The sequence below is a fragment of the Bos indicus genome, chromosome X, assembly GCF_029378745.1.
Source record: "Bos indicus isolate NIAB-ARS_2022 breed Sahiwal x Tharparkar chromosome X, NIAB-ARS_B.indTharparkar_mat_pri_1.0, whole genome shotgun sequence".
Lineage (NCBI taxonomy): Eukaryota > Metazoa > Chordata > Mammalia > Artiodactyla > Bovidae > Bos > Bos indicus.
In genome coordinates, this window is record NC_091789.1 from 132,705,175 (window position 1) to 132,777,263 (window position 72,089).

A 72,089-nucleotide genomic window follows, 5' to 3' on the forward strand; every position below is an offset into this window, starting at 1 on the left:
TGTTCATATGCTGTAAGTTTAGCATGATTTCATCATTAAAATATTAATAGAGACTATAAAGCTGGTTAGAAAGGCATGCTATAAAAACATACACCATGCAAAATGAAGTGAAGTTAAAATATACTGTTATCACTCACAAGAAACAATATAATGGACTGTTTTTGGAAAAAATATATTTTCACTGATCAAAATGATTCAGTGTCAGTTGAATGCCAAATTATTTTTATTTAGAGAACACACAAATCAAAGGCACTAATAGAAGGATTATACAGAAGAAGGGATCCTTCCAGACCAGAAGAGGACAAATACTGGGCAGGGTTTAAGAAGGTGTGGGTGTACCTTCTGGGTAGTACCCCTGCATTGGGGTCTGGGCAAGAAAGACCCTTGAAGTGAAGAGAAACTGACTGCTTGCTATCAATGATAACAATATGGAAGGCTGAGGAGCCCCCTTTCACCCCTCCCACCAGTTTGGGAGAGACCCCTCCAGAAGGAGCTAGTTTTATGAAAGAAAAGAAGGCCTTAAGAAAAAGAGTGACGCCTCATATCCCTTAAAAGTGGCCCAGAGGGAGTTCCCTGGTGGCCTAGCAGTTGGGATTAAGGGCTTTCACTGCCAGTGGCCTGGGTTCAATCCCTGGTCAGGGAATTGAGATCCCACAAGCCAGGATCAAAAGTGGCCCAGAGGTAGAACTAGTGGTTGACCCATGACCTTGCTGGGCCTCTTTGTAACTGGAGAAGAACCACCGCAGAGCTTGCTATGACCCATTGGCCTCTGGTTGAGCCATCTTCCTCTGCCCCAGCCCCAGCCCTGGATCAGCCCTCTTTCTTGCTGCTACAACAGCACAGGAGCTGAGAGCTCCAGAATTTTATGGGAAGAGAAATGGTTGATGCTAGGCCCTTCAACGGTGCAGACATATTTTAGAATAACTTCTGAGATTTTAAACATCATTAGGGACAGCTTGGCTATGGGTTGAAATAATCATTTGAAATTACAAAACTCTGTTATAGCTGAGCAGCAAAGGACTTTACTTATGAATACTGGAAGCTTTCATTGGTATATGAGAAATTAGAGAAGTAAATATAAAGTATGTATTCTCAGCAGACTCAAGATAAAAATAAAACTCCCTTTAAAAACTCAAGGCAAACACAATAACACATTCAAGGCATTTAACAAAGAGCTGTTTAAGAGTCAGAATATTCAAGTGTTATATTTTTTAAATTAAGGCTATCATGATTATATTTGTTAGAATATGCACTGAGCTGTTATTTCTCTATTCTGAAATACACTGAGCCTCCCATAGAGAACCAATATACCCGTCATCTTTGCCTGTGGTATGCCAGCACGACTGTACTTTGTATTATCACATCTGAGACTAAGTCAGTCAACAAAAGTAGATTTAATATGTGACTATGTGACTAACAGCACTCATTTTTCTTTAAAGAATAAAATAAAAAAAGTAAAATAAAGAATCAGTGACAGAAGCCATACATCTTCATATGGCTTAATATGCACCAGGATAGACCTTAATTAACATCATAATTCACGTCACCTAGGTCAGTGTTTCTCAAGCTATTGTCACAGACCAATAATTTTATAAATTACAATGAAAATAAATTATTAGGAAAGTATTAAAAAACATATAAAACGCAAGCCCACTGATCACATAGTGTTACAGTAATGTCAAATTTCTGTAGAAGTTTCTACATGCTTATTCCCGATCCCTGTGCTTACCACAGACTAGTAACAGTTTGTGGACTAACAGTTTGCTGGTCCAGGACCAGTTGGTGTTAGTTACATTCACTCCAAGTTTCATAGGTCAAAATAATTTTTTATTTAAACTTTGTCAAATGTCCCTTGAAATAAGAGAGCCATTGACAGTGACTTGGACATCATCACCCCCTTTACAGTAACCTTCACAATATCACTTAATGTGTGTTCAAAATATGACATATAATTCTGTACTGAATAACTTTTCTAAAGTGAAAGCTGCCTTCTCTCATTTTCCTGGGTATTTATTTATACCACCAGCCCCCAATCTTGTTCCTTAAATAATTTAAGAAAGGAGGATTAAATGTGGTGTATACTCAGGTACTTGTTGTTTCAACCTTATTTGCAGAAGATGCATGCAAATTCAGTTCTGCAGATTTGTTCAGTTTAACCTCAAAGGTGTTTTTAAAACATTAGACTTTCAATGTCTCTAAGTGAGGCATTGGCACTTACCCGGCTCCACATATGAGTTACATGGCTCTCAGTCTTTGGTTTCTTAACCAGAGCCTCCTGCTGTTGTGGAAAAGAATGTGCTAGAGGCTGAATCCATTTGGGCTAAAATTTTAGACCTGTGACAGATGATGGAGACATTTCTTGTGCAACCTACACAAGTTGTTTAAATGCTCTTAGATTCATTTCCTTATTCTGTAAAATGGAGATAATACTTAGACTGCAGGATTCTTGGGAAGGTTAAACAAGGCAAAGTAAGTGTAATGCCCGGCATGCATAGTTGAGAACACAATAATATTATTTCCTGTCCGAATCTACCTCCCTATGTCCCATTTCCCCTCACCCCCACTCTGCCTGCCCCTGCTCGTTGCACCATTGGTATTTGCCTCTGGTGAGTGTACTGCTTTGCTCTGCTAAAGAGAGGGATAAATGAACCCACCAAAAATATACCTTTTCTAAGTACAGAGGAAATACCATACTAATACTTGCAGCTTTGCCATCCTTAGAAAAAAAGATGACTCAAAGATGGTACTAAATGAAAAGGAAAGCTCTGAAGGAAAAAGCTGTGGAAACACCGCTTTCCCAAAAGCAGGAACTGCTCATCCATCTGATGGAGTCTTCTTGCCGTCCACCGTCCCCATTTCGCTGATGAGCACCGTGGCCTGAACAGCACTGCACTTTAGGAGAGTGTTTGATCTCTGTTAGCTCTAATTCTTCACTGGAAAAGTACTTGCTTGTCTGTTAAATATAAATATTTCCATGATGTTAGGAAATGTCTTTACTAATGGAATTAGCAGAATTGTATGCTTTTATGGGCTTTTTGCTTCCTGTGAAAACTGGTATCTTAGATAATAGCTTACTTAGTACCAAATGATTCCACTCATGATCATTTAATTTAAATGTGTTTGAGAGAATACATTTAAGAAATCAAATTGTGTGCACTCCTAATGCTTTATTGGCCCTTGTAAGACACTATTTATACTTTCTGGTCAATTGCCTAATACAGTGCAATGATTCTATCCCACATTTGGTTTGATGTGTCCACAAGTTAATGTATATTTTTCATTCAGTTTAATTATATATAATTACTAAGTGTTTAATTAACTTCAGTTATAAAATTAATGAATATCACTAGTAAAAGTCTCAATTTAGAAGTAAATGAAATTAAAAAGGTGTCTGCTCCTTGGTGTTTACCCAAGGGAGTTGGAAACTCAGGTCCCCAACACAGTCACACACATATATTTATAGCAGCTTTATTTATTTATAATTGCCAAAACTTAGAAGCCAAATCAACATGTGACTGGATAGATAAATAATGGTACATTTAGCTATATTATTCAACACTAAATGTAAATGATGAAGATATGGAGGAATCTTAAGTGTATACTACTAAATGAAAGAAGCCAATCTGAAAAGGCTACATATTCTGTGTACAACTATATGACATTCTGGAAAAGGCAAAACTATGGAGACAGTAAAAAAAAAATACAAAATACAAAAATCAGTGGTTGCCAGGGTTTGCAGGAATTGACAGGGTAGGGGAGGGATGAACAGGAAGAGAACAAAAGATTTTTATGGCAGTGAAAATACTCTGCATGATACCATAATGATGGATACATGTCACTAAATATTTGTCTAAACCTGTAGAATATACACCACCAGGAGTGAGCCCTAGTGTAAACTATGAAGTCTGGGTGATAATGGTGTATTGATAGAGGTTCATCAAGTAGCACAAATACACTGTTCTGGTAGGGGATGTTGATAATGGGGGAGACTATGCATATGTGAGGCAGAGGTCTTATAGGAAATCTCTATATCTTCCCTTCAACTTTGCTGTTTTCGACTGAAAAAATGCACACCCTAAAAGTTCAGAGTTATGTTTTATTCAGCAGACATGCTTACAACTTCAAGCTTAACAGCATCTCAAATAACCCTGAGAAAACTGCTCCAAGGAGGTGAGGGGGGAGCTGGGCTATATAAGAGTGTTCTAATAAAAGGCAGATAGTCTTAATATCAGAAGATTATTGTTAATTAAAGAAAACCAAATATCTCAAGTTAAGGAATTTAGTACTTTTCTACATATGGGAAGATGCAAGAGTCTGGGCTCACTGACATCATTCCTTTGATGTGCACCTCAGCTAACTGGGGCTTGTATCCTGTTTTCCTATCCTGAGTTTCCCATGACATCGTTTGCTTACTGATAAGCAGAAAATGTTTTATTTCTCACTGTAAACCTGAAACTGCTCTTAATAAGTAAAGTCTTAAAAAAAAAAACTAAAGCTACTCCTACCATAAACCACTACCCCACTCACACCCCCCAGTCAACACCCTTCCCATCCCCACTAAAAGTCTTTCAGCCCTAAGAACCTGCACATTTCTGCCTTATTACTCAACTCACTCTGAAACTTTAGGTATAACCCATTCTTCAGCCATTCTGCTTTTCTCCATGAAACATCTTTCTTCTCTTTTTTACCTCTAATCCTCTACCCCTTCAGATACTAGAATCCACTTGACTAAAAATTCCAACTCGACAGTAACAAAAAATGAATTACTAATTTTATAGAGATATACCTAAGACAGTAAAGAATCTGCCTGTGATGCAGAAGACCCATGTTTTATCCCTGGGTCAGGAAGATCCAATGGAGAAGGGAATGGCAATGCACTCTAGTATTCTTGCCTGGAGAATTCCATGGACAGAGGAGCCTGGCAGGCTAACAGTCCATGGGGTGACAAAGAGTTAGACATGACTGAGTGACAAAGTATGGATAACAGACATATAACATTATATTAGTTTCAGTGTACAACATAATTCAACATTTGTATTCACCAAAATAGATCTAACATCCATCACTATTCATAGTTACATATTTTTTGCCTTGTGATGATAAGTTTTAAGATCTATTTGCAGCAATTTTCAAATATTCAATACAGTATTATTAACAATAGTCACCATGCTGTACATTGCATCCCAAAGACTTACTTATTTTATAACTAGAGGTTTGTAATTTTGACTCCATTCACTCATTTCACCCACCCCTCCAGCCTCTGGGCCTAAGAACCACCAGTGTGTTTATTAAGCTTGATTTTGGTTTTTAGATTCCACATACAGGTGAGATCACACAGAACTTGTTTTTCCCTGTTTGATTTCTTTCACTTAGCATAATGCACTCAAGGTCCGTCTATATTGTAACAAGTGACAAGATCTCCTTCTCTTTTAGTGACTGAATAATATTTGTGTGTGCTTGTGCCGTTTTCTTTACCCATTTGTTCACTGATGGACACTTACTTTTTTCCATATCTTGGCTATTATAAGTAGTGCTACAGTGAACGTGGGGATATATGTATCTTTTTACATTGGTGTTTTTACTTACTTTGCATAAATACCCAGAAGTGAAACTGCTAGGGCATATTGTGCTCCTCTTTCTAATTTTCTTCCAATAACGTCCATACTGTTTTCCATAGAGGTTGCACCCATTTACATTCCCTCCAATAGTGCACAAAAGTTTTCTTTTCTCCACATCCTCACCAACACTTATTATTTTTTGTCTTCTTCATAACAGTCATTGTGACAGTTGTGAGGTGATATATCATTTATGGTTTTGATTTGCATTTCCCTGATGATTTGTGGTGTTCAGCATCTTTTCATGTGGGTGTTGGTTATCTGTTTGTTTTCTTGGGTAAAATGTTTAATTATATCTTCCTAGTTCTAATCAGATTGCTTGTGTTTTTGCTATTAAGTTATGTGAGGTCTTTACATATTTTGGATATTACTTTCTTGTCACATATATAATTTACAAATATATTCTCCCATTCCATAGGTTGTCTTTTCATTTTATTGATGGCTTCCTTTGCTGTGCAGAGCTTTTTTTCCCCCTAGATTTAAAAAAAATTGGAAGGAACAAAATGGCGGAGGAGTAGGTGGACATAGAGTATATCTCTCTCCACAGATACATCAGGAATACACCTTCAGACACAGAAGTGCATGCAGAACACCAGCTGAGAGTGGACAGGACCAGAGGAAAAGAATATACAGAATATACAGAACCACACAAAACTTGGTAGGATGAAAGAACTAGGGGGAAAAGTAGGAGTGTTAGTAGGACTGGACCTGCCCTCAGCCAGTGGGTGAACTGAAGCAGGGGTCTGATCCCCACATCAAAGCAATCGTCTGAGTCAGAAGAGAACCACTTAAGGCTGAGAGTGTGGCACCCTAAATGGAATAAGAATCAGACAGTCCTTGCCAAAGCCATACATACCCCAGACAGGGATGCAGGTCCCCTGGAAGGCAAACTGGCTGGGAGCTGGAGTTTAGGGATTGTGGAGCTATCCCAGGGCAAGGGCTGCTGTTGACTGTGGAGAGACAGATCAAAGGAATATAAGAGGAGACTGTGGTGGGAAATGCCTGTGGAGGAAAGCAGGGCAGCCAAGGAAGCAAGGCGATACTGCTGAGTCACACATAGCGGGTAGAGCCATCACCATAGCCTCTCTCTCCCCACACACCAGCATGGGCAGCTGAACAATAGAGAGGCTGGGCCATCAAATGCCTGACGCACTGAACTGCAGAGTAGGACCCCACCCAGGGTGCCCCTTTAAGTACTTGATGTGCCGATGTACAGAGTAGGACCCCAGCCGGGGGTGGGGGGGCCTCTATGTGCCTGATGCACTGAACAACAGAGAAGGACCCCAGGCAAGGGAGCCTTCTAAGTGCCTGAAGGGGCGGAGCTATGGAGAAAGACGGGCCAAAGAGGCCAGTCTTGAGCTACAAGATGCTCAAAAAAAGACTGATAGGGCCATAACTTTTGTGACTGAGGCAGTCCGTGTCCCTGCACACTTGGCACCACCAGGGTCCCCATATGCCAAGCAGCTGTGCCACCTTCATGCTCAACTCGCACTGGGGCAGAGTTGCCACAGGCAAAAAAGTCTTGCATCTATGCATGCAGGGTCGCTTTGGTCATGTCTGACTCTTTGCGACCCTGAAGACTGTGGCCTGCCAGGCTTCTCTGTTAGGGAGGGGGCTTCTCCAGGCAAGAATACTGGAGTGTATTGGCCAATACTGGTTGCCATACCCTTCTAGAGCACTATATTTCCTGCTGCCCTAGCCGCCAACTCCCCTGAGTAACTGATGCTGCCAGAACCTCTGCAACCCAAGCAGCTACACCACCTCCACACCTGGCCCTCATAGGGGCAAACCCAAGTCCTCCAGGGCAGCCTCAGGAACAAATCCCAGTGGACGACCCACATGCAGAGGTGGAAATAAAACCACAATTGAAACCCAGGTGCAGTGTGACTAAGGAAGAATATCCAAAACCTTCCCACAAGCTGTACAAACTGCAGATTAAATCCACACAATCAATAAGGCAGACCCTGTGTCTTGCAGTTCAGTTCAGTTCAGTCGCTCAGTTGTGTCTGACTCTTTGTTACCCCATGAACTGCAGCACACCAGGCCACCCTGTCCATCACCAACTCCCAGAGTTCACCCAAACTCATGTCCATTGAGTCGGTGATGCCAACCAACCATCTCATCCTCTGTCGTCCCCTTCTCCTCCTGCCCTCAATCTTTCCCAGTATCAGGGGCTTTTCAAATGAGTCAGCGCTTCACATCAGGTGGTCAAAGTATTGGAGTTTCAGCTTCAACATCAGTCCTTCCGAGGAACACTCATGACTGATCTCCTTTAGGATGGACTGGTTGGATCTCCTTGCAGTCCAAGGGTCTCTCAAAAGTCTTCTCCAACACCACAGTTCAACAGCATCAATTCTTCAGGACTCAGCTTTCTTTATAGTCCAACTCTCACATCCATACATGACTACTGGAAAAATCTTAGCCTTGACTAAATGGACCTTTGTTGAGAAAGTAATCTCTCTGCTTTTTAATCTGTTGTCTAGATTGGTCATAACTTTCCTTCCAAGAAGTAAGCGTCCTTTAATTTCATGGCTGCAATCACCATCTGCAGTGATTTTGGAGCCCCCCCAAAAAACAAAGTCATCCACTGTTTCCCAATCTATTTGCCATGAAGTGATGGGACTGGATGCCATTATCTTAGTTTTCTGAATGTTGAGCTTTAAGCCAACTTTTTCACTCTCTTCTTTCATTTTCATCAAGAGACTCTTTAGTTCTTCTTCACTTTTTGCCATAAGGGTGGTATCATCTGCATATCTGAGGTTATTGGTATTTCTCCCAGCAATCTTGATTCCAACTTGTGCTTCTTCCAGCCCAGCATTTCTCATGATGTAGTCTGCATATAAGTTAAATAAGCAGGGTGACAATATACAGCCTTGACATACTCCTTTTCTGTGTCTATGGAATATATAAAAGGTCGCTGAGAGTGCCCACAAAAGAAAACACGCTAGTTCTGGTAGCTGTGGACATTGGAGGCAAGAACACACAGGAGTAGGACTAGATTAGAATCTGAGCTGCCCCCACAGCAGGTCCAGGATCAGTGTTGGAGGGCATCCTAGAGAGGTGAGGTGGACTGTGACTCCCAGCGAGGGAAAGGACTCTCACAGCAGTGACTCAAGAAAAACATTTGTTATTCTTATGTTTTGACTTGTTCTATAGATTCTTTTGGAATTTTTTCTTCTTTTTTTCTCCTTTTCCCCCTCTCTGTTGTAGTTGTTGATTTTATTGGCACTATGAAATCTAATTAAGCTTTTGAGCTTTTTTTTTCCTCAGTCACATTTTTTATTGTTGTTATAAACCTCTGCCTCTACATTCGGCTTTTGCAGTTCTGTGGAGTTTTCCATTTTATGTTTCTCTTTTTAAAATTTTAATTGTTAATTTTTTAAGCCTATTATTATTTTTTCTATATTTATTCCTTTGTTTGCTTTTCCTACTGTTCTTGTCCCCTTGTAGTTAATCTTTAATGTATACAAATCTTTATCTACCTTATTTAACTCTGCATATCTATTCTTTCTTTCTTTTCTTTCTTTCCTTTCCTCTTAACATATGTTAGTTTTATTTTCATTGCTTTATTCTCCAATTGGCACCTTGCCTTAGTTTTGTTTTCCAGTTTGTGCTTTAGTTAGTTTTGTTCTGTTGGATATAATTTTTGGTTTCCTATGTTCACCAGATCAATCTATTGTACTTTATTTTTGTTGGACTGTTTTGATTTTGCTTATGCGTGTATATGTATATGTGTATATTCAGTCACACTTTTTATTGTCATTATAAACCTCTGCCTCTACTTTGGGCTTTTGCAATTCTGTCGAGTTTTCCTTTTTTTCTCTCTCTCTCTTTTTCCCTTCTTCTTCCATTTTTTTCTTCTTTTCTCTTTTTTTTATTTTTAATTTTTAAAATCTATTATATTTTTTCTACATGTATCCATTTGTTTGCCTTTCCTACTGTTCTTTTCCCCTTGCAGTTAATCTTTAATATATATAAATCTTCTTCATCTACCTCTATTTAACTTTGCATATCTACTTTTTCCTTTCTTTCCTTTCCTCTCAACATATTTGTTAGTTTTGTTTTCATTGCTTTATTCCCCACTTGGCACCTTGCTTTAGTTTTGTTTTCCAGTTTGTGCTTTAGTTAGTTTTGTTCTTAACTGGCAAGTATACTTTTTTTATTTCTTTTGTTTGCTGGGTCAATCTACTGTACTTTATTTTTGTTAGACTATTCTGACATTGCTTATGGGTGTATATGTATATGTGTATATTCTGTTATCTTAATTATTATTTGCCCGATTTTATAACTGCCATTTGACTGGGGTTCATCTTTGGTTTCTCATTTTTGGATATTTGTTTTAATCTCACTTAATACCATAACAAACCACTTGTGGAATCTTCATTCCTGACCAGAGATCAAACCTTGAGCTTTTGGAGTGGGAGCACTGACTCCAAGACCCTAGACTACCAGAGAACTAACCCTAGGGAGTACCAAATAGTGAGAACTCAAACAAAGGAAACCACTTGAATACAAGACCCAGCATCACCAAACACCAGTAACACCCTGTACAGGATGCCTCATCTAAACAAACAAAACAAATATACAAACCCAATTGTCAGGAGACAGGATTACCACCTCACTCAGCCTTGCCCATCAGAGGAAAAACTAACAACAAACAAAAACTCAGCACAAATCTCACCATATACTAAGCTTGCACAAACCACTGGACCAACCTTAAGAGGGAAGAAACAAAAAGGAAGAAAGAATTCAGCCTTGAAGCCTGGGAAGAGAAGACCTCAAATACAATAAGTTTAAAACAAAATGAAAAGGCAGAAAAATACTATACAAATGAAGGAACAAACTAGAAACACAGAAGTCCAAATCAATGAAGAGGAAATAGGCAAACTACCTGAAAAAAATTCAGAATAATGATAGTAATGATGATCAAAAACCTTGAAAACAAAATGAAGAAAATGCAAGAATTAATTAACAAAGACCTAGAAGAATTAAAGAATAAACACACAGAGACAAACAACACAATTACTGAAATTAAAAATACTCTAGAATGAATCAGTAGCAGAATATCTGAAGCAGAAGAATGAATCAGTGAGCTGGAAAATAAAATGGTGGAAATAACTTCTGAAGAGCAGAATAAAGTAAAAAGAATGAAAAGAACTGAGGATAGTCTCAGAGACCTCTGGGACAATATCAAATGCACCAACATTCCAAAATAAGGGTCACAGAAGAAGAAGAGAAAAAGAAAGGGTATGAGAAAATTTTTGAAGAGATTATAGTTGAAAATCTCCCCAAAATGGAAAACGAGATAGTCAATCAAGTCCAAGAGGCACAAAGAGTTTCATACAGGATAAATCCAAGGAGAAACACACCAAGACACATACTAATCAAACTGCTGCTCCTGCTAAGTCGCTTCAGTTGTGTTCGACTCTGTGCGACCCCATAGATGGCAGCCCACCAGGCTCCCCCGTCCCTGGGATTCTCCAGGCAAGAACACTGGAGTGGGTTGCCATTTCCTTCTCCAATGCATGAAAGTGAAAAGTGAAAAGGAAGTTGCTCAGTCGTGTCTGACTCAGCGACCCCATGGACTACAGCCTACCAGGCTCCTCCATCCATGGGATTTTCCAGGCAATCAAACTAACAAAGACCAAACACAAAGAAAGAATATTAAAAGCAGCAAGGGAGAAGCAACAAGTAACATACAAGGGAAACCCCATATGTTTAACAGTTGATCTTTCAGCAGAAACTCTGCAGGCCAGAAAGGAATTGCAGGATATATTTAAAGTACTGAAAAGGAAAAACCTACAACCAAGATTATTGTACCTGGCAAGGATCTCATTCAAAATTGATGGAGAAATAAAAAGCTTTTCAGACAAGCAAAAGTTAAGAGAATTCAGTACCTCCAAACCAGCTTTACAGCAAATGTTCAAGGGACTTATATAGTCAAGAAATACAAGAGAAGAAAAAAGATCTACAAAGTCAACCCCAAACAATTAAGAAAATGGCAATAGGAGCATATATATCAATAATTACTTTAAATGTAGATGGATTAAATGCCCCAACTCAAAGACAGACTGGCTGAATGGATCCAAAAACAGGACCTATTCTGCACATCAAAGGAAACTATTAGCAAGGTGAAAAGACAGCCTTCAGAATGGGAGAAAATAATAGCAAATGAAGCAACTGACAGACAACTAATCTCAAAAATATACAAGCAACTCCTACAGCTTAACTCCAGAAAAATAAACGACCCAATCAAAAAATGGGCCAAAGAACTAAATAGACATTTCTCCAAATAAGACATACAGATGGCTAACAAACACATGAAAAGATGCTCAACAAAAGATGCTCATTATCAGAGAAATGCAAATCAAAACCACTATGACGTACCATTTCACACCAGTCAGAATGACTGCGATCCAAAAGTCTACAAATAATAAATGCTGGAGAGGGTGTGGAGAAAAGGGAACCCTCTTACACTGTTGGTGGGAATGCAAACTAGTACAGCCACTATGGAGAACAGTGTGGAGATTCCTTAAAAAACTGGAAATAGAACTGCCTTATGATCCAGCAATCCCACTGCTGGGCATACACACTGAGGAAACCAGAATTGAAAGAGACACGTGTACCCCAATGTTCATCGCAGCACTGTTTATAATAGCCAGGACATGGAAGCAACCTAGATGTCCATCAGCAGATGAATGGATAAGAAAGCAGTGGTACATATACACAATGGAGTATTACTCCGCCATTAAAAAGAATACATTTGAATCAGTTCTAATGAGGTGGATGAAACTGGAGCCTATTATACAGAGTGAAGTAAGCCAGAAGGAAAAACATAAATACAGTATACTAACGCATATATATGGAATTTAGAAAGATGGTAACAATAACCCGGTGTACGAGACAGCAAAAGAGACACTGATGTATAGAACAGTCTTATGGACTCTGTGGGAGAGGGAGAGGGTGGGAAGATTTGGGAGAATGACATTGAAACATGTAAAATATCATGTATGAAACGAGTTGTCAGTCCAGGTTTGATGCACGATACTGGATGCTTGGGGCTAGTGCACCGGGACGACCCAGAGGGATGGTATGGGGAGGGAGGAGGGAGGAGGGTTCAGGATGGGGAACACATGTATACCTGTGGCGGATTCATTTTGATATTTGGCAAAACTAATACAATTATGTAAAGTTTAAAAATAAAATAAAATTTTAAAAAAATCAAAGAACCATGACTAAATTAAAATTAAATAAAGAAGCAAAAAAAGATCACAAGGAAACAAAAATCCTGTACTTTAAAGGTTATTTTAAAATAGCTCCACATTCCAAACCTGAAACACAGAAAACCATGATTGTCAACCAACATTTATTGAGTGCTATAGTAGGTATATTGAACTTTGAGTAATTGAATCGCACATTTAAAAAATAATCTGTCTTTTATGACAGAAATCAGGCAGTTCCTGGCGTAATTTGACAGCAATGTCCTGTCTTTTCTCTGTCAGCATGGTATGAAGCAATGCAATTAAAATCTGTGATTTGTTTTGAAAAAAAAACAAAAACAAAAACAGGACCTATATATATGCTGTCTACAAGAAACCCACTTAAGACCTAAAGACACAGATAGACTGAAAGTGAGAGAATGGAAAAATATATTCCATGCAAATGGAAAGCAAAAAAAAGCTGGAGTAACTCATATCAGGCAAAATAGACCTTAAAATAAAGAAGATTACAAGGGATAAGGAAGGACACTGCATTATGATCAAGGGATCAATCCCAGAGGAAGACATAACAATTGTAAACATCTATGCACCTACCATAGGAGCACCTCAATACATAAGACAAACACTAACAGACATAAAAGGAGAAATTGACAGTAACACAATAACAGTAGGAGACTTCAACACCCCACTCACACCAATGGGCAGATCATCAAAACAGAAAATTAATAAGGAAACACAAGTCTTAAATGATACATTAGATGAGATGTATCTCATTGATATCTTCAGGACATTTGATCCAAATGCAGAAGAACGCACCTTCTCAAGTGCACATGGAACATTCTCCAGGATAGACCACATCTTGGGTCACAAATCAAACCTCAGTAAATTTAAGAAAATTGAAATTGTATCAAGCATCTTCTCCAACCACAATGCTGTGAGACTAGATATCAATTACAAGAAGAAAAAAAAAAAAACTGTAAGAAATACAAACACATGGAGATTAAACAACATATTTCTAAATAACCAACAGGCTACTGAAGAAATCAAAAGGGAAATCAAAAAATTTCTAGAAACAAGTGACAATGAAAACACGACCACTCAAAACCTATGGGATGCAGCAAAAGAAGTTCTAAGAGGGAAGTTTATAGCAATACGATCCTACCTCAACAAACAAGAAAAACATCAAATAGACAACCTCAGTTTACACCTAAAACAACTGGAAAAAGAAGAACAAAAACCCCCAAAATTAGTAGAAGGAAAGAAATCATAAAGATCTGAGCAGAAATAAATGAAAAAGAAATGAAAAAAAACAATAGTAAAGATTAATAAAACTAAAAGCTGGTTCTTTTAGAAGATAAAATAGACAAACCTTTAGACAGACTCATCAAGAAAAAAAGAGAGAAGAATCAAGTCAACAAAATTAGAAATGAGAAAGGAGAGGTTACAACAGACAATGCAGAAATAGAAAGGATCATAAGAGACTATTATGAACAACTATATGGCAACAAAATGGAACCTGGAAGAAATGGACAGATTCTTAAAACATTCAATCTTCCAAGACTGAACCAGGAAGAAATAGAAATTATGAACAACCCAATTACAAGCACTGAAGTTGAAGCTGTGATCAAAAATCTTGCAAAAGACAAAAGCCCAGGACCTGATGGCTTCACAGGAGAATTATATCAAACATTTAGAGAAGAGCTAATGCCTATCCTTCTAAAACTCTTTCAAAAAATTACAGAGGGAGGAGCACTTCCAAACTCATTCTATGAGGCCACCATCACCCTGATACCAAAACCAGACAAAGACAACACAGAAAAAGAAAGCTACCTGCCAATATCACTGATGAACACAGATGCAAACATCCTCAACAAAATTTTAGCAAACAGAATTCAGCAACATGTCAATAAGCGCATACACCATGATCAAGTTGGGTTTATTCCAGGAATGCAAGGATTCTTCAATATATGCAAATCAATCAATGTGATATACCATATTAACAAATTGAAAGATAAAAATCATATGCCAATCTCAATAAATGCAGAAAAAGCCTTTGACAAAACTCAGCACACATTTATGATTAAAACTCTTCAGAAAATGGGAATAGAAGGAATCTACCTCAACATAGTAAAGGCCATATATGATAAGCCTACAGCAAACATTATTCTCAATGGTGAAAAACTGAAAGCATTTCCCCTAAGATCAGGAACAAGACAAGGGTGTCCACTTTCACCACTATTATTCAACATAGTTCTGGAAGGCCTAGCTACAGCAATCAGAGAATAAAAAGAAATAAAAGGAATCCAGATCAGAAAAGAAGAAACAAAGCTCTCAGTGTTTGCAGATGACATGATACTGTATGTAGAAATCCTTTAAAGATAGTGTCAGAGAATTACTATAGCTAATCAGTGAATTTAGCAATGTTAGAGGATACAAAATCAATACACAGAAATCACTTGCATTTCTATGCACTACCAATAAAAAATCAGAAAGAGAAATTAAGGAATCAATCCCATTCACCATTGCAACAAAAAGAATTAAATACCTAGAAATAAACTTACCCACAGAGACAAAAGAACTGTACACAGAAAATTATAAGACACTAATGAAAGAAATTAAAGATAACATAAACAAATGGAGAGATATCCCATGTTTCTGGGTAGGAAGAATCAATATTGTGAAAATGACTATACTACCAAATGCAATCTACAGATTCAATGCGATCCCTATCAAATTACCAATGGCATTTTTCACAGAACTAGAACAAAAAATTTCACAATTCATGTGGAAACACAAAAGACCCCAAATAGCCAAAGCAGTCTTGAGAAAGAATGGAGCTGGAAAAATCAAACTTCCTGACTTCAGATTATACTACAAAGCTACAATCATCAAGACAGTATGGTGCTGGCACAAAAACAGAAATATAGACCAATGGAACAAGATAGAAAGCCCAGAAATAAACCCATGCACCTATGGGTACCTTATTTTTCACAAAGGAGGCAAAAATATACAACGGGGCAAAGACAGCCTCTTCAACAAATGATGCTGGGAAAACTGGACAGCTACGTGTGAAAGTGAATTTGCTCAGTCATGTCCGACTCTTTGCAATCCCATGGACTGCAGTCTACCAGGCTTCTCTGTCCATGGGATTTTCCAGGCAAGAATACTGGAGTGGGTTGCCATTTCCTAACACCATAAACAAAGATAAACTCAAAATGAATTAAAGACCTAACTGTAAGACCAGAAACTATAAAACTCTTAGAGGAAACATAGGCAGAACACTCGATGACATAAATCAAAGCAAGGTCCTCTATGACCCACCTCCTAGAGTAATGGAAGTAAAAACAAAAGCAAACAAGTGGGACCTGATTAAACTTAAAAGCTTTTTCACAGCAAAGGAAACTATAAGCAAAGTGAAAAGACAACCCTCAAAATGGGAGAAAATAATAGCAAATGAAGCAACTGACAAAGGATTAATTTCCAAAATATACAAGTAGCTCATACAACTCAATGCCAGAAAAACAAACAACCTAGTCAAAAAGTGGGGAAAAGACCTAAACAGACATTTCTCCAAAGAAGACATACAGATGGCTAACAAACACATGAAAAGATGCTCAACATCACTCATTATTAGAGAAATGCAAATCAAAGCTACAATGAGATATCACCTCACACCAGTCAGAATGGCCAATCATCAATAAGTCTTCAAACAATAAATGCCAGAGAGGGTGTGGAGAAAAGGAACACCCTTGCACTGTTGGTAGGAATGTAAATTGATACAGCCACTATGGAAGATGGTATGGAGACTCCTTAAAAAACTAGGAATAAATCCGCCATATGACCCAGCATTCTCACTCCTAGGCATATAGCCTGAGAAAACCAAAATTGAAAAAGACACATGTATCCCATTGTTCATTGCAGCACTATTTACAATAGCTAGAACATGGAAGCAACCTAGATGTCCATTGACAGATGAATGGATAAAGAAGTTGTGGTACATATACACAATGGAATATTACTCAGCTATAAAAAGGAATACATTTGAGTCATGTCTGATGAGGTGGATGAACCTAGATCCTATTATACAGAGTGAAGTGAGTCAGAAAGAGAAAGATAAAATATCATATTCTAACACATATATATGAAATCTAGAAGAATGGTACTGAAGAACTTATTTACAGGGCAGCAATGGAGAAATAGGACTTCCCTGGTGGCTCAGATGGTAAAGCGTCTGCCTACAATGTGGGAGACCCGGGTTTGATCTCCAGGTCAGGAAGATTCCCTGGAGAAGGAAATGGCAACCCACTCCAGTACTCTTGCCTGGAAAATCCCATGGACGGAGGAGCCTGGTAGGCTACAGCCCATGGGGTCACAAAGAGTCGAACACGACTGAGTGACTTCACTCACTCACTCAATGGAGAAACAGATATAAAGAATAGTTTTATGGACATAGAGAGAGGGGAGGAGAGGGTGAGATGTATGGAAAGAGTAACATGGAAACTTACATTACCATATGTAAAATAGATAGCCAACGGGAATTTGTTGTATGGCTCAGGAAACTCAAACAGGGGCTCTGTATCAACCTAGAGGGTTGGGATGGGGAGAGAGGTTCAGAAGGGAGGGGATATATATATACCTATGGTTGATTCATGTTGAGGTTCGACAGAAAACAACAAAATTCTGTAAAGCAATGATCCTTCAATAAAAAAATAAATTTAAAAAATTATTTATTTATTTCTTGGCTGCACAAGGTCTTCATTGCTGTGTGCAGGCTTTCTGTAGTTACAGCAAATGGGGACTACATTATGGAGATGCAGAGGCTTCTCATTGCAGTGGCTTCTCTTGTTGCAGAGCACGGGCCCTAGGCACCCTGGCTCAGTAGTTGCAGCTCACGTGCTCTAGAGCACAGGCTCAGTAGTTGTGGCACCTGGCCTTACTTCCTCTGTAGCATGTGGAACCTTCCCAGATCAGGGATTGAAACTTCCCTTACATTGGTGGAGAGATTCTTAATTCTTTATTCTTCTTTCTCCAGATTGCTTTGGCTATTTGGGGTCTTTTGTGGTTCCATGCAAATTTTAGGATTGTTTGTCCTATTTCTGTGATTTACCACCAGGGAAATCCAGAGCTTTTTAATTTGACATAGTCCCAATGTTTGGTTTTGCCTTTGTGGCCTTTGCTTTTAGAGTCAGATACAAAAACTCATTGCCAAGAGGGATGTCAAGGAGCTCATTGCCTGTGATTTTTTATAAGAGTTTTAGGTTTCAGTTCTTGCATTCAAGTCTATAATCCATTTTGAGTCAATTTTTGTATATGGTATAAGATGGTGGGCCAGTTTTATTCTTTTGTGTGTGACTATTCAGGTTTTCTAATATTGCTTATTGAAAAGACTGTCCTTTTGCCATTGTATATTCTTGCCTCCTTTTTCATGAGTTAATTGACAATATGTGCATGGGTTTGTTTCTGCACTCTGTATTCTATGCCATTGATCTATGTACCTGTTTTTATGCTAATACCATACTGTTCTGATTATGATAGCTTGAAGCCAGGAAATGTGACGCCTCCAGCTTTATTCTTCTTTCTCCAGATTGCTTTGGCTATTTGGGGTCTTTTGTGGTTCTATGCAAATTTTAGGATTGTTTGTTCTATTTCTGTGAAAAATGTCACTGAAGTTTTGAAAGGGATTGTACTGAATCTGTAGATTGCTTTGGGTAGTATGGGCATTTTGACAATATTAATTATTCCACTCCATGTACACAGATATTCTTTCCATTTATTTGTGTCTTCTTCAGTTTCTTAGTGTCTTAGTAATGTTTTAAAACATGTAAAATTGTATTATGCATGCTTTATGTTGTATTCAAGCATGAAGGCGCAACAGTTTGCCTGAAGTGTAGGTAGAAGTCTCCTTACAAGACTTCCACTAAATTAACTAACTGACCATATATTCTCTCTGCAAAACAAGACAGTCAAAGCCCATGACACTTGGAATGCCCCACATTTCACTTCACCCATGCAGTTCAGCTCCCATTTTTTAAGTTGTATGCTTAAAAAAAGATCATTTGGAGTTTTGTTCTCAAGTTTGTTTATTCCAGTTGTAATTGTAGGTATATTGTTTAGTTTTAAATACTATGAAAACTAATTAAACGCGAGTGCTAGTGAGGAGAGGGAAGCAGAATTTTACAGAGGGAGAAACTGCGTGGCAACTGCGTGGCAACGTGATGATCCCAGGGGCACTACTTCATAAACATCTTGCCCACTAAACTCCGTTTCAGGATCTGCTTCCCGGGAAACCCAATCTACAACAGTGTTGCTATGCATCAGAGCACTTAGCCTGGGGAAATAAAAATGTTTATGTCCATTCAGCTTAAATATAATTTCATCCAAGTATAGTCAGACCTTAGACCAGAGGAGATTTAATTCAAGGTATCCCCTAGCCAAGAAAAGCACCACATCCATTATGGATATAAGCATCTCTTCTCCTGAGCTATGCTGGCTGATAATCATAAAAGATGGGAAAAGTGTGATTTTTAAGACATACATGCTACTGATCAAAAAAAATCTTATAGGAAAAGAAGTTAAATGTAGTAAATATATTTAGGTTCAGAAAATCTAGACACTCCCACTTAATATTAATATTAGAAGTCCTGAGTAAATTAGAAACTGTGAGACTTCAAAAAAAGAAAAGGACAGAAAACACCAGGAATTCAACATTGCAACAGAAATCTCTAGATCCTTTTCTAAGCTGATAAATTTAGGCAAGGGAATGATTGCTCCTCATTACTGATGAAAAAAGAAATATGCTTGACAATAGTTGTGGGTGGACTTGCTACTTGGTCCCCAAAGCAGTCAAGATTAAAAAAGAAAAAATAGTCATTGTCTGAAATTTTCCATCGTGGTGACAGCTATTACAGTGTGCTCTCTTTTGACCTAACAATCTAATCTATCTGATTTGCTGCAGGAATGTTTCACTAGTGACTAAAATGTTTATTTATCTAATAAAATTATTCACTGTCATTAGATAGAATGATAGAATATTTTAATGCAAATAATGAGAAGAAAAGTGTCATCAACTGTTTCATTTGCAAGAATAGGCTAGCAAAGAAAATAGAAAGGAAATAAAAACATTGTAATGCATCACTTCAAGAATTATTGAATCCCTTTACTTTTTTTCATATGCATAGGGACTTCAGATATATTCACTTCCCATATTCTATCAGGGTGAAAAATTACATCTTTCCTATCTATAAATAGAAAATTTTATGACCTGCTAAAATCATACTATATACCCAAATCCTACATGGAATTATAAGTAGAAGGAAACTTAGGAATTGACACAGTTGCACTGAGAAATTTTCATCACCAAGAATAAAGAGGTTAACCTGTCTCCCCTCCACTCTCCACCACCTATCCTTTTATCAGTATCATCCGACTATAAGTTCTGATTATCTGCCTCCAGTAGGTCTAGGCCCTTGCACCACCTTTGATCTCTTATCAGCAACATTTTGATCAACCATCCCTAAATCTTTTCTAACGTGTGTGTTTTTAACTGAATTCCGATGAAAATTTGGAAAGGTATTGCATCTAAAAAGAAGTGCAAATTTCTAATGGGAAAGGGCAGATGTGGCAAAAGCAACCATTGGTATGCTTCATATTCATAGGGCTTCTTGGGGAGAAGAGGATGTACCAGATAACAGTGATTCTGTGTAACAACCAACCACAAAATCTCAGTGGCAAACAGTAATAAACATTTATGTAACCCACGCACAACCTAGTTGACAGGAGTTCAGCTGATCTAGGCTGGGCTTTAGCTGAGTGACTCTCCTGATCCCTGCTGGGCTTACTTATGCATCTGTAGGGTTGACCGAATATCAGTAGATCTCTCTGGGCTTGGCTTGAATGACTTGGCTCTGCTCTACATGTCTTTAATCCTCTTTCTGGGACCAGCAGGCTAGCCTGGGCATGTGCTTCTCAAGGTGTTGGCAGAGAGGTAAGAAGGCAAGCCTAATCATGTAATGTCAACTTCTACTTTGGGGTCATCTCACATTTGCTAACATTCCATTGGCCAAAGCTCATCACAGAGCCAAACTCAACATCAGGTATCAGAGAAATATCATCCACCTGTTTAGTGGGAAGAACTGTAGAGTCATATCACAAAGAATGTGGACACAAGAGGTTAAAAAAAGAGCCATTAATTCAATCTACTATAGGAACGGAGGAAAAGCAGTTGCTTTGATATCAGAAGGGACACTTATTGATGTGCAGGCATATCCTGCACAACAGCATCTGATGAAAGGGGAGGGAGGGGCTGGAATCCAGCCCACACTCCACTTCCCAAAGCCATGCACCCTGGCATGGGGCTGTGTCTTTAACAAAAGCACTACATAGGTTGGTGGATCCCTGTTGGAAATTTACCATTGAATATATCAAAAGCTACTGCTGTATCACTGTCTACCCACTGGACAATTGTAAACTTTCTCATCAGGTTTTTCAATTCCATGCTCTTCTACTTCATTATCCCCTTCTACTCCCAAACCACCCCCTCCAGATATTATTTCCAACACATGCAGTACATATCAATCACAATGCACAAACCTACACTGTCAAGGAATTTAACTTAACTTTCTATGTGTGTATGCGTGCTAAGTCACTTCAGTCATGTCCAACTCTTTGTGACTCTGTGGACTGTAACCCACCAGGCTTTTCTGTCTGTGGGATTCTCCAGGCAAGAATACTGGAGTGGGTTGCCATGCCCTCCTCCGGGGGATCTTCCTGACCCAGGGATTGAACCCATGTCTCACGTTTCCTGCATTGGCAGTCTGGTTCTTTACCACTAGCACTACCAAACTCAATCCTCTTTAGTCCCCCATTTCAGTCAGTGGTAGAAAATTAATCCCAGCCAATTGAGCATTACCCCTTCTCCACAGTTGTGCAAAATGCATGGGGGGCTTATATACTGTCATGCAGTCAGTTGAAGATCTGGCATATGATCATCACGTAGTCAGTGAAATGTGAGGCAGATGTGCACCCATAAAATCCTCTCACATGTGATCCTCCATGTTCCTTCCCAAAGCTGAGACCTTAGAAACCATGCATCAAAGATGGTAAGGCCACAGGAGGGTAAGAGCCTTGGATCCCTGAATCGTCACCTAGACTAGAGCCACCTGCCCATCAGGAACACTCTTTGAGGATTTACATAAAAAGAAAGAAAGAAACTTTTATTACATTAAGCCACTGATGTTGGGAGTCTATATTTTCAGCAGGTAGAATAACACAAATAGAGAAAATTAAGACAGGAAGTTGACTGGGAAATGCAGGATGACCAGGCTGTACCTAGAACTCATATGACTTTGATCACTAATTCAAAGTGCAAATCATTAGCACAGTTATGGGTTTTTCTCCAACCATATTAAGCTTCTCAGTGCAGATGTTGAGTACGCAAGAGTCCCATTTTGAACCTCAGGCCTCTTGGCCTCATCCTCAATGATTTTAACACCCAGATAACTATCTTTCTTGACAACATTACTCCTGTCATAATTCTTGGAAATGTCAGTATCCACACAGATGGTCCTTCCAGTTCCCTGTCCTTGACAGCTCACTGAGTAAGAGGCATATCTTTCTCCAAAGGTTGGTTTTTCCAGAAGCAGATTCTGAAATGGAGATTTTTGTATAAGGGATTGATTGAAGAAGTACTCTCAAGAGTAAAGCAGGGTAGGAGAGAATAAGCCATGAAAGATATAGTTTCAGCTCTAACCTCTGCTTGATCCCAGAAGAAGCTCTGGCACTTGAACCAGCACCATGGAGTTGTCCTATCTGGAGACAAGAGTGGACAGGATTTTGTACCCTCCCCCTAAAGCAGGTAGTCATTGGCTGTGGGAAACCCTCATGGGAAAGGCATGATGCCCCATGCAATTCCAAGGAAAGCAGCTCCAACTGACCAAGGATACTTCTCCAAGGACTAGTACAACTATCAGTCATAAACAGCCAACTCTCACAGGAAAGAGCATCTGAGTGAAACACCAACAGCTTACGACCACATGTGACCAAGAGTTGTCCTCCAGTAAGAAAAATCAGCTTTTCTCTGTGTGGCCTTCTTCAGAAGGAAGCTAACCAGACCACTTCTCTCTGGCCAGTTGCCTGGCAGAGCTACCTGGTGAGCCTCTCTGCCAATCCAAGGTCATATCAGATGGATGTCTGCATCCTAGTAGCCACTTGGAAAGGGGTAATGCTAAAAGCTAAATTTCCACCTAGAGTAAAAAGCAATAACAGGCAGGTATTGGCCTGCGTTATTATGTCTCCCACCTTGTTTCAGCTGAAATAACTTGATGTAGCCCTTAGCTTCTGCTGCTAAGTCGCTTCAGTCATGTCCGACTCTGTGTGACCCCATAGACGGCAGCCCACCAGGCTCCCCGTCCCTGGGATTCTCCAGGCAAGAACACTAGAGTGGGTTGCCATTTCCTTCTCCCAATGCATGAAAGTGAAAAGTGAAAGTGAAGTCGCTCAGTCGTGTCCGACTCTTAGCGACCTCATGGACTGCAGTCTACCAGGCTCCTCCTTCCATGGGATTTTCCAGGCAAGAGTACTGGAGTGGGTTGCCATTGCCTCCTCCGGTAGCCCTTAGCAATCTTGTCTTATTAGGAATTTTGTGAACTTGATATGCAAAATAAAACTAAAGGGAGGATGATCTGTGCTGTTAACCTCACTGCGGTTCACAATTTTTGTGCAACATTTCCCATGTAACTAGCTTTTCCATTACTTTCCAGAGTGGTTTCAAATTATGGCGACAGAATTATTCTTGCAATTTAAAAAGCCATTTCATGAAGAAATTTTGGCTCAAGACATGCTCAGAGAGCTCTTGAAATTGAATTAACCAAGTGAATGGGGGCCCTTGTCTTTCCAAATTAATCAAAGACCTACTTCTCCTCCATAATAACAAAACACTCTAAAACTCCCTTTTTTCCTTGCTGATGATTTATCAGCCCCATTAAAAAAATCCACCTGCCCAGTCTATAAAACTCGAGGAAAGAGTTCTGCTTTCATTCAGTCCTACCACCTACCAATTTCTCAAATATATATATTACACACACACACACAGACACACACACACACACACGTATATATATACACATACATGTATAAACACATGCAAAAACTAAAATATTGGCCAAAGTTATCATTATATGTCAACTATCTTATTCAATGTGACAAATATTTATTTAGCATAACTGTGCCAGACACTGTGCTAAATGCTAAGCTTGCAAAAGAGAATGAGGCATGTGTCCCATCTTCAAGTTGCTGCCAGATCATTCATTGGGAGAGATGGACTTGAATTCAAATAAATTACTGTAGAACTGTGGCATGTGGATGAAACAATTTTTCATAGGTTAGTTTGCAAAAGCTTCATTGAGATGGTGGCAATTTTTTTGAAGTTTAGAGGATGAGTATGCATCATCTAGTAACTGTAACAGTTAATTAATATCCTAATTTATAGAATAATCAATGAATCTACATTTCAAAATTCAGAAGAGTCACTTTTTCCCAAGATATACTAGTGAAGCTTCCAATATAAAATGCTCCATCCAAAAAACATAGATAATAAACATTTCTGGCATCTAAAACCAAAGGAAAGAGGAGGGCTTGATACAGTGTAAATAGTGAATTTTAAAAAAGGAAGAAAATCATAATTATACAGACCTTATTGTTTGCTACCAAATTATGTTTCTTCTTTCCACTCGTTCAGCTCAACAAACATTTACTGAATACTTTCCAGAAGCCACACCTGGCAATATTTAAGATGATGAAGAATAGTTGTGTGTGCAAAATCAAAATTTCAGAACTTTAGAGCAAAACCTCTGGCAATGAAAGCCATTTAAAAAAAAAAGAAATGATATTCATAGAATTGTTTGATGCATTGCTCATATTTTTCTTTACCAAAGACTTCTCTTGCAAAAAATTAAATAATTAATTCTCTAAAACACGAAAACCGGAAGCACCCCAAGGATGGCAGGTACATTAGGAAATGTAAGGAGCTCTCCCACCTCAAGAGAGTCTGCCGCTTGAGTAGTTCCAGACTATGGAAGATGGATTAGCCATTGCTGACAACCATGAAATTGATGTAGCTAGAGAATGATTCAAGCATAAGAGTCACAGTCATAGTCATGGGATTTAGAGATGGAAGGAAATCCACTCATCAGGAGCAGACGGTTGTTTGTCAAACACTCATCCAATTTAAATAGCTCTTCCTGTACTGAAACCAAAGGTCAAGATTAAAGCATTGGGGAAAAAATTGGCGTGGCAACCCACAAGCACAAGGTGGGCAAGGAGAGGCCACCCATTTGGGCTGCAGTGATTTCAGGGCTCCCAACCTTTAACATGCCCAGCATGTGCACAAGCACACACATGCTCACACACATGCTCATTCACACACACACACATACACACACACACACACTGTCTTACTCTGTACCTCAAAAGCACAGCCGTAAGTCTCACACTTTCAGAGTCATTACAGTTCAGATGTTGAATTCACTCCTGGACCCAGTTAGAGTAAAATTCCTCTGGAAAATAGAAAAACTTGTTTACTGTGTGATCCAACAATGCCATCCCTAGAGAGGAAACTTACATTCCTACAAAGACTTGTACAAGAATGTTTATAGCAGCTCTACTCATAATTGCCCAAAGCTACAAGCAAATGTCCTCCAACAGGTGATAAACTCTCTGCAGTACATCTACAGTCTGGAATACTACCCAGCAAGGAGTGACTAAGAATGCAAGACAGCGACATGCATGGATCTTATAGGCATTCTGCTGAGTGAAAGAAGCCGCTCTCAAAGGTCACCGTCACAGTGAGATTCTCTTTACATGATATGGAGAAGGATGGAGAACAGATTTGCAGTTGCCAGGGTTCAGGTGTGGGAAGCAGGGTTTTGTAAAGTGACAGCCCAAGGTTTTGGTTTTTTTTTGAAGTGATTGAACTATTCTGCATCCTGATTGTGGCGGACGTGACACAAGCCTACCTGGTGTTAAAACTCATAGACCTCTATATTAAAACAATTGCAAAATATGTCTATTTTTTTTTTCATTTAAGACAATGCATGCCAATCTCAAAAAGAAAAGAGAGATGTATGTTTAGCTACAACGTGGAAGTATAATCAGATTCTCCTTCTCTCCAAAAATCTGATTTATATAAAGTGAGAGGGAAGAAAGATGATGAAAGCATTTGGGGCTCCTGGAGGTGGATGTGCAGGGGATGTAATGTGTGGGGAAAGAAACGGCATGAGTAAGGGAGGATAAAGAGCAAAGAAAATGAAGTCTGGGAAGCCAGGGTGTTTTCTGACTCCTCCATTTTGCCCAAGGAGCAAGTCTGAGACTCGGAACCATAACAGCACCAATTCCAAAAATTGAGCAGATAAGATGATGCTCTTTAGAACCAATTACACAGCCCCCAATTTTTGTTCTTCAAGAAATGGAGGTTGAGAAGAAGAGAGCTGAATAAAATGGGAGGAGCAGGGGCAGATCAGAAAACTAAGAGAGGTGTTCCCCTAAGTGCTTTCACAGCGAATATTGCTTTTCACCTTGTGTGTAAGTGCAGAGGTGAGTCAGCAGCTCTCCATCAATGGTAGCATTGAAATCACCTGCCTTTGCTGAATGAACCACCTCTTGTCCCTTCCCAGCCCTTGAAAGAAAATGATCCAATTACTTACTTTCCACGTTGACAAGAGGCTGGTTTTTACAAAGACTAGGAATCATCATGGAGAAGGCAATGGCACCCCACTCCAGTACTCTTGCCTGGAAAATCCATGGACGGAAGAGCCTGGTAGGCTGCAGTCCATGGGGTCACGAAGAGTCAGACACGACTGAGCGACTTCACTTCCACTTTTCTCTTTCATGCATTGGAGAAGGAAATGGCAACCCACTCCAGTATTCTTGCCTGGAGAATCTCAGGGACGGCGGAGCCTGGTGGGCTGACTTCTATGGGCTTGCACGGAGTCGGACACGACTGCGGCGACTTAGCAGCAGCAGCAGGAATCATCATCAGTTAAACAAGCCTTGCAAACTTTAAGCCTCTCAGATGAGTCATGTGCATTTGGGAGCGTATGTTTATTACATATCTACTTCTAAACCAGTGGTTCTCAACTGGGGACGGTTATGCCCTTCAGGGGATACTTGGCAGTGTCAGGAGACATTGTGGGTTGTTACAGCTTGGGAGAGGATGCTACTGTGTGTCTCAGGTGGAGGCCAGGGAGGCTGCTGAACATCCCTACAATGCACAGGAGCTGCCCCACAACAGACAACTACCCAGCCCCAAATATCAGTGCCAGGATTTAAAAAAACCTGTTCTAAGTGTTCTACTGGTACTTGAAATATTTCCATTACCTAACTTACATGCTACCTTTTCCTGAAATAACTTTTACTCATAGGGGTTTTTTCTAACACATGTGGTGTGGCTGGAGATCTGGTTGGGTTTCTTGACTTCGCAACTAAAGCTGCTGATCACCACAGGAAGCTGCGAACTAAGTACAGTTGCTTTGACTTAAAAACCCAGGCTGCACGCTCATCCCCATATGCTAAGTGCATTTTCCACATTTGGTATTTTTTATGGGGCAAATAAAACCCACACTGCTTTCTCAAGTTCATAAGAAGATCAATCAGTGTTCTCCATGGAAACCTCACCCAGCTCAGGGCAGAGCAAAGAAATGTGCCCTCTCTGTGAAGGGACAGTCCTTCTTGTTTCACAGGCTCATGACAGGTAAGATGATACGTATGTTCATGCTTCCTCAACGTTTAAAAAGCATGAATTGTTTTCAGTGTAATAGCCAGAACAACCTGTTGAAATCACCAAGCTCCCTGTATACCCCCTTTCCTGTCCTCATCACCCTTCTCTCTTAAAGCTGCAGCTGTCCTCAGCTGGGCGATGATGAATTCCTTCTAACCTGAAATGTAGACTAGCGAATCCTCTGCATCCTCTAAGACACAAGGAAGAGAAGGCAAAGTAAACCCGAGTCACATCTCTTTCAGTGAAGGTTTAATAGAAACATTAAGTTGCCATTCATGCACGAATGAATTCTGTACGTGCTGAACTTTCTTTTCCTGCATCACAGACACTTGGGTTTTTCATACATTTGTCTCCTGTCTCTCTTTCACCTCCTGTCCCATCCAGGCTCAAAGAATCAGCACAAAGGTACATTATGCTGCTGTCTTGGTTCTTTATTCAGTGTCTTGTTAAAAAAAAAAAAAAAAAGACAGCGATGAATGGTGTTGAGCGTAAATGGAAGCAGGTGTGGCACACCTTGCCTTCCATCTCGTGTCTGACATTTTCAAACACATAATAGGAAAATTGTGCTCTAACAGGGCCCAATTTGTTGCCATTTCTAAAATGCCTAAAGCGCTAGAGGATGACTAACAGCTCTAGCTCATTTCTTCCATCTACGCATTATTATGAGAGCAATACATTCACTACAGATGAAAAGGACATTTATTCAAAGACCACCTGCCCCCAAAGGCCTGATTTTCTATGTAGAGACTCCTTCCTATAAGAAGAGTAACATTTCAGCCTGCCCTTAATAGCCCCCTTACTATGATGGGCTCCATAAGCTGCTCGTATTTATGGCATAGTGAAGCTACATCCAAAGAGAATGATCACCTAAAGCACAGCTCTGGCTAGAAATTTCGGTCACTGAGGATTTGGGGATGTAGGACAGGGGCTGTGAAATACGTGTGTTTAATCAACAAACAGTAGGTGTAGCATTCCAGGTTCTATGACAGGTTTAAAATGACCTGCCTGCAAGGAGTTTAAGATATAACTGAAAACATAAGACAGATATACTTACAGCAAAAGGAAAAAACCCACTAAAACTAAACAAGGGCACTACAGATGTACATGTTTCACTTATTGCAAGCTCTATATGATGGTGGTTAACCCTCAAATAAAAAAAAAAGCCAAACTTCCTTTTGGGAGATTCAAAGAATATGATATCATATGATAGCCAGATGACATCAAACGCAAATCAAATGTGGGTTTTCTGAAGACATCAAGGTATGGCAGCCATATGTGGATGATTTCTAAAGTAGTCCCAATTTCAAGTATTTTATCATCTTGCCAGATTTGGTGCCAATTTTCAGTTCAGAAAATATGGTCACAATACGTGAAGGGCTGGCTTCTCATCAGTGGGGTCTCTACACACCACCATAGGAGGAAGTTCCTAGAGAAAGACTTCTCAGGATAAGGAATCCCACCGTGAGTGGACAATTGTCTCAAAGAAAGAAGGTAGCACTTGGTCTTTCTGCCCTCACACTTTAAGAGGTGATTCTCACTTTTGAAATTTTGGGCCCCTAAAAATCAACTATGTTTCCTATCATCATGCTGAGGAGTCCGAAAGCAGAGAAACAAGCGATGTACTTTTGCAAGCAGTGTACTTAATCAAAGAGCAACAAATCTCTGACACAATAAAGACATTGTTTTTTGTTGTTGTTGTTTAAAGCAAGGGATATTTTTATCCTGGTCAGGCTGTGACATTTATGTGGGAATACATAAAATGAATTCTTATTCTCCAATTAGCCACAAAGCTCTTGACCCGAGGTTATGCTTATAAAGGAAGCGAAGAGAATCAGAAGTCAGAGAGAAGATGCCTCAAGCCCAGTATATCCACTGAAAACCATCAAATCCATCAAATGCAACATGAAAGAGCTTCTGTATTGTCTCCACGAACAATTTCTTTTTCCCATCTCCCTATTTTTCTCTTGCTGAGTGGAGAATTTTCAAAAGAACCATTGGGTCAATGACAAATTGATGGAAAATGCTTCAAGCCACTTGTTCTGTCAGCATGTATAGACTCCTTTAATTCTCAAATGACTGTCTTTGGTAGCCTTCCTGTTGTTATGAGTTAGGAGTATTGATGTGTGATGAATAAATTGCACCCATTGGTTATTGTCAGAACAGAGTTAAATTACATGTTGAAACTGGCATTCCTTTCTTAAACCTTATTGGTAAATGAAGCACGAGTGATATGACTGTGAAAGTCCTTCCTGACTCAGAGTAGAGTAAAATAAAAAACAATTTTTAGATGACTGACTCCTTATAGGATAGGAAGAAAAATCCTAAATACCCGCGAAATATCCAAAGGCCTTCTGGAGATCCTCTTAGGGCTGTGTCTCTTTCCTTCTCCTGTATCACACAAAAGCTAATAGTTCTATGTAAGACCAATGATGAAATGCTTGAGCTCCATTTGTTCACTGTTGTTCAGTCCCTAAGTTGTGTCTGACTCTTTTGTGACCCCACGGACTGTAGCCTGCCAGACTCCTCTGTCCATGGGATTTCCCAGGCAAGAATACTGGAGTGGGTTGCCATTTCCTTCTCCAGGGGATCTTCCTGACCCAGGGATTGAACCCGAGTCTCCTGCATTGGCAGGCAGATTCTTTACCATTAAGCCACCAGGAAAGCCCCATGCTCCATTAGAGAGGAGAATTAAGATAAGAATCCACTCATTTGTGAAGTTAGAAGTAGTTAACTGAAACCTAAGCAGGCAGGTCATCACTGTTGATATCTCATGCTTTCATGTAGCAAACCCTGCTCTAGTCTTTCACGGCCTCCTATGATTCCTTACTCTCTTCCTTGTGAGTTTTATTTTTTATATTTATTTATTTTATTTATTTGGCTGTGTCAGGTCTTAGTTGTAGCACGTGGGATCTTTTTAGTTGCAGCACATGAAGTCTTAGCTGCAGGATGTGCAGTCTAGTTCCCTGACCAGGGATTGAACTTGGGCCCGCTTCATTGGAAGCACTGTGTCTTAGGCACTGGACCACGAGGGAAGTCCCCCTTATGACTTTTAATGGCAATGGAAAAGAAGAAAAATGTTCCAATTCACAATCCTATTAATGAAGATTCAGTCCAAATTCAGGACTCTGTATAAATTATTATACACTAAGTACATCTTAAATTACATCAATATACTTGAAATGGGAAATGAAAACAGGTTTATGGATTTTTTTTTTTTGGCCACACCACACGGCTTGAAGTATCTTAAGTCCCTGACCACCGCCACAACCCCACCCTCCCCATTGAAAGTGCAGAGTCTCAACCACTGTACAGCCAGGGAATTAGATTTATGGATTTTAAATAGCTACTGATTGCTTGCCAAATGAACTTGCCTTTGTAAAATCCACTTGATAACTCACCCATATCCCCAACACATTATTGTTCTGTTGTATGGAATATTTAGTCATTGAAATTGTTTATTCAACAAACTATTCATTCAAGTAACACTTACGGAGTTTCCAATATCTAACTAAGACAGTTCTTAATCTTAAGGAGCTCAGTCTAAGGGGGAAATTTTATCTAAGGTCATAAAAGAAAATTTAAAGTCATCAAAAAATCATTAACATTCAGTAATCAATAACATTCAGTAATGTTATTGTTATATCTAACTGTGATAGTCTTATTCAGAAGCTATTTTTTATTCTTGTAAGATAAAACAATTATATTAAGAATCAAAAATTTTCAGAGAAAATCATTACAAAATGAAAAAAAATTTAAGTGATACTAAAGTTAATTGGATGTATCAGTATGAAGTCATTTGTAAAATATACATATAATTAAAATGCATTAAAATGTCCTAAAAGCAGTCACCCCCAATCATCGAACTTAACCTTGAAACTTTTTCTTTCTAATACTTGTTCCTCACTCAAAGGAACTATGTCTCTTTAAGGAAATGGCTGATACCAGGCCTGGGGCCGAGAAGGTACAATTATAGGTCTGAAGTTACAATTATAGTTTCTTTTAGGCAAGAAAGAAAGGGAGCTTTTGAAGATGAATTGAGGCATGTCAAAAGGACACAGGAGCCAGACTGAAAGTGCCCCACCTACTGGCCAAAGTTGTTACAAATGAGCTTCAAAAAGAACAATGTAGTCATTTGAAATGTATTGAATGTATGAAAATCCATAAATCAAAAAAGAGAAAGCCAGGAAAAATCCATTTGGCACCATTAAGGGCAGCTCTAAAACCAACTCCTTCCTTTGAAAGTTGGTGATTAAATGAAAAGAATTAAGCATTTATCTTGGAAAGGTAGCCAAATAGCTGTAATTGATAAAAGACAACTCTTCATTCCATAAAGATGCCAGTTAATACATGCAAAAGGAATGCTGCTGCTGCTGCTAAGTCGCTTCAGTCGTGTCCGACTCTGTGAGACCCCATAGACAGCAGCCCACCAGGCTCCCCCGTCCCTGGGATTCTCCAGGCAAGAACACTGGAGTGGGTTGCCATTTCCTTCTCCAAAAAGGAATGCTAGAATTATACAATTATTATTTTGCAGTCCTCAGAGAAATTATTGATTCGGGCAAGGATTATCAATCGGTGTTTAAAAAGAAAACTTTTAAGGGAATGGTTGATTCGAGGAACGAGGCATTCATATGCTGCCAAGAAAAACCAAACTAAATCTTCGAACTCTGGTCTTGAAGAGTAAAACTTAAGTGTATGGCAAAGAGATCAAGCTATCATCACTTTAATCCAGGGTTAAGTCTCTGCAGCACCAATGGTAGAACAAGCAGATATCACATGTCACCAGATATGACGCACTATAACGTACTCATCATCTATGATGAATTCTTGCAGCAAATATTTAGCATGTACCTATCAAGCTTTCAGAGCCAACTTCTACTTTACAGGAAATACAGCCAAATACAGCAAAGTGACACCACAAGGAATCAACCACACAAATCCAGACAGTGAAATATTTTTATGGGCAACTTGCCCATCAGTAAGTCAAGGTCATGAAAAAGAGACTGTTTGGGAATAAAAGAGACTTAAAGGAAATCACCATATGTGATGGGTGGTCCTATGCTGAACTCTGATTGATTAAAGGGCATTTTGGAAGCAGTTGGGAAAATTTGAATATTGACTGCATATTAGCTTTAGGGAACATAATTTTAGCTTCAAGCATGATAGTTATTTTGCCCAAGATGATTTTTAAAGATGCATATTCAGTAGCTTATTTAGAGTGGTATGCAACACAAGCCAAGCCTAGAGCTAAGTGTGATCCATGAACCAGCAACACAAGCCTCGTCTGGGAGCTTGTTAGAAACACAGGCACTCAGTCTTCACCCCAGACCTACTAAATCAAGAGTCTGCAGCTCAACAAGATCCCCTGGGGATTCCTCTGCACATTGCAGATTAAGAAGCATAGTTGTAGAGTGTGTATCTTGCTACATGGGAAACCACAGAAGAATGTTGTGACAGGATGTCAATTGCTTCTGCCTCCAGTTCCCAGTGGACTGATGTGCCCCATTCCATCCAGAATGGATTGGGGGGATTCCCTGGCAGGCCAGTGGTTAGGACTTGGTGCTTTAACTGCCAAGTGTGCGAGTTCAATCCCTGGTCAGGGAACTAAGATCCACAAGCCAAGGGGCATGGCCAAAAAGAAAAAAAGCAAACCAAAGTTGGATTGGGACCTAGCCTCTTAGTCCACAAGACTCAGCCTTTAGTTTTTCTGTCTGCCTTCTTCACTTTCTTCCTGTCTTATAACTGCTCCTGTGGATGTGTGTGTGTTTGCTCAGTCGTGTCTGACTCTTTGCGACTCCATGGACTGTAGCCTGCCAGGCTCCTCTGTCCATGGGATTTCCCAGGCAAGAATACTGGAGTGGGTAGCCATTCCCTTCTCCAGGGGATCTTCCCGACCCAGGGATGAAACTCGCATCTCCTGCACTGGCAGGAGGATTCTTTACCACTGCGCCACCTGGGAATCCATAACTGCTCCTAGTGGTTCCCAGTTTCCAGCTCCAGGTTAAGGAGAGTCTGGTCAGGAGATGTGCTATTGTATTCAGTGGACTGAAGCAGTCATCCAGTGAATATGGAAAACCCTTCTTTTGGGGGGCGGGGAGAGACTTGTTTCCATCCCATCCCTTCCCTTCTTGCCCAGGTTCTGCTTAGTTCAGAGTGAGCTCTGCAGGTTTCCTCTTAATCTTTTCCAGGACTTAGTACTGTCCCATACTGGTATGCTGTTTTAAATAGTGCCCCCCCTAAAACTCATGTCCACCTAGAAACTCAGAATGTGACTTTATTTGGAGATAGAGTCATTGGAGTTGCAATCAAGTTAAAATGAAGTCATACTGAAGTAGGTTGAGCCCTAAATCTATATGACTATTTCAGGAAATTTGGACACACACACAGGGAGAATGCCACGTGGCAATGGAGGCAGAGATTGGAGTGATGTGTCTACAAGCGAAGGAACACCAAGGACTGCCAGCAAACAACAGAAGTTAGGAAGAGGCAAGGCAGGATCCTCTCCTAGAGCCTTCAGAGCCTTGCCAACACCTTGGTTTCAGACTTCTAGCCTCCAGTACTGTGAAAGAATAAATTTCTGTTGTTTTAAGCCATCAAATTTATGGTGCTTTGTTTCAACAGTCCTTGGAAACTAATACACCGGGCAGTCCTCCCATCCTAAATTCAAAAGGAAGAATATGAATATTAGTTAACATTCATCAAGTGTTTATTGTAAGCAAGACACCAGACTAAGTACTTTATATGCAATTATCTAATTTAATTTTAAAATCATCCTATCAATTAGATAAATTTATCCTCCATTCTACAGATTAGAAAACTGAAGCTGAGGGAAATCAATGACCTTGTATGAATCTACAAAGTTAATGAATAGCTGGGTGGGATTTAATGCATCTGTCTGACCACAGCCCATGCACTTAATCACCATGCTGCAAAAGTCAAGATGAAAATAGAATCATATTTTGACCAGGATTTTTCAGTATGCATGTCCCATGATCATTTTGATTATGGACTTGTATCATTTCCCAGTCAGAAGGCAGCAAAAGCCAAGGCCCTGAAAAACTAGGGACCCAAGGTCACTCAGAAGGCTACCAGTCCTGGTCTTTTGGTTATCTGATCTATCAAAGTGGCTTTTTTATTCTCACTTACTGATGTCTCCGTTGTTTCTGAATACAGTTCACGTCACAACTGAACCTAAAATAGCTTTCAGTCAGCTCTATCCTATTAGATACTTGAAATAATCAGTCTTTTATTCTTGTTAGGACAGAGATAAAGCCAAAAAGTGTGATCTGTACCATACATTACCATTGACTAGGTGAAAAATGCTGGACTTAAATAATCATTAGCTTTCTGCACTAGCTAAAAGCCAGAAAGCTCTATTTAAAATACACCAGTATTTTTACTCAATTGCCTCTCTGTCTTTCCTGCAAAACCCAGAGACAAATCCTCCTCATTATCAAGAGTGACATCTGGGGAAAAAGGCTGCTTAGGAACGGGTCAAAGTTTCCTTTCAATGATTAACAGCTTAGATGTGAATTTAGTGTTCCAGTAGTCTCAATATTTTATGAGAATTCTCGGCTTTTGAATTATTACTACTTAAGTGTCTAAATAACTCTTAAACATAATTATGAGAATCCTAAAATGATTAAAGTGGCTTGGAGGGGTAGGGATAGGGAGGCTGTTGTTGATTTCAGTGCTAGAGCCCAGTAAGGTAAGAGGATTCGTCACAACTCAGAGCCAGAAATATTTGGGTTTTCCTTTCTTTAACTGATTTTTAAAAACTATTTATTTACTTATTTATCTGGCTGTGCCGGGTCTTAGTTGTAGCACGTGGGATCTTCAATCTTCTTTATGGTCTCGAACTTTCAGTTGCAGCATGTGAACTGTTAGTTACGACATGTGGGATCGAGTTCCCTGACCAGGGATCCAACCCAGGCCCCTGCATTGGGAACACAGAGTCTTAGCCACTGGACCACCAGGGAAGTCCCTGACTGATTTTTAAAACCATTTAAACAAATATCTTATTGATCTCCAGCTCTTGAGGCTGCTTTATTTTGTTTTCAGCTCCTGTTTTATGTCTCATGTAGCCTATCAAATTAGCTCAGGGCTGAGAGGGTATGATGGGGAGAGGGATCTATATTACATTGTCTTTATTTCTTTCCACTTACATAGAGCTTTAGAATTTCAAATCTATTATCGTATTTGATGTTCACAATACTTATAAGAGGGAGGAAGAAAAGACATTACTCTGGTGGCCCCTTGTGAAAAGAGAGTTTGCTTTGATAGTCCAACAAGTGAGTTTTGGGACTTAGATACTCTTGACCAAAGGGCAGGAAGACTCCCATAGGCTTTGGGAGGGGTTAACATAAGGAAGAAAGGGACGCCTACTTAGCTGGTCGGATCAATGGAGACAATCCTGGCAACCAGTTCAGTAACAGATGCTCCAGCCAGATGGCCCTTTCATTCATTTTACACATGAGGAAACTGAGGCCCATTCACGCAACAGATTCATTGGACAAATATTTACTGAACACTGGGCTTGAGATACAGCATCCAGAGTTGCATTCTAACCAGGGGAGTGGACATTAGCTGAATGGATAACTGCTCTGAAGATAAAGCATGGTGAGGGGACAGAGAGGGATGGGAGTGCTGTTTTAGATAAGACAGCATTAAAGCGGATCCCTGAAGGTAGTGGGGGAGTTAGCTAATGGATATCCAGGGCAAGGTTATACCACTTAGAGGGAATGGCAAGTGCAAAGGCTCTGAGGCAGGAACATACTTGGAGAGTTCAGCAGCTGGGAGGCTAGTGTGACTGAGCAGAGAGAAGGAAGGGAAGAGTGAAAGAAGAGGTCAGTCTCATGCTGGAGGTGGGTTGAAGGCAGGGGATATTATATAGGGCTCATGTGATGTTAATCTCCATTTCTTTCTAAATGCAGTTGGAAACCATTGTGGGTTTTTCACAGGGCAGTGATGTGATCTGACTGGCACTTTTAAAGGATTACTCCACCTGCTGTGTTGAGAACAGATTGTAAAGTGGACAAGAGTGAAAGAAGGGATGCTGGTCCAGGCAAGAGATGATGGTGGAAAAAAAGAGAAATGATGGTGGTGATGAGAGACAGCAGAATCAGAATATTTTTCTAAGAGAGAGCTGGGAGGATTACTGAAGAACTGGGATGGAAGTATGAGAGAGAGGAATCAGGAGTGACTCCACTTTGGGGCCTGAATAATTGAGTGAACTATAATCTCACTACTTTAGATCAGGGGTCAGCAAACTTTTTCTGTAAAGTGCCAGATGGTAAATATCTTCAGCTTTACAGACCAGACAATCTCTTTTGCAACTAGTCAACTCTACCGTGAAATGTGAGAACAGCCATAGATAACAAGTAATGAATGGACATGGCTGTGTTCCCATAAAACTTTATAAAACAGATTTACTCATGATTGCGTAGCTGATATGGAGCCAGGATGAGAAGTCTGATCTACCAGTCCCCACTCTGCTGTTCTTTCTGCTGTTTGGCCTCTCCTAATAAGATTGCTCCTACCACCGGCAGTATGTGAGCATCACAGTGTACAAAGCCAACAGTATTTTAAAAACCACCAGGCACTTGGTTAGTACCATCCAGTGGGCATCTACAAGTGGCAGAGAAGTTCAGCAGCCCACATGCCCAAGAGAGGGCAAACAGTCTCCCCTCACACCTCTGTTCTAAGGGATATGTTCGCACGGGCATTGTTGAAGGTGTTCGATCTTGTCCTACTCTCAGTAAGGTCACTGCAATGAACTTGGGGCATGCTGTTCTTTGTCAGAGTAAACTTGCACAATATTGCCAAGCAAGAAAAATGAAAGATATCCTACTGCATCATCTCAGTAGCTCTAACAAGATGAACCTAAAATTGAGGTTTCTTTTTTTCCTTTTTGGCTTCTGCCAAGAAATAAAAGAGACATTCTGGCTGTATCTCCTGTAATAAACTGTAATTACTGCAGTGATTAACAGTCACCTCTTCTGTTTCCTCAAGCCTTTTCTGTTATGTCTCTGACTGCAGGTCACAGAGGTGAGCAGTCTCAGGGCTTCAGCAGGAGGTGTCTGATTCTCAGTTATTATTGGCTTTGGCCCTCACTAATGCCCTCCAAGTTTGCATCTACAGCTTATTTCTGTGTGCCCATCAGTAATCAATTACACAAAACTCTTCATGGGTTCCTCACCCTGACCTCAAGGCCCCTTGAGCTCTTCCAGCTCCTGTTCAACCACTTCTATTATGCTCTCAGGGTACAGGAAAATCTGAATCTTCTCTTCTACCACTAGGGAGGGCCAAGAGATGTGAGAGTTGATCGTATGCCCTGGCCACCTGGACCCTCCTAAATGGGCCCCCATTTCCACTCTAGATGACACATTCTGGGGAATCCTTAGGCTCTTTGATGTCTTTTCTGGTTCAAGCCTAGAAATAGAGTACGAGATTCTCTGCCCGCAGATTCCCAAACTTGGGTGAAGGATTTCTCGTGCTCATACCCAGTGGCATGCTTGAGCCAGCTCCTACAGATTCGCTAGAGCCAATTGTGTGTATTTCTTTCCAACTCCAGTCAATGATGTTGTCTTGGTAACTTGAAATTGGCCATGCATGGTGGGAGTATTTATACAAGAGAAAGTGGAAAACACTATAATTGAGGCTTCTTTTCTTTGTTTTTCCATCTGTTAAACATTTACCAGCACATGACTACCCATACCCACTTCACGGTCTGATGGGGATGTGGGAGATGGGGGTCAAAAATGTCCTTCTCAAGGACATTATTAATGTCTAAGCTACTGTCTCTCTCTATTTCACCTCTCCTCTCACTTGTTAACCTGTGGAAACTTCTAAGTGTAAAGTAGTAGAACTTTCACCAGGATTTCTTCCTAAATCTACTGTTTAAGGCACCTAGGTGCCCACTCCACACATTCCAGTTTCATTGGTACAGGTACAACCTTGGCATTGATGATTTTAACCCCCTGAGGTGATTCTAACATGCACCAAAGTTTGGGAACAACAGTTTTAAGGCATTGGTTCTCCACCCTGCTTGCATGTTAGCATTACCTGGGGAATTTATAAATATATATATGAATGCCCACCAAAAATCAATTACACTTGAATCTTTTCAGTTAAAATACAGGTACTGGTAAATTTTAAAGCACTTTCTGCTGATGCTGATGCTAGGAGAAGCCTGAGAACTGCTGTTTCTAGCATACAATTTTGCTCCATTAGTGTTTTAAAAAAACATTCTGTTAAAGTTCAATGCCTTTTCTCTGAATCTATCTAGAAATTCAAAAGCTGTAAAATGTCATGGCTTTCTCTCTATTTTCCTGCTACAACCAGCCTACCTTGTGGGGAATTTGTTTAAAAAGGTTTCACTCTGCCTGAATGGTGCAAGAAAGACATAGGTAAATGGGAATTCCTGTAGTCAAAAAAAAAAAAAAAAACACAAATGTTATTATAAATATTATAAGACTTTAAAAAATAGTCTTTAAAATAAAGCTTAAAAACCAATTCAATCGTTTTCTTCAAGAAAAAAGAAAAAATGGCACAATTTCTAGGTATCTGAAACTGTTTGGGCCTTTACAACAGAATATCATAGACTAGGTGAGTCAAAAATAACAAAAACGTATTTCTCACAGTTCTGGAAGCTGGAAGTCTAAGATCAAGGCACTGGCAGCTTCTGTGTCTGGTAAGGGCCCACTTCCTAGTTCATACGTCAGGGTCCTCTTACCATGCCCTCACACGGAGTGAGGGAACTCTCCCAGTCTATTTCATAAGGGCACAAATCCCATTCATGGGGGCTCCATCCTCACGACTAATCACCCTCTCAAAAGCCTCCACCTCCTAATTCCATGGCACTGAGGGTTAGGTTTCAGCATATGAATTTTGAGGGGACACAAACATTCAGCCCATAGTATTTGGCTTCTGTGGTCATGTTGGTTTGTTTGCTTTTTAGAGTTTAGGTTGTTTTTCATTCTGGTTTCAGTTTTCAGAAGCTCAGATCACATCCAGAAGCTCACATCAGATCACATTTCAGAAGCTCAGATCCAGTGTTCTTGCCTGGAGAATCCCAGGGACGGGGGAGCCTGGTGGGCTGCCATCTATGGGGTCGCACAGAGTTGGACACAACTGAAGTGACTTAGCAGATCACATTAATGATCTTGTGGCAATGAGTCTTTACATGCAATAAGTCTCTACAGGGAGATTAGTATAGTTACTTTGTTACATTCTGGAAAGCGCTTGTTCCTCTACCATGCTCAATTAAATCCTGTCCTCTGCTTTTTCCACTAAAAATCCAGTTAGATACTTAATAACTCTTATTATTTTTATAATCTCACACCCCAGTGAAGCTTCAAATCAGTTATCCCTACAAGATACCTCCCCTTTCCACTGAGATTTATCCAAGAGTGTTCAATCTGGTTTTAGAAAAGGCAGAGGAACCAGAGATCAAATTGCCAACATCCACTGGATCCTTGAAGAAGCAAGAGTTCCAGAAAAACATCTATTTCTGCTTTATTGACTATGCCAAAGCCTTTGACTGTGTGGATCACAATAAACTGTGGAAAATTCTTCAAGAGATGGGAATATCAGACCACCTGACCTGCCTCTTGAGAAACCTATATGCAGGTCAGGAAGCAACAGTTAGTACTGGACATGGAACAACAGACTGGTTCCAAATAGGAAAAGGAGTACGTCAAGGCTGTATATTGTCACCCTGCTTATTTAATTTATATACAGAGTACATCATGAGAAACACTGGGCTGGAAGAAGCACAAGCTGGAATCAAGATTGCCATGAGAAATATCAATAACCTCAGATATGCAGATGACACCACCCTTATGGCAGAAAGTGAAGAAGAACTAAAGAGCCTCTTGATGAAAGTGAAAGAGGAGAGTGAAAAAGTTGGCTTAAAGCTCAACATTCAGAAAACAAAGATCATGGCATCTGGTCCCATCACTTCATGGGAAATAGATGGGGAAGCAGTGGAAACAGTGTCAGACTTTGTTTTGGGGGGCTCCAAAATCACTGCAGATGGTGACTGCAGCCATGAAATTAAAAGACGCTTACTCCTTGGAAGGAAAGTTATGACCAACCTAGATAGCATATTCAAAAGCAGAGACATTACTTTGCCAACAAAGGTCCGTCTAGTCAAGGCTATGGTTTTTCCAGTGGTCATGTATGGATGTGAGATTTGGACTGTGAAGAAAGCTGAGCACCGAAGAATTGATACTTTTGAACTGTGGTGTTGGAGAAGACTCTTGAGAGTCCCTTGGACTACAAGGAAATTCAACCAGTCCATCCTAAAGGAGATCAGTCCTGGGTGTTCTTTGGAAGGAATGATGCTAAAGCTGAAACTCCAATACTCTGGCCACCTCATGTGAAGAGTTGACTCATTGGAAAAGACTCTGATGCTGGGAGGGATTGGGGGCAGGAGGAGAAGGGGACACCAGAGGATGAGATGGCTGGATGGCATCACCAACTCGATGGACTTGAGTCTGAGTGAACTGCAGGAGCTGGTGATGGACAGGGAGGCCTGGCATGCTGCAGTTCATGGGGTCGCAAGGAGTCAGACATGACTGAGCGATTGAACTGAACTGAACCTAGCCAGCAGGTCTATTCATTCAGTGATGGTGGTATGGTAATGATGTTGGTAAGACCATATTTTAGTAACTAAAAAAATTAGTTACTAGCTTCATTGTTTCAGTGTGACATTGCAATGTGTCCCATAAACACATCAACATCACTACCTCAATATAGTCCTTTGGCAGATATAACAAGCTCAAATGCAAAATGGGAAGCAACACTCTCAAGTCAGAGTGACATGGATTTGAATCCCATCTCTGCCACCAAATAGACATGTGGATTTGGCAAGTTATTTTTCCTCTAGGCCTTGGTTTTTTCATCCATTAACTAGAGATAATAATGCTTTTCTTAGAGATGTGTTACAAGAATCACAGTTAATGCATTTAGACTGAGAAATTTGATACATTAAGTGGGTCTTTTTAATTACTATTTTCAGGTCTAGGCTTAGCCATACGACAGTAGCCACATACTTATATTAAAGTGCTTTCTCACAAGCAGAGAGAAACAGTAAGCTTTCATTTGCCCTTTTAATTTTAATATATTAGCAACCACCAACCTATACCTAGCATTCAGTGTACCATGTGTGCGCCAGAGGTTGTAGTAAAGAAAGGGAAAGGAGGCAAGAAAAAGAAAAGAGTGGGAAGTATGCTGCACAAATTATCAGATTTCATTTTCAAACCCCCAAAATCACCAGCAAAGATTAAAATGCAAAGGGAAACTTGTTCCAGCAGAAAACTATTCAAATACCACCCTTTCTTATTTCCAGAGTTCACCAGTTTGTCAGCGCTCGTCTAATTCTTCTGATGACACAGAGAGCTTCTATTGGATATAAGTGTTATTTTCGCTTCCTGTGTGTTCCTCCAGCAGCACTTTGTTTTTACCTCTACCTAACACTTTGCATGTTTTAAAATTTCCCTTTACAGATTTGTCTTTTCCCCCTTCCCTAGTGTTTCTCTACCTCAGCTGCACTTTGAAATCACCTGGGGAACTTTAAAAAATATGAAAGTCTGAGTTCCCCCAATTCTTATTTTATTGTGCAACTTAAAGTTCTCCAGGTGACTATAATCTGCAACCAAACTTTTGACGCTCCCCTAGCCAACACCCTCCCCAGACTACGTGAGCACCATGGAGACAGTGGCTGTGCCACACTCAACCTTGCGTGCCTGGTGCATAGCACAGCGGCTGGAGCAAGAGGTGCTCAACAAATGCAGGTGATACTTAAGATCTTGTCATTTGTCATTCTCTCCCAAACAAAGAAGGAAATGATCAGGATATTTGTAATAGTCTGATCCTAGAATCTTGGGTCCAACAATCCCAGGGGCTCTTGTAATTAGGTTTTCATGTTCACCAGTTGGCTCAGGCCCTGGATGATGATGGTACTAGTGGTGACCCCCCAAGCCTTCTTTCATATATTAAATAGAGACAGAATAATTTCATGTCATTTGGAAACCTGAGAGAGAGGGCTCACCAATCCTTTTTGCAAAGGCAAAATGAGAATTTCCTTCCTGGAAATACTTAATGGAAGCATAAAGAATACTGCAGCAAAATCTCCTTCTCAGTGGGTAGCTCCATCCAAGTTAAGGCATGTCAGGCTATCAATAAATATGGCAACATGTGACCTTATTTCATAATCTTCACTGCAACTCCTTATGCCTAATCATGTGTTTCATCTAGGGCACGTTTACTGAATGGATATTTTGTGCAAGGTTCTGAAATATGTGTTATGAGAAATACAAGGAAGATCCAATATGATTTTAAAAAATACATCAAAATTGCAGAGTACTTTACATTTACACAGTACATGACACTTTGTTTTTCTTTATTTTTTTAACTTTATAATATTGTATTGGTTTTGCCATATATCAACATGAATCCGCCACAGGTATACACGTGTTCCCCATCCTGAACCCTCCTCCCTCCTCCCTCCCCATACCATCCCTCTGGGTCGTCCCAGTGCACCAGCTCCAAGCATCCAATGTCGTGCATCAAACCTGGACATGACACTTTCTAAACTTTATACTTCAAAAGAGTCTTGTTCAACCCAGTCATCTGCCATAAATTCACAAAATTGTCCTGTCCCTCCTTCCATCTCTTTGCCATAGTTACAACAAATTCTAATACTTTAGTTTCCACATCTAAAGCCAGCCTCACAGAAAAATAAGTTATTACTTGCCTGGGCATAATTTAAGAAGTTCTAGAAAGATCTCACAGCCAAAAACACCTACCTTCCTCGCCCACAAGTGAAATTCCAACATTTGAGATTCTTCTCTTCTTGGTATCCTATTGGGAGGAGTAGGAGAAAACTCTTACAACTTAAGGAATTTATCAGCTGCTTCCTTATCCCAGGGAGCATGGGAGAAGGAGAGCAGGATCAGTGAAAGTTTGGAGGAGAATGAATAAAGAGATGGTGGAGAGCATGGAAAACAAATTTCTCCATCTCCATACTACACTTAAGGTCAGGGCTGAGCACTGCCCCATTTCTGCTTTGGGTAAAGTGATCACACGCTCAAAATGTCCAAAAACAGACTTCACTCCTTCTGTCTCAGTAAGCTCCCTAAGTCTGCTTTCACTTGCTTGACATATTTTGTTTATGTTCTTAAACCTTCTGAATAAGAATTGCATATAAACGGCTCAGTATCCCCTGAGGAGGGAAAAAATATTTCTCATCTGGGCCCTATTGGCATTTTGAATGGGACAAAATTTGTGCTAGACATTTTCCCTCCCTCCTCGACCTCAGCAACTGGAAGTAGCACACCCCCCAGTCATTGTGACAATCAAAAATGCTCCCACACTCCTCCAAATGCTCACGGGAAGGGTGGTTCTGGCGTGGGTTCAGAATCGCTCATTTTGCATCCTGAGCAAGCAAGACACAAAAGGCTCACAGCCGTTTTGTAGAGGCATTTTGCCTGCAGAACTTTGAGGATGAAGTTGTCGTCTTATCCTACCACCTTCGGTAACAAGGCAAAAATTAGAAACTATCCAATCACGTGACGCCCTTTCTACAAGAAATAAACCGGAAAGGAGTCTTCCCTCCCTCTTGCGAGAGCTTAAACATCACATATATCCCTCTTAAGCCTTCCCTGAATTGAATGGTTCTCAATAAAACTCCAAAACATTCTAAATTTATTTTGAAAGCTTTGAAGAGAGTTACTGAAGGAGTGAAGTCTGAGACATTATTCAACATAACTTAATAAACTTGACCTCAGTCAGACAAGTTATGTCTACAGGAGGAACATTTCAGTGTCCCCCAGGGGGCGCCATAACCCCTTCACAAGTATACCAGCCCGGTGTTCTGTGGTTAGGCTGGTCTCCAGCCCACCTCCATTATCAGCGGGTTGGTAGCAAAGAATAACTCTCAGCAATAAGATTGCCTGGAGACCATCCAGCCCAATTCTGGTAACCCCGTGGCACTTGGGCTGCACTGAGCTCTCATAATCCATCCTGCTTGGATCTCTTCCAACAATGCAACATAACTCTGTTTGGCCTTGGGTGATCTCAAGGTGAACCAAGCTATCCTGTTTCTAAATGATGAAACCCAAATTAATCCAATTTCCAAGGTACTAAGCATTCTGTTGCAAGGACTTCTGAGCACTTCCATCCATTCAGACATTCAGCACCCGTATTCATCTCACCAAGAAAGAATCTGAACTATATCTCCAAATTCCCAAGCAATAATTTGAGATATTCCAAGTCTTAATGCTAAAACATTGTCTTCAGGCAGTACAAGGTTTTGTTCTCACTTTGCCAGGAACAAACAATACATAATCACTTTTTATGTACCCTTCCAGTTGGTATCAATTTTAATTTTATGTGTGTATGTTTTGTAAATTTTAAAGAGACCCAGCACTACTGGTCTTGGGTGTGTATCCTTAAGAAATAGGTACCCAAGCAGCTGTGTTCTGTACACTATCCAAAAAAATATTCCTACAAGAATGTTTAAATCAGCTTGTCTCATAGTAGACCAAAACCCCAGAAAAATTCATCAGCAAGAAACTAGGTAAACTGTGGTACATTCATACAACTGGATACTACCTAGAAATAAAAAGGAATGAACTACTGATGTATACCACAGCAATCTCAAATGTGTTATGTGAGGCAAATGAAGCCAGATTTTCAAGTACATCCATTTAGATGAATTTCAAGAACAGGTGAAACTAATCTGCAGTGTTAGCAGTCAGAAGAGTGGTTACTTCTGGGAGAGGGTGTTACTTTGGAAGGAGCACAGGGAACTTCCCAGGTGGTAGAATTGTTCTGTACCTTTAGGTGGTGGTTATATAAGTGTATGGGCTTCCCAAGTGGCTCGATGAGAAAGAACCTGCCTGCCAATGCAGGAGATGCAGGAGACACGTGTTTGATCCCTGGATGGGGAGGATCCCCTGGAGGAGGAAATGGCAACCCACTCCAGTATTCTTGCCTGGGAAATCCCATGGCCAGAGGAGCCTGGTGGGCTACAGGACATGGGGTTGCAAAGAGTTGGACGCAACTGAGCACAGCACAGTATGAGTGTATAGATAAAAATTAAGAAAACTACATACTTAAGATGTGTGCATTTTACTGTAGGTCAATTATTCCTCAAAAAAATTCCAGGGCAAGTGAAAAATAATAAAAACAGAAGCCTCAGTGAAGCTTTTCTCTTGTATGCAGTAATTACATGTGATGCCCAGTGTTTATACTAATATTTCTGTCACCTATGTCATGTGTTGTGAAATCATATTTTTATGCTTTCCTCTAAATTATGTAATTGAACAGGGCTGTCTGAGCTGGGGCAGCATCCAGAAGAGGAAGCAAACTTCCCCAAATCAATGAGTGGTCTCAGTTTAAAATGGGATTTGCTAAAGAGGCACTTCCTTATCCTCCAAACCTTGCCAGGAATCTTCGAGACAGGCCTCCTTTTATGAGGCCTGCTGAACTCTACAATGACTGTTGGAGCAATAATTGCCCTATGCCCCAAGTTTCTTCCTTTTTAAATTCAGTCTTTGCTCCTGTGAATAATTTATGACAAATCTGGTTTAGAAGACAAACACACAGGCTCTACCTGATTGAATGCCCCTTTCAGCTTTTCAAAATGCAGTAAAGCAATTCGGTGATCTAAAATTGTTTTTCCAAGCAAGCATTTAATTACTGCACAATTACCTAGACCCTGCATCTGAACTGGCACTTGCTAACTCTATCGCAAGAATAATTAGAAAATAAAGAAAGTCTTTAGAAAATCATATTCCAGTTGTATACAGCAACACGGTGCACTTCTTGCCTGCTTATCACATTTTTTTTAATCACAGTAAAACAAATTAGAATTTCAAAGAAAGTTATTGCAGCATTGCTTACAGGGTTTTTGTTTCTCAGCAAGCTAAGAACTTGATGAAAGCTTGATTTATTATTACATGTCAGAGTTCAAGGCCACTAGCTGAGCTCAACAGAGGTAGACCCACCAATGAGCGAGGCTCAGTAAAGGACACTCCAGTAATCCTTCATATTTTATCAAAACATGAATGCATTGACCACATAAGTTGCCACTGCAAAACCTGAAGAACTTTCATTCACACTTGTTTACAGGTTATAAGAATGTATAAATTGAAGGATAAAATTGGGAAGCAATGCCTTCTTAAGAAGGAATTAAAACCAGAAAATCAAGATCTGCCAGTAGATCCTCAGGGTCAGTCTGAGATACCTACACACCCATTGCTGACCCCAAGACTTGCTTCTTGGGTTTGTCATAGTTCTGTTCTTACATGGGGTCCTCTAGCAGCAGACCCTCAGGCTCGGGTGTATAGGTACACAGTTTATCAACGAAGAGCTCCCAGGAGAAACCATTAAGGCTAAGAGGGAAGCAGGATGGGGAAAGGGAAGAAGTCTAAGTAGGGTGTTATCTCAGGTATCTGGGGCTCTCAGCTAATGCGGATCCCATGGAGAGCTCTGGAATGTAAATCCTAGCTTGAGGCAAGAGAGCTCCAGCAGTAGTCATGCCCTAATGGATCTGCGGTGGAGGTAGGAAGAGATACACTCCCATTAATTCTCCTAGTGTCTGAAAGTGGGCTCCAGTAGCCCAAGGCTAGGTCCCTAAAGAAAGATGAAGGCAGTTACGTATTGGTGGAGAAGGCAATGGCACCCCACTCCAGTACTCTTGCCTGGAAAATCCCATGCATGGAGGAGCCTGGTGGGCTGCAGTCCATGGGGTCACTAAGAGTCGGACATGACTGAGCGACTTCACTTTCACTTTTCACTTTCATGCATTGGAGAAGGAAATGGCAACCCAATCCAGTGTTCTTGCCTGGAGAATCCCAGGGATGGGGGAGCCTGGTGTGCTGCCGTCTATGGGGTCACACAGAGTCGGACACGACTGAAGCGACTTAGCAGCTTAGCAGCATGTATTGGTAAATACTTAACGGGCTTCCCTGGTGGCTTCAGTGGTAAAGAATCCACCTGCTAAGCAGGAGATGTGAGTTCAGTCCCTGGGTAGGAAAGATCCCTTGAAGAAGGAAATGGCAACCCGCTCCAGTATTCTTAACTGAGGAATCCCATGGACAGAGGAGCCTGGGGGGCGACAGTCCATGGGGTCACAAAGAGTCGGACACAACTTAGCAATTAAACAACAACAAAAAATACTTAACAACTGTCTGGGGGCTAGGGAGCAAGAGCTTTGATTTGTAGCATTTGCCAATTTCTGTAGTGTAAATACTCCCACTGTGGCCAGTGTCAAACTACCAGCCTGTTATCACCGGACATGGGAACTCAGAAAGAGATGCACAGCAGGCCCTTCCATTGTGTAGTATTTCTACTACACAAACACACAAAATACACATAAATCACCTCAAGAGCTTAGACCATAGCAATAGGTAGCAAAGTCATTAGGAAGTGAAACATTTTGAGTATTTATTACCTTTTGTGTACAGTCACTTCTCATTATTCATGATATTTATGTTCTGTAAAGTTGATGCAAACACTGAATTAGCAAATATTAAATCATTGCTTCTAGAGGAAGTGGAGGGTAGGTTCCTCCAAGCCACTGGGTCAAAACATTTTGTCAACTGATTGATGTGTAGCCTTGTTTTACGTGTGTTTCTGTTTAAAGACATCTTATTTAATATATCTTGCTGATTCATGAACAGCGAACTCATGGCCAGCAGACTGACTCAGGCCTGAACAGAGCTCCTCTAACACACATGTGAGTTCTCCATAAGGCATCTCACAGCCTTTCTGTGTTCAGGAACATTAGACAGCACTTCAGCACTACCCTTAGCCATTTTAAACAGTGAAATCACTCACCAAAGGCATAAAAATGTATGAAAACCTGGCACTAAATATACCACAAAAAGGACACTTGTTTACAGTATGAGAGCTGGAATAAGAAAGCTTTGTTTGATCTCAGCTGGGAACATGCATGTCAGGCAACCCAGGTTTTTCACAACTCTGCATGAGTTTTTCACAACTCTGCAAATGACCACAAAAGTGCCCCAAGTATTGATTTGGGACTTACAAATACATTTTAGTAAGCCAGTGAATGCACAGATAGAATACGTGAATAATAGCTGTCAACTATATCTTAATTTTTAATAATAGCTGTATTTAACAACTCATGTGCAGAATTCCTGAAAATTTAGCAGCTCTTGGGAGCCTGAGTGAGCCAGCTCCAGCACAGCATTGAGTGAACTAGACATTATCTTGACCATCATGTCCACTGACCTGTAAACTTCTACAGTGCAGAAACCAGGTCTTGTTTATTTTGTTTATTTTGTTATTCCACCACTTAGCCCAGTGCCAAGCTCATGGCAGGTAATCAGAAACTGTTAATAGATGGATGAATGAGTGGTCTGTTTCCCTCTTTTTATTATCATGGAAAATTAATAATCTCACATTGGAAGAGCAATTTCACATTTACAAAGTACCTTCCCATTAAAATTCTGTGGCCAGCTTCTACAATTTTGCAGATACGAAAATGAGGCTCTGAGATTTGGGTGACTTCCCAAAGGTGACAGTCAATCAGGAAGAGAATCAGGACTCAAAATATTCATGCTTTAAATCCCGTGTGCTTGCATCATACCAGGATTAGCTATATCCCTTCCATTAATGAACATCAACAGCAAACATAGACAAGCTATGCCTGTGTAGGGTCCCCACATTTGCTTCAAAGGTTTCAACTGAACAAGTCACTTTGTGGTTGTTCAGTTGCTAAGTTGTGTCCAACTCTTTGTGACCCCATGAACTGCAGCACACCAGGCCTCCCTGTCCTACAAGTCACTAATCTACTCAACAAATAACAACAACAAAAACCACCTCCTATAGTAGCAGTTCTTTAGTCATTCATGGTACAAAACTTAGCATTCTAGATTTTTAAAGGCTTCAGATAACTTCAACACAAATCCTTTAACCATAATTGTTTCTGTAGAAACAGTTTTTAATAAAATGTGTCTAAAATGTATTCTATGCAGAAGATAATTTCTAACTTCTCAAGCAACAGAGATGTTTGTGCAAGCTCCTGGCTATCTCCTAAATCATATTTCCTTTAAGAGTAGCTTATTTCCTGTGCATGTCCACACACCACAAGTTATCTGCTTTTTCAACTTTTACTACTGTTTTCTCTTTCACTTACAGCTATGTCTAACAAAGAAACACTTTTAACTGTCTTTGTACCTTATGTGAGTAGAGAATGCAAGAGCCATGTTGAGGTTCAGAGGTTAAATAGTTGGCTAAACTTAACAGTTAAATGATACAGTTCTGTAACCCAGCCTCACAAAGCCTAAAATTCTAGTCACGTACACACAAAATCTGAAACTGCTTCCTCAACTGTAATGCCATGTTCAGAAATGAAACACATCCTTAGAGATTCCAGATCATAATCATAAGCTGCAGGGCCTGAAACAGTGCCTGGTTCATGGTAGGTACTCATCAACCGGCTCAGTCACTAACCAGAGTCTATGTTCCCTTCCTAAATCATCAGGAACAAGAAAAAGTGCATAATCATTGAATGCAAGATCTTTCTCAGCTCTCGTCCTGACCAATGAGCCACCTACCAGCTCAGCTACATTCAGGAAGAAGTTTGCTAATTATATGGGAAATAAGTCAGGACAGCTGGGTACCAACAGCCTTAGAATGTGTTAGTGTACAGTTCTCAGCCTTATTTCCTTTATGTAGAGAGCTTGTATAATGGCAAGAAATGAGACTCAGCTCATCAGTGAGAGGAGATGAGTCCCTTCCAAGAGTAATGTCTAAAGGAAGACTTGAGACAGTTGACAGCAGTTCAACTAGGAAATGTCAAAAGTCTCTGTAACAGATAAATCATTTGCCCTGGCAATTTCGTGTCTGGGAATTTAACTGTAGGCAATAACAAGGGATTGATAAATCAGGAGCTCCCACAAATTTCTTTTTGAAATATTTATTTGGCAGCACTGGGTTTTAGTTTCAGCACACAGGATCTTCTGTCTTCATTGTAGCATGCAGGATGTTTAGCTGTGGCATGTGGGATCTAGTTCCCTGACCAAGGATCAAGCCTGGGCCTACTGCCCTGGGGCTGTGAAGTCTTAGCCACTGGACCACCAGGGAATTCCTTCCCACAAATATTTAGCAAAGTTATAAGGAATGTGACTTTAACAGAACGTGTTTCAAGAAAGAAGTATAAATAACCAATTATTACAGGAAAGAAGTACTATACAATGGTGAGGTATCATTTTCATCCATCAGTCAGCCTGGAAGAATTACAAACATGAGTAATAGCCAATGTTGTCAAGGGTGTGGAAAAATACGTGGGAGAAATATAATTTGGTTCTCCAATGTTAAGAGTCAACTGTCTACCAAGGGTCCCCAACCTCCGTGATCTACTGCCTGATGATCTGAGGTGGAGCTGATGTAATATTTAATAATAATAGAACTGAAGTGCACAATAAATGTAATGCATTTGAATCATCCCCCTCTCCTAAGTCCATGGAAAAATTGTCTTCCACGAAACCAGTTCCCGGTGCCAAAAAGGTTGGGGACTGCTGGTATACTATTGAAATTGCAAATGCCCATACTCTCTGACTCAACTACTGTTACACCTCCAGGTAACTATCTTAAAAATACCTGCACACGTACAAAAAGGTATATATGCAAGAATACTTATTTCAGCTACCACTTTTTGTCATTGAAACAACAATCACAACTAAAAGTCCACTACCCAGGAAGTCATTGCATAAATTACGCCGTGTCACTTCAATGGAATAACATAAAGCAACTTAACAAAACAGTGGGTAGATATATGAATATGGAACAATCATCATGCTATATTATTAGACGGAAAAAGCAGTTTGCAGAATGGTACAGACTGTAGGATCTCGTTTAAGGGAGAATAACTCTATGAGCATATATACACACTCTTGAATATATGTATATAGAGAAAGTATAAAGGGAGCCACAATAAACCATTTGTAGTTGTTACTTCTGGAAAATTGAGTAGATGAAGGGTCAAAGTAAAAAAATGTTTTTACATTTTACTGTGGAGGCTACAATACTGTCATAACTTTGCAAGTGAATATATATTTATATAGTGCTTAAATTCTTTTTAGAAAACAACAAAATATATATGAAAGCAAAATGGAAGTTTCAAAAAATGAAAATAAAAAGAGTGAGTGATTCTGTACAGCTGAAGGTTCAAAGACCACATGCTGACTCTCTACCCCCAAAGTTAAAAATTGGCCACTGAGAGGAAGAGACAAGGAATCACAGGGAGTTCTATTGACTGTTCAGGCTTGACTTAATCTGATAAGAACCGGGGAAGAACATGAATAAATATTTTTCTTTCCACTTTTCTCTCTGTAATAGATTAAAGAGGGCCACAGATTCTTTGCTCCCGCATCAAGAGATGAAGTCTATTTCCCTTCCCCTTGAATCTAGACATGCCCTGTGACTTGCTTTGAACCAGTAGAACATGGCGGAAATGACAATATGCTTGTTCTGGGCCAAGCCTTTGAGAGGCCTGGCAGCTTCCACTATCTCAGAGGGAGCCAGCTCTCAGTTAAGAAGTTTGACTCTTCTGAGGTCAGTATGGGGTGGCCTAGCTAGCCATGTGGAGCAGTCACATGGCAGAGAACAGACAGCCCAGGCATATGACCCCAGCTGAGCCATCTCATCCACTTCCCAGTTGTTCAAGCCACCTAGCTGAGGACCCAGACATTGGCCAGGGGAGACAAGCCATCCCCACTGTGCCCACAAAATCACAAGCAAGTAAAATAGCTATTGCTTTAAACCACTAAGTTCTAGGGTACTTAGTTACTTAGCAATCAGTAACGAAAACTCCGTGCTGTTCTTCTTCTCTCCTCTCAACCATAAGAAGACGTTACAGAATTTACAGTCTGGCACAGTTGACATTTATTACAAATCTTGTAGTCATGATGCTGACCATGTAAACTGACTAACATTCTGACCAAAAAGATGCACCACGCCAGATATTCAGAAAGCTCTCTTCCTAAACACTTCCAACTAAAAAGTATTGTCAGAGAGCCAATAATGCATGGGTGTTTTCGAGCTGGAAATAATCAGGTCATGATTGAGTTTGGAAAACCAAATTGCCAGCTCCTAATGTCACGAAAGATTTGCTCTTCTCTGGAACCTGCTCTGCGCAAGTTTATCCAGGGGCTGGACCCTCTGGGGGCATACACTGGCTCGTCCACCTGGTCCTTCTACATGCCGGGCTGGGCCCTGAGCAGCATGCATGGGGCGCGCCTGGGAGTCATCAAGCATCTGAGGGAAGCGGCAAGTGAGAGAGGTCACAGATGTGGGTGGGAGCAAAGCCACAGATGTGGCCTTCAGAGATCAACTGGGTGGGCCCTGACACTGAGCCTCCAACAGGGTTGAGACCCAGGAAAATCTGGCCATTTGAGTACTGGAAGCAGGAAGTGGGCAGTCCCTGTCACACTTGATCTGAAGCTTCTCCAAAGGCAGTGCTTCTGGCACACTGAGACAGGAAGTTGCTTGGTTTCCCTAAACCTTGAAGTCAGTCTGTCCCTCAGAATCATGGCTTCTGACATGCACATGGGCCAGTATTCACCACAGTCCAGGAGCTAGCAAACACTATCCATCCAGATGAATGTACGCAGATGTTTCAGACTTCACTCTCACATGAAATGTCACTGAATTGCTCTTTCTCATTCTGGAGTACTCTGACTTAATTTACTGGGACTTCATCTGGCTAACTAACAATTGAAGTATTTTTCTGAGGGTTTTCTTATTTTTATTTTTTTAATTGAATGAAAGATTTTTTAAATTCTATAGTGCTTTAGAGTTTTCAAAAGTTTCACATACATGAATTCATACAATCCCAGGATAACCATTTTTTTCACCCACCCCTATATTTCCCTCCTCCACCTGCCCCCTCCACCACCGGTAACCACTGGTTTGTTCTCTAGATCTGTGAGTCTGCTTCTTGTCTGTTTTGTTCACTTGCTTATCGTAGTTTCAGATTCCACATATAAGCGACATCGCACAGTGTTTGTCTTTTTCTGTGTGACTTCTTTTACTTAACATAATGGCCTCTAAGTCCATCTGTGCTTGCGTGCTCAGTTATGTCCGACTCTTTACGACCCCATGGACTGTAACCCACCAGACTCCTCTGTCCATAGGATTTCCCAGGCAAGAATACTGGAGTGAGTTGCCATGTCTTTCTCCAGGGGATCTTCCTGACCCAGGGATCATACCCATGTCTCCTGCATTGGCAGGCAGCTTCCTTATCACTGAGCCACCAGGGAAGCTATGTATGTATATATACACACACACATATATATACACACACACACACACATATATATATGTATATATATATGGAATATGACTCAGCCATAAGAACGAAATGTTGCCATTTGCAGCAACATGAATGGACTTGGGAGCTTCTCCAGTACTCTTGCTTAGGAAATCCCATAGACAGAAGAGCCTGGTGGGCTACAATCCATGGGGTCGCAGAGAGTCAGACATGACTTAGCAAGTAAACACAACAACATATATATGCCACAGCTTGGCTGTTCATCTCTTGATAGGTTGCTTCTATATCTTAGCAATTGTAAATAATGCTGTTATGAAAATTGGGGTATTATAGTTGAAGTTTTGAAACCTCCCAAACATGGTAATGTTCAGTTGTTTGGCATAAATATATGTGACCACCATCTAGTCTAGGTCTGGAAGCCTACCATTTTGGGAACCAGCAGCATCAGCATCACCTTGGAGCTTGTTAGACCTGGAGAGTCGCAGGCTCTGAAGATCTACTGAATCAGAATTTGCTTTTAAACAAGCTCCTTGGGGGATTTGTGTGCTTACTGACATTTGAGAAGTGCTGGTCTGGGGGAACCACATCCTTTGACTGTGGCTCCAGAAGCATCCAGGTCCTCTTCCTCCACCCCCCACCCCTAAGTTTCTTACAGGCAGAATCAGTTTTTGAGAAACATGAAAAGTGGCTTTGAAGAAGAAAATCCGGCCAAATAGGCCAGCACGTTGCCTCATAGAGCGGGAACTCGATTAGGTAGGAGTAGGACTTTGGCCTTGATGAGTTCTAGCTCTGGTGACGATGTCACAGAAACAAGTTTTCCCACAAGAAGAAGAGAACAAAAGTACTTAAAGGTACCTAGAACACCATGCACCACCCTGTTTTAAGCCCGGTAGGAATAAGAAGAAAGTGAAAGATAGCACAAACGGCCTTCAGAACGTAACTTCCTCGTCAGGGATTCAGCAAGCAAACTGGCTAGATTGCTCAGGAGGGTGCTACAGGAAACAGCTCTCTTCTGCTCTCTGCTCTGTCTCTCTTGCCATAACAAGAACTCTTGGCTGGTTTCGGCGTGTCCTGTTTAGTGCCACATGGAGCCTTCTATGGTTCTTCAGCAACACCACTGATGCACTGTAACTCTGAACCTCAGGCTGAGAGGGGAAATCCTGCCCAGCGCCCTTTCTCAAGATACCGAATGTATGCTATTTATTTTGTCTTATCCCTCCCTGTGGTTTACCAAGCATTTCAAAAGATCTTAGAGCCAAAATGAACCTCAGTAAACATCTGGTCCAACTGTCTTACACATGATGAAATAGAGGTCCAGAAAGGTCAGATGTTGGGCAGCAAAGCCAACATTGAAAAAAAAAAAAACAAAAAAAAACTCAGGCTGTCCAACTCGCAGGCTCTGCTAGTTTCATGGCCACAGTAAATAGACTGGCCCTTGACCATTTTTCATCTGAGGCAAGCTTTAGGAGACCACAACAACAACTTGAGCACAGCCTTTGAAGTTGAACAGATCTGTTTGAGTTCTAAATCTTCCACCTACATGTTGGATGACCCTGAGCAATTTAACCTCTTGGTTTCCTCATCCCATACAGCAAGGATAAGGCCACCTACTCAGAGATGGCTGTGATGACCGATGAGAGAACACAGGGGAAGTTCTGTGTCAGTTGGGGTGATTTCAGCTCACGGTGTCTTCAATTTCACCCCTACATACACTCCCCAGCCACCTCTACCCCTTAACATCTTTCTCTTCCAAGATCCTGGGTGTTAGCTTCAGCTTCAGGCAAGCAACAAGATGGCTGCAGTAGTTTCAGGCATCTCCTCTGGGCACAGCAACTCCAAAGAAGAAGAAATTTTTGTGGCCCTCTTTTGGGAGTAAGGAAACTTTTTCCAGAAGACTCCCGGTAGGCTTTTCTTTGTTTCACTGGCCAGATGAGGTCGCATATCCATTTAAGCAAAATGGGAATAATGTTAAACCAACTAGGCTATCCCTGAATATGTGGACAGGATTGGTTTCTCTTGGGGACACATGGTTGAAAAAATGTAAGGTTCTGTTAAAAAAGAGGGCAGAATGGATGCTGGGCAGACAAGAAGCAGTGACAATTACAATAGATTATTTCCATGAACTTATTGTGAATGAAGAAGATACTTCTGAAGTATCTTAGATGACCTTTCTGATAAGGTTTTATATATATATATATATATATATATACATACACACACACACACACATATATATATACATATATGTATTTGTCTGTGCCAGATCTTAGTTGCAGTATGTAAACTCTTAGAATCTAATTCCCTGACCAGGGATTGAATCTGGACCCCCTGCATTGGGAGCTCAGAGTCTTAGCCACTGGACCACCAGGGAAGTCCCTGATAAGGTTTTAATGATAGTCATTGATGAATTCCTTTCCCCTATCCATGCCAGTTCACCCAAAGTGAGTTTCCTGACATTCCTGCTATGGCGTCTCCCTACCCCTCTGGGAAATATGTGGGCTGCACCCTCGGGATTGTGTTGGAAATGAATATCTTTAGGATATAAGCCATCTATGTGAATAGTACTTTCAAGTTTACAAAGATCTTCAGCCCTATTATCCCATATGAGCCTCTACATCTTAGAAGAAGGAGGAACATGGAGAGGTGAGGCAAGTTACCTAAAGTCATAAACTAAGAAGTTGTGGTGTGGTCTAGAATGAAACCACAAACACAGCGTGCTTTCTGCCCCTCTACTTTGCCACAGAGAATTTCATGTCAAAACTTGGTGTACGTGGCAGCCAGGAACAGAAAAAGGTTATTGGTGCCAACTGCACTGTGGAGTCTGCAGTCTGAACCCCATTATATCTGTCCTTTAGAGATTCATCCATTTTCCTCGAAGCACAAATAAAACCTTCCTTAGTTCAAAGTAGAGCTTCTCATTTATTTGTCAAACATTTATATAGCACTTGCTGTGTGCCAGGCATTATGCAATGTGCTTTACAAATATTAACTCAATTAATCCCACTTAGCTCTATCTGCTTAGCGAAGGCCAGCATCCCGAGGTCACACACGTTTCACAAAGCCTTGTATAATTTATTCCATTGGAAATCCACTGAAGGACGAAGTCCCAAAAGGGTCCAGAATTCAGGAACAGATCAAACTTTGGGGCAAAACATTTCCAGAACTAATTATCCTTTGTCCCATTCTTTTATTAGTAACAACCTGTGCCTAAATTACCCAGTCAGGGCAAACACATGTAAACAAATCACGCTGCAGTCTGCAATTGCTTGAGGAAAATTCTGGATTGTCCTAAACTTATTATAGAATGTAATCCTTTTGTAACCCTTTTTTCTATTTTGGCAGATTATAATCTTCCTTAAAAGGCGAGGGAGCTTTCTGGTTCAAGTTTAGGAGGGCCAGAGGGCATTGGTTGGTGCCGTTTTTGTGTCAACACATTCTTAATCTTCCTGTTGGTATTTTAAAATAACAGATCACCCATGGAAATTATAAACTGTACAGTGTCAAAGTCTCTGTGAAGTGCTGCCATTTGCAAGAAGGGCTTTCTGACAGCCCAAGAAGTCACAATATGTCTCCCTGCTTTTCATGTGACAGTAATTAGTATCTAAGCTCTGAAGTGTTTACTCCTGCAGCTGAGAAGACGACATTTATAACAGCTTCCAGCCACAAACCATTACTGTTTGCAATATATAATCCCCATTTTCAATAAGGAGGGAGAAAGCCTTTAAGCATAAAAAGAGAGAACCTAAGATATTTTCTCCAATTTAACAGTTTGGGGAACCCTTTTAAGGAGGATACAGTCAATAGCCTCACATTCTTGCAAAAACAAGTCACAGTTTTATAGACTTGATTAACAAAGTACCCAGAGGTGCTGGGGTGTTTATTTTCTCTTATACATTTTTTTCTCTTTTTCTTTTTTAAATTAAAATTTCCCACAGATAAACTAATAAAAATTCCTGCTTCTTATACCTTGGGGAACTAGAGAAAATTCTGTCAGATTCTAAGAAATTTGCTTAAGTTGCCCTTGATTAAATAGGTATCACAAATAGGCACTCCTCTATAAAATGTCAAATGTAGAAAATTAAGATTTCTTCCTTAAAACTGTCTATACCAGTGCTTCTCAGACCTTAGCAGCTTGTCAAAAGGCAGATTCCTACCCACTCTCAGAAAATCTGATTCATCAGGCTTGGGGTGGAGCCCAAAATGTGGCAGCTCTAACAAGTCCCCAGTTAATATTGATGCTGCTGGCCTGGGAATCAGCCTGTGAATAGCACTAGTCTATAGCAGTAGCCTATTCAGTGAAGGCTGAAATTCCACCTTTGGAGATTCCTTTCCTGGAGTAAAGAAATGTGCAAATCAGATATACTAACCCATGTTATCAACTAAACTTGTATTATGAATTTGAGTTCAGCTCAATTCAGCAAGCTCACTCTGCTGCCTTGCACTGTGCCAGCTGGACACATCAGTTTACGTTTTAGAAGATTCTGATCTATACACGTACATAAATAACAAGGCAAATTGTAATGATACTGCGAAATGAGAAATACCAAAAATAAGATACAAAGTCTTATGAGATTATAGCATGCAGAGAGTATCAAAATGGAGATGAATAGTATAAATGAGTATATATGACATATACATTATATATATATATATATATATATATATATGCTTTACACATATTTTATAGGTGAGAAAATGAATGCTGAGAGAACTAAAAGTAATTTTCTAAAGGTGTGTTTAAAACAAATAAGTCAGATTTTAAGTCGTGGAGCTAGGATGATGGGCATCCTCAGATGAAGAAGCAGGAGGAGGAGAGAAAGAAAATTATAAGGTTCTAAGAGTAATAAAAATAGTAATAGTAGATTGCCAACATTTCTTGACCACTTAACAAAGCAGGCACAGTCCTATGAACTTAATAGACTCTACCTCCTGTCATCCTAGAAAACAATCCCATAAAATAAGTATATGATTATCCCCTTTTACAAAGGAGAAAAACAAGCACAGAGAGGTTGAGTAATATGTCCAAGGTCACATAGCTAACAAATGGCTCTGCCAGAATCTGAATCCAGTTCTTTTACAGTTTCAATAAAGAACAAGGGAGGGACCATTGACTAGAGCTTTGTTGCTGGAGGTGAAGGGCAGATGAGGTTAGAAAAGGGTCTTAATTGTTGGAGTTGATGTCAGTGGATTTGAAGTCAAAAGGAAGTCAGTGCAAGTTTTATTTAACGAATGGGAATGAAAAGATCAGAAATCTGTTTTAGAATGATGTTTGTAGCAACAGTATCTAGGATGGTTCAGTGGGAGCAGAGAAGAGAGGCAGGTGAATCAGTTACGGCTGTCAGGAGTCCCCTGAGAGCTGGAACCAGAAGCGTGTGATAAGCCCCAGGTAAGTGCTGCGTCAGGAAGGTGAAGAAAGGGCTGCAGAGTGAAGACTCTGTCCAAGAGGGGCTGCCACAGAGAGGCATCTGGGCCTCTCTGAGCAGCCTTATGGGTTGAGACCTCAAGTAGACCTTAGAGAAGCCTGGAGTCCTTATGTTTGTGTGGTGCCTTATACTTTACCATAGAGTTTCCATGTAGCCTCCCTTGGTCTCCAGAATAAGCCTGTGAAGTAGATATTATCTACCCCATTTTGTAGATGAAGAGATGAAGGCTCAGAGGGTGAAAAATAATTTGCCAGAGTTACAAAGCAAGAGAGCTGGAGCCAAGGAATAAAGTTCAAAGCTAACATTATGCTTCCCTGAAAGAAAATTTGGACACATCACAACTTGGCTGAGACAGCCCTCTCTGATGGTGATTCCCCATGGCAGCAGGTCACAGGGCCCTGCCAGCTGTTAGTGGGAAGAGGCTTCCAGGATCAAATAAGAGGAGGTTAAACGGGGTTGTCTCCTGCAGAACTTCTCAAAGCCTTCAATATAGGTGTGCAATCCAAAGCTGTAAAAAAGGGGCTATAGGACAGGGTAATACTGTTAACAATACTGTGCTGTGTACTTGAGAGTTGCTAAGCAAGTCAATCTTAAAACTGTTCACCACAGAAAAAGGTAACTATGTGAGATGATGGATATGGACATGTTCATTAACCTTATTGTGACAGTTATTTCACAGTATAGTTGACCCTTGAACAAAGCAGGTTTGAAATGCACAGGTCTACTTATAAGTGAATGTTTTTCAATAGTAATGCTACAATACTACAAGGTCCATGGTTGGTTGAATACACAGAAGTGGAACCTTGAATACAGAAGGCCAACTGTAAGTTATATGTGGATTAACCCCAGTTGTTCAAGGGTCTTTAGATACGTGTAGCAAATCATCATGTTGTCCACCTTATAGTTATACAATGTTATGTCAGTTATATCTCAAGAAAGTTGGGGGAGGGGAGAATTGATGCAAATGCAAAAAAAAAAAAAAATGGAGGAGAGACTGTAGTACACATCATATACCAAAAAGAAAATATTGGCCCATGGAAAATTTGCCTTTTGCAAAATACATATTTATTTAACTTTTTATTTTATAATGGAGTATAGCTGATTAACCAGAATACATATTAACTGTATAGCAGAGAGTACAAAATCATTCCCTAAGGAAATTATTTTCAGTTCAGGTCAGTTCAGTTCAGTCTCTCAGTCGTGTCCAACTCTTTTCGACCCCATGAATTGCAGCATGCCAGGCCTCCCTGTCCATCACCAACTCCCAGAGCTCACTCAGACTCAGGCCCATCGAGTCAGTGTTGCCATCCAGCCATCTCATCCTCTGGTGTCCCCTTCTCCTCCTGCCCCCAATCCCTCCCAGCATCAGAGTCTTTTCCAATGAGTCAACTCTTCGCATGAGGTGGCCAAAGTACTGGAGTTTCAGCTTTAGCATCATTCCTTCCAAAGAAATCCCAGGGCTGATCTCCTTTAGAATTGACTGGTTGGATCTCCTTGCAGTCCAAGGGACTCTCAAGAGTCTTCTCCAACACCACAGTTCAAAAGCATCAATTCTTCGGCACTCAGCTTTCTTCACAGTCCAACTCTCACATCCATACATGACCACTGGAAAAACCATAGCCTTGACTAGACGGACCTTTGTTGGCAAAGTAATATCTGCTTTTCAATATGCTATCTGCTGCTGCTGCTGCTAAGTCGCTTCATGTCTGACTCTTAGCGACCCCATGGACTGCAGCCCACCAGGTCCCTCCGTTCATGGGATTTTCCAGGCAAGAGTACTGGAGTGGGTTGCCACTGCCTTCTCCAATATGCTATCTAGGTTGGTCATAACTTTCCTTCCAAGGAGTAAGCGTCTTTTAATTTCATGGCTGCAGTCACCATCTGCAGTGATTTTGGAGCCCCCCAAAATAAAGTCTGACACTGTTTCCACTGTTTCTCCATCTATTTCCCATGAAGTGATGGGACCAGATGCCATGATCTTCGTTTTCTGAATGTTGAGCTTTAAGCCAACTTTTTCACTCTCCTCTTTCACTGTCATCAAGAGGCTTTTTAGTTCCTCTTCACTTTCTGCCATAAGGGTGGTGTCAATGGGGCCATAATATGACTGCTTGCTGGACCTAGAAATGAACCCATTGGATGACTTTGGTACTTCCCTGACTTTTTGTGTGAGGCTGGAACATTTAACAAAGGTTGGTCACTTTTAAAAAAAAGAGAAAGATATCACTCACTATCTGAACTTGGCTAAACTCTCACTGTCTGAAGGCAGAAGCTAAATTGAGTTGAGAAGCAAGGAATATTTGTATTTATCCCTGTCAAATGAGATACATATTCTTTACCATCCTTAGGGAAGAAATAAAAAAATAAGCCTTCATGGAAACAGATTAATAATAACATAACTGGCCATAACTGTTCAATTGCCTAATTCCATCATTCCCACTCTTCTTCACTCATCTCTTTATTGGCAGGGACAGGAAACTTGCAAACTACATTTCCCAGACTCCCTTGCCTGTTGGCATCTGTTTGGGTTCTGCCAGTGGGAGAGAATGACAGGAGACTGGAAGGTGAAAGAAAAGAAGTTCTTTTTCTCCTGCTTCTGGGAGTATTCCTGGCACAACGGGTGGCCTTCCGTTTTTCCAGCAGCTGTGCTGGTGGACAGTTGTTGGTGACTGCCAGCAACTAAGGACTACAGTGAAAGTAGCAGATCTGACATCAGGGGTAGCTACAGGCTCTAGGGGCCTTTGGTGTTTTCAGGAGGGAGCAGGATTCCGAAAGCATCAGCAGTGTTTAAAGAGTTTCACTGATGAGCGTCCCCCTCTGGTAGTACCACCTCTTCCCTTTTGCTGCTCCATTCCTAACAATGATTCCTCCAGTCTTCGGAGGTAGCTTCCTGCAATTACTACTCTCAGGCTTTCCTCATCTTTTCTATGAGCTCTTTGTGCCTTGCCAACACTGTGTAAACCATTTCCTGTACTAAATTCCCCCTGAAAGACCTAGAATGAACTCTGTCTTCCTGACAGACCACTGACTGATACACCCATACAACTAAGTTTTCCCTTACTATTGCAATATTTCTCAAACTTTCCTATAGAAATCCTTCTGAAGTAGAGAAGGCTGAAGGTGATTGCTTTGTTCCCCATACCTGGCATCTGATGATTTAACCCAAAGTAGTTTCCAAAAGCAGGAAATATATTTTCAATCTCTTTGCTTCACATTAAAACTTTTCTTTTTATACACATATGCATCGTGAATAAGACTTGACATTGAAGATACATCAAGTTTATTATGTGGTTCTGCTTACCCTGGCATGTCACCATGTAGGTCATGTGGTACAAATATCTCAGTTTGAAAAGCTAGAACGCAGGGGCTCTCTGAGGCTATCTTAGCCATGAGTCATCAATGGACTAGCCCTTTTCCTTAGAAAGCAAACTCTGGTAGGCAGCTTGGCAAAGTAGAAAACCTGTGGTTTTGGAAGCAAGACAGGTTGTGTCCCAATCCTGAGAGATATTTGCTAGCTGTGTGACTTAGGTCCAGTTTCTTAACCTCTCTGAATCTTGCTTTCCCTGTTTATAAGTTGAGCCTAGGAATCTCTCCCATACCAGGTTGTTAGGAAAATGTGCTATAATATGGAAGATCCCCTGGAGAAGGGAATGGCAACTCACTCCAGTATTCTTGCCCAAAGAATTCCATGGACAGACCATGGGGTTGCAAAGAGTCAGACATGACTGAGTAACTAGCACTTTCTACTTTCTAAATTCTTAATAAATGGTAAATTGCTGGTTGCTTTCCAAGCTCTTCCTCTCTGCAGATCTTGGGAATGAAGACGAGGCTAACAGCCCACTCCCATATCTATCAGCCAAAAAGACCTCACAGAAGTTGATAGTTGCTTCTCATCAAGAGGAGGATAGGACCCCTTGACCCAGTGACTTTTACTTTTAGTCAGCTTTAACCTCATCTGACTGAGACCTGCTTTATGAAAGGGGTCAATGACACCTCTAGGGAATTCCCTGGTGGTTCAGTGGTTAAGAGTCCATGCTTTCACTGCAGGGAACATGAGTTCGATCCTTGGTCAGGGAACTGAGGTCCCACATGACTCATGGTGAGGCAAAAAAGAAAAAAAGACACCTCTACTACTTACGATGCCTCTCTTGTTGTTCTCTTAAATTCCAGAGAGTCAGGTAATGTCTGAAAATCTAGGCACAGCTTAGAGAATAAAAACACTTTTCTTTAATTGTAGGATGTATAAATTCAATATTGAAACCACTCTGACTGTGCCACATTTAACTTAAGGCCAAAACTTTAATAAAATGGACAGCCTGGGCTTCAAGTTTTTGTGATGGGAGTGTATTTTGGGGTTGTTGAGTGTTTTTTACCTTTGTTCCTAAGTAAAACTTCCAAGTATTACTATAAGCTCTAATAATCATAATAAACAACAACACTGCCCAGAAACGTATAACTCTGCAATGCTATTTTTAAAAAACACTTGCTTTGAGGTATTTATATTTATAGTGTGGTTTCTCGCTGTTAGTGTTGCCTCCTGTCACTCCTTTTCTCCTATTATCCCCATGGTTACCGCTTTGTCACTAAGTGCTATCTGGGCTAGTGTAAATAGACCCTATTTAAAATGTTAAATGAATAATAATAAACCAGAAGGAATTAGATTTTAAAGCTTGACTTTACAAGATTGTGAAATAGGTGGTCAGTTGGTTTGAAAAGAGAGTTCGGTACATTTACAAAATAGTAGGGACTGACTTTACGGATGGAGAAGGCAATGGCACCCCACTCCAGTACTCTTGCCTGGAAAACCCCATGGACGGAGGAGCCTGGTAGGCTGCAGTCCATGAGGTCACTAAGAGTCGGACACGACTGAGCGACTTCAGTTTCACTTTCATGCATTGGAGAAGGAAATGGCAACCCACTCCAGTATTCTTGCCTGGAGAATCCCAGGGACAGGGGAGCTTGGTGGGCTGCTGTCTATGGGGTTGCACAGAGTCGGACACGACTGAAGCGACTTAGCAGCAGCAGCAGCAGACTTTACAGAACAATAGAATTTTTATAGAAATGAGTTCACCATACTTTAAAATGTGATCAGCATATCTATACTAGTGTATTGGTAGTCTAACACATCCACCTAACTGATTAATATTGGAGACCAAACAAGACCCATTTATTCATTCAAAGAGCAAATATTTATTGAGTATCTACTATGTGTCAGACATTGCAATAGGCAAAGACAAATAATCTCTGCCTTTGCAAAACTTAGAGTCTAGTGGGGGTGGCCCACAAAAGATGTTCTACCTGGAACTTTGAGTATTACCTTATTTGGAAAAAAAGGTATATATAAATGCATATGTAAAAGGTAGATATAATTAAGGTAAGATTCTTGAGATAAAATCACCCTGAATGGGAGGGGGGAGGTGGCAGTGGCTAAATCTAATCAATGTCCTAAGAGACAGAACAGGATGACTCTGAGACACAGGGGAGGTCATATGAAGCAGGAGACAGAGATTGGAGTGGTGCAGCCATAAGCCAAGGAATGTCAGGAGCCACCAGACCTGGAGGAGGTGAGGAAGGAGTCTCCCTAGAGTATTCAGAGTTACTGTGGCCCCATTTGCACCTTGCTTTGAGACTTCTGGGATTCAGAACTGTGAGAAAACATATTTCTAGTTTTTTTAAGCCACCAAAATTGTAGCAATTTGTCTCAGCAGCCCTAGAAAACTAATTCAGCAGATACTAGTCAAGTAGCCACAAAATAAATATAAAATTGCAGCGGTGCTGAAAGTTATGATGAAGAGTTAAGTGATGTAAGCCAATACCACAGGGCTCTGACCTCCTTGGGAAGATCAGAAAATGATCTGAGGGATGAAGAGGGAAGGGGTGAGTGAATCCTCTGGGCAGAGGGAAAGGCACAAGGAAAGTCCCTGGGAAAGAAGGCAGCACTGGCTAGTACCAGGTCTCAAGATGACTTTGCGGTTCCAGTTCATCCAGACCAGACCTTACCAACCATTTTAAGGATCTCTGATGTATAATCTAAGGTAAACAGAGAAGAATTAAAATATATGAAGTTCAAGGAATGCTGTGTAATCCATACAGAAGATTAAGCAGTTGGTTGAAAAGGCTCCATAAAATAAGAATCATTTAAAATGACACATGTATACCTTTCACATTTTATTTGAAACATATATTCATTCATCAGTCACTCCATGAAGACCCAAGACTTTAAGTGTGGTTTCGATGAATGTCTTTCCTTGGTCTCTGTCTTATCCATATAATGTGCTGACTGCAGTTTTCCAATTCAGTTGCTTTTAAAAAAGAACTGATATACATGTGCAAAGAATTCAGAGAGCAGAATTATTCTAGAGTTTTATTTTATTAGATCTTTTCTATATTTCTCACTTATACTTAAGTGAATACTTTTCTTCATAGCAATTCATCTTTATTGAGTCTTCCCAAAGTATCCAACCTAGTTTTCAGAGGGAAAAAGCAAAGCCCTCTGAAATATGAATGTGTTCATGTTTCATCTGCTTACATAATACATTAAATTTGGTATTTATTTCAAAAACAGGTTAGAGACTCTTAGTAAACATAGAGCCCAATTGGTAGGAGCAGAAATATATGTGCATCCTGGAGAGCAGTCTACTAGCAGTGAGTAAGCAGTGTTCTGTGGGCACGGACTGTGTTTTTACAAAGGGTATCATTGGACGGCAGGCTTCCCAGGTGGCTCAGTGGTAAAGAACTCACCTGCCAATGCAGGAGATGTGAATTTGATCCCTGAGTCTGGAAGATCCCCTGGAGGAGGAAATGGCAACCCACTCCAGTATTCTTGCCTGGAGAATTCCATGGACAGAGGAACCTGGTGAGCTATAGTCCATGGGGTCACAAAGAGTTTGACATGGCTTAGCGACTGAGCACAAGCACAATCATTGAAGAGTACTGTTAAATTGAGCCGGGTGATTGTGATGTCAGTTATAAGAATAAAACTGAAAAAAAAAAAAGAATAAAACTGAATCTTGGTTTTAAGAAGAACAGATTTCATGGAGAAAAAGAATAAATGGTTGCAAGCCAAATAGGAGGCTAACATAGTTCATGTGAAATATTTGTAGCTTGGGTTACAAGAGTTCTCCATAATGATAAAGGAAAGATAGGCCCACATTTGAGAGAAACATAGGACATAACATTGGCAAGATAGTGGGTTAGATGAAGTGAGAAACAGAAAGGGTCAAACGTGACTCCAGGTTTCTGGTCAGTGATGTTCTCACTAAGTCAAGTTATGCTGGAGTTGAACTAAGTTTGAGATGAGTTTGGGATACATTGAGTTTGAGTTACCTTTAATATCCAAAAGGGGTCTACAGCTCAGAGGAGATATGTGGGCTAAAGTTTAATGTTTAAATATAATCAATCTCATCTACCAATACATTGATAGTTATGGCAGGTTTCAATCAGCAGTAATTGTGCTTTGATTAGAACCTCATTAACTATGCAATCACCTCTACACAAAAATTGCCATGGCAGTTTTGCATGTGTGTATACATTATACAGCTATACATTGCCAATATTTAACAACCTGGCAGACACACATACACACACATACGGACACCCACACAGACACAGTTCTGTAAGTGACAACCTTTTGAAAGAAAATCTGATTCATTATGGTTTTTCTCTATTCCTCATTAATACTGATAGTAAAATATTGAGTGCTTTCTACAGGCATTCTCCTAAGTGCTCATACGTATTTCAGTTCATTCAATCTTTGAAAAGATACTTGAAGGTAGATACTGATGTCATCATGTCCATTTTACAGATGGAAAAGGTGAGCCACAGTCGGACTAACTGTTCTCATATTGCCCACCCAGCAAGTGGCAGAGCTGGGAGTCAAGTCAAGGGTATCTGTGTCCATAACTACTGCACATCACCGCTCCCAGCAAAAGGAGGTATCACCACCCACAGAGCTTCTGGACACAGAATATTCCAGCACTTGAAAGTGGAGGAGTACAAAACAGTGCAGCCATGATAAATGTCCTATTTGATTAGGCTTACTGTCCATAGTCATGCACTTTCCCAGCTCCTAGGATCCTGTGTTTTTAGAAAAACATATTCTCTAAAGTAGCAACTCAAACTGCTTCTTCAAAAGTTTTGAAGTCTTTGTGCTGCTGGCTCAGATAGTATTCTTGCTGGCATTGGAAAGCAGTAAAGCCGATAAGGAAACTACAAACGAAAGCTTCTTTAAAGAAGTCTGAAATCATCTTTCAGACTATGGAGAAGGAGGATATGTTTGCAAAACAACAAGAACTGTCTCCAAAGCCTTCTCAAAGCTTTAGCAATACCAGGTACTTGATATCTACAAAAAACCTCTTTAATCTCTAAAAGAGTAAAGACGTCATAGAATCAGTGCATTAATAACAAGGGCCTTGTTTTGCTGTCAGGCAACTAAAACATATTTCTCTCCTAGGAAATATTTTCTAGATTTCATCATTCCTGGTCATAAATTAGGCATTTCTAAATTGTTGTTAGCCAACTGCTAGAGTCGGCTGGACAATTCTTTTTACAGAGGCCTAACTTGACAGTGATTTGATATCACGAACTTCATTGGGCCTGCCCTGATTAAGTTTGTCAGAAAATAAAATTATTTGAAGAAAGTGAATTCATCTCACATGGAAAAACTATAATAAAATTTCACTGGCTTTCACACAGCCCTGGATAAGCTTCAGAATTCACTTTTCTTTTATCTTACTGATCTCAAAAAAATTGAAGTTGTTTTAACAGCTATTCTTTCTTTTTCTTGCTTTCTTTTCATCTCTTGTCTCTTTTCATTGACATCCTACAGCTATCTCTTATTCCTTCTTCTCACTCAACTCCCAGACTTCCCTGGTGGTCTAGTGGCTAAGAGTGCATACTCTCAATGCAGAGGGCACAAGTTCGATCCCCAGTCAGGGAGATAAAATCCCATGTGCTGCCTTGTCAAAAAAAAAAAAAAAAGAATCCCACTCAAAAAAACCCCTGTGATTCACCCAGTGCTCTTTTTGTCACCTGTGTCTGCCCTGCATCTCCAATCTTTCTTTTTATCTCAGATTCTTTCCTGTTCTTGTAAGAATTAAACCAGGTACATAGTTCACAGTATCTATCTTGGCCATTGATATAAAGCAGGAGTCGGCAAACTACAGCCTTCTGGCCAAATCCAGCCCTCTGCCTGTTTTCATAAAGTTTTGTTGGAAGACAGCCAAACGTATTTGTTTACACACCATCTACGGCTGCTTTCATGCCACAACAGCAGAGATGAGTAGTTGCAACTGAGACCATATGGCCCACAAAGCCAAAAATATTTGCTATTGAACACTTTAAAGAACAAGTTTGCTGACCCCTGGTATAAAGCAATGGGCTCCAGACTTGAGCAGCCATATTTCCAGGGTCTTCAGAGCACTTCTCTCTCTAGCCAGGGGACTAGATCACTATTCTGCCAACTTGGAATCTCTTTGCCCAGTTCTCTCACTTGTAGAATCAGTCCACAAAAAGTCATTCTTGCTCCTATTTCAGAATGCTGTGGTGATCATACATAAAATAATATTCCTGATATTAATACATGAATGGGGAAAGGTATGGGGGCACTATAACTTCAGATGCCAGGAGGAAAGTTTTGCTATGGACACCATCATGGAAAGTATAAATGACCTAGGCAAGGAATATCTTCCTTTTTGCACCTTGACATATCTGAATCATAGTATTTATTTCTAACAGCCTGCTCACCTTTGCATCCACTCTCTTGTGAGAGCTCCCTTATGATAAGGAAGTATAAGGCCAGCTTCAAATACCCACTGCAGAGGGAACTGGGGAGCTAGGTCCAGCTACGGAGCTACTGAGATCCCATAGCAAGCTGCCAAGAACGGACGTTGGCCATGGCTGCTTTGAGTTCATTCTTTGGCTGCTGTTTCTTCAAGATGTTCCCAGATTTCCACTTTGGGGCTGTGGCCACCACCCTGTTTATTATACCTTGAATTTACAAAGTGTGGTCTTATAATTCAAACTGTTTGGGGACAATCTACTTTCTCCTCACACCAATTTGGTAAGATGATCCCATTAGGAAAAGATGGATACAGTACGGAGAGCCTGTGTGGAAATCATGGGTGAGTTTGGGATTCTTCATCACCTCTTTAACATCACCTCTTTAACGTCACATCTACTCTGTAGACACCCTGTCGAGTTATCACAAAGTGGTGGTCATCAATAAAACATTGTCTCCAGGTACGTAGGATGAACCATCTGAGATCAGCCCGGATGAGCCCCTTCCTGCTTTCCTATTTGACTGATGGCATGAAATGGCTCAAGTTAAAACATTAATAGCATTTGGGAGAGGCCAGGCTTTCACCTTGGAACTCTCTGAATCCCCATCAGCCAGTGAAGTCCTGACAGATTTGATGCAGAAGCAAGAAACGAGAAAGCCCTAGAGTAAGGAAGGTGGGAAAGGAGGGCACACCACATGCCTGCCCCAAAGGTGGCACGAAGACACAACTGACCAGCGAGAAGTCCTGTAAGGGGCTTCTCTCCATGCCGAACAGGAAGGCACAAGCACCAAATTCTTCAAGACCTCCTAGGATCTCGCCGCTCAAATGTCAGCATCCCTGGGAGCTTGTCAGAGATGCAGAAGCTTAGGCCTGGGGGACTTGTATGCACCTTAAAGTTGAGATGCATTGTCCTGGGATGCACTCAATTGTCAGAAAGGACTTGTGCCAGTTGTTAAGTTGTCCATTTTTTCACGTGTTCTCTCAGTCCCAAGCCCACCCTTCCATGCTCTGTCCTGTGACACTGGTGCTGGGACTCTGCAAACTACATTTCTATTTTGCTGGTTGCTCATGGTTTGGCTTGGCCAGCAACCCACCCCCTCTGTGGGGGTCAGTGCCTGGGCCCTTTTCTTGGAGATGTCAGCACCAGTGGCCTCCTCAGAGATCCGAGTTTCAGCAACATGTGCACCTTCCCCAAATCTCTGTGTGCATGCTCAGTTGCTCAGTTGTGTCAGACTCTCTTGCAACCCCGTGGACTGTAGCCCACCAGGCTCCTCTCTGCATGGGATTTCCCTGGGGCAAGAACGCTGGAGTGGGTTGCCATTTCCTTCTCCAGGGGATCTTCCCGACCTAGGGATCTGGCACTGGCAGGCGGGTTCTTTACCACTGAGCCACTGGGAATCCCACCTCCCTCCATGCCAAGTCTCTAGCCTTTGCTCTCTCAGCCTCAGGAGTCAGAGTCGCTTCCTACAGTTGCTACCTTAGTGACATCTTAGAATTCTCCTTTCACCTTTTTGGTTACCTAGTTAACAATTGTATACATAGTTCAGTTCAGTTCAGTTCAGTCGCTCAGTCGTGTCCAACTCTTTGCGACCCCATGAATCGCAGCACGCCAGGCCTCCCTGCGTTGGTCATCACCAACTCCCGGAGTTCACTCAGACTCACGTCCATCGAGTCAGTGATGCCATCCAGCCATCTCATCCTCTGTCGTCCCCTTCTCCTCCTGCCCATAGTTAGTGATGTCTTAATAGGAAAACCTTATTGTTCAATAAGGTTCAAATAACTGATGTAGCTTCTATCCCCTGACTGGACCCTGCCTGACCCCAGACCCTAAGCTGCTACAACAGAACTGGTCCCAGGACTGACTGCTCCATGGGACCACCCTACGACTTTGTCTTCCATACTCAGAGCCACAGAGAAAACCTAAAAAGAGCAACACACCCCACAGCCCCCAGGGAAAAGCTCTTTCTCCCTCAGAGGATAGGCTAGTTCTGCTTAAATACCAAAGCCAGAGCCAAACAAGAAGCCAGGGCAGAGAAGAGGGCCGAAGAGGGAAGCTTCTGGGTTGTCAGCCTATGAGGGCCCGGTGCCCTCAGAAGGCCTTCTGGTGATCACTGTTGAACTTCCTCCCCCAGCACCTCTGCACCACCAAGCTGGTTCTACTCTGAGAGACGGGGCCTTGTATTCAGCAAGAGGAGTAGCTTCTTTCTTGGGTCAGAGTCCGGGTGTTCTGAGCCCCCTGCCACAGCCACAGGCATTTCAAACAAGGAGCTGAGGAGTGCGCTGTCAGCTGTGCTAGAGCAAAGATGGGTGTGGAGGAGAATGGGACTTGGAATTTAAACACCTAAAATTCCACCCCACCACACACAAGAAATAGAAAGATGGCATTGGCTTTAGCAGTGGGTCACCTCAGCACAAGGTCATATTCCTGCCTATGGTAGAGGCACACCCAAAATGATGGATTCTGATTGATCCTATCAGCTGTTCAGAAGCAAGAAGTTGTCAGGAATATCTAATTAAAAGAAGAGCCCAAAAAACCCCAAACCAAACAAAAACAAAAAGGAACCAGTATGTTTAAGCAGCAACATCCATTTGCAAAAGAGGGTACAGCAACAATAAAGAAAAAATAAAGATTGACGATAAACACCAAATGGAGCAAGAATTGTGTAACTTGACGTAAACTGGCATAATGAAGAGAAATGGAATAAAACAAAAGAAAATACAGATTTTCAAGGAAATCAGAACCAAATTTAGAATACTTCATTTCCTTGTAAGTTCTGAAACTACTTAAAAGTATTATGAGTGCATATCATCTCTCTACCCATGATTTAAATGGAGGAAAAGAAGAGAGACCACATCACATTGTCGGTCCCACTATTGTCAGGGATTGAGTTCAGTGCTGCACATGGAGGACATCAGAGAATTTTCTCTCCTCTGCCAAATAAACCTGTAGCTATTATTATCCCCATTTTAGGAGAAA